Here is a 72,089-nt window from a genome sequence, read left to right as displayed (position 1 = left end):
AAGACAGATAAGGTCACATGTAGCAAACTGGTCATGCGGGCTACCTAGTAACATGCCACAACACTGAGGAGATGGCAGAAATGTCTAGCAAGTAATGGCTGTGCAGTACCCATGTCAGCAATTGCCTGGACTCTGAAAATGTGTGGCCTATGGGTTAGGGTAATCAGATGTGACAGTTGTACCACAGGAAACATCAGCTAGGCCTCTCTACAGGTAGTCTATACATAACAGAAGAGGTCCCCAAATGTCATGCATTGCAATGTGTACTGGTGTGACATGACCACGTTGGAAACCTACAGACAGTATCATCTAAGATACATGTGCTGCACAACCAATGCCTCACCCCACCTCAGGCACACCATCCCCATCTGTACTGTACTGTTGCCAGTGTACACCTGCATGTTTGCCATTCATTAGCTGGGACTAGGCTGTTACACATGGTTTTCAATGTTTGGGACACTGCAAACTGACACACATGTGTAGGCCATAGTTGTCAAGCATCTGCAAAAAGGCTGAAGGTCGGGAGTGGGTGTCATCATGACACACCAGTGCACTCCAGCAGGGATCCTCAGGATGCTACGAATGGCTGTATATGCACACAGTCGGGGTCAGGAACTGTGGCAGATGTAACCCTGACTCCACAGCAATAGTGATGGCTGTATGTGAACTCCAAGGGATGTGTACATGAGTTGACCTTGCAATCATGCAGAGATGGGGGACATGTGTAGGGCAGACTGACCATATACTGGCAAATGCAGATGGCCCATGCTAGTATCCCCCTGCCAGAAATAGTCACTGCTGTAGTACACATAACAGTAGGTACAACAAACCATCATGATAAGGGCGTGCACACATATGCACCCACAAAGTGTATGCATCACGGTCAGCATCAGCACAACTAACACATTTGTTAGATACTACAGTTGATTGTACAGGACATATGTCACATATCAGGCTCATGTAATGTTTACATATGCAGTGATGTGGTCCCATGGCATATCAAGGAAGAGGGCATCATATCAATAAGGGTGTGTACACTCCCCATAGCCATCGTAAGGTTTGACAGTTGTCAGTGTAATAGTATTGTATTGGTCATACATGCACCGCTGATGTTGACATCTGTAAATCAGACATCAGGCATTCACAAATGACATCTGTCCACATATCATCCTAGGTATGTGTTGGACAAACACTTAGGGGCTGTGAGCCTTAGAGCAGACATAACTGACACAGTAATACACATTCAGCAATGGTGTGTACACCTGTGAGGTATGGTACACTATACATGGCAGGGTACAGAACAGGTGCACAGCAATACTGTGTACATCGGTGCAGTGTTTTCCAGGGGAAGGGGCATCACCTACTAACACAGCCCATGCATCACACACATGTATACTGTTGCTAGCATGGATTGACTATAGCTGCACTGCATGCTGTTGAGTATCATATGTTATGCATGTTGACAGATGGGTAATGGAAGGTATGTGTTTACTATCTTTGTGCAACCTCACTTGTAGGTGTGTGTGTGTGGGGGGGTATTTTGTCTGTAAGTGCAACCTGGTGGAGTGGAGGGAGGTTGATGCATGTAGGATGTGTGTGTGCATGTGTATGCGTGTTTGTGTGGGTGTCCATGTATGCACATGTGTGATTTTGGGGTTGTTCATACGTCAGTACTTCCCTTTGGAATCGTGCAGTACATGGACATGGACTGACACATGAGACACCAAGACTACCTGTCTGATATGTAATCTCAAGACAGCTGATAGTATAATAAGGTCTGTAGCATGGAACATGCATTGGGAGGGAAACTAGACGCCAGGTATATTGTTAAAATTGCAATCAGCAGAAAGGTGAAAGACTACCCACATATGCAGCACTACAGATGCATTGGAGAATTACTAGACAACACCAGAGAGTGTATCCATATAGGGTCTATATCAGTTCACTGAAATGGCTGAAGTTCGAACACCATATGCTCGAACTTCTAACCACGAAGTACAAAAACATCGAAGTTTTAGAAAAGTGATTTTTTTTCCCAGGGAAAACAATCGCTGTTCCAAGAAACAGACACACAACACAAGCACACCAAAAAAACAGCAATCTACACACAAACACTAAAAATCCTACATCTGACCCTACACTAAACTGTACATACACTACTATCTATCCACTTACCTTAACCCAAACCCTAACCCTAAGGTGCGTCACTATTGCACACTCACCGGACCCGCACCCTAACCCTAACTCACCTATCCCGCCCTAACCCTAAAGTCTGTCACTATCGCACACACACCTCACCCATGCCCTAACCCTAACTCACCTAACCCATGCCCTAAACCTAATGTCCACACAATCACACACTTACCTGAACCCGACCCGTAACTTCCTACCACAGTCCTGATAATCTCGAAGCCACAAAATCAGCCCACCATATTCTTACCCTGGAAAAGAATTTGGTGTTCCACGGCTTTGCAATAATCAGTGTTCAAACTTCACAGTTCGAACATATGGTGTTCGATTGTCAGCTGTTTCGACAGACTGATGTATACCCTCCATATATTACTGTTGCCCACATAATAAGTTGATTGAGCAACAGATCTTGCATCTACTGAGCAATAGTTATGTATGACACTCCGGTGCATAACATTACTGAGTGACCATAGTAGCCCCTAACATATGGGGGCTATGCTCACGATGTCCGGACATACCCAGGGTGAACACTGGATGACAGCAGTGAGTCCTTGTAAAACCTACTCCAATCAAGTCAAAGAGGTAATAGAGTAACATGTCATGTGTTGTGATCACTTGTCTAGGTAATTAGAAGAATGATAAGTTAATGAGTGGTATTAATGAGTGTATGCTTCCAAGTGTTATGCAGGATGGGGAACTTACGTGAATAAACTTGGGACAGTCTGTAAACTCAGGGACAGGTAGGTATTATGGTGGAATTTCAGTAAGTGTGTGTGTGTGTGTGTGTGTGTGTGTGTGTGTGTGTGTGTGTGTGTGTGTGTGTGTGTGTGTGTGTGTGTGTGTGTGTGTGTGTGTGTGTGTGTGTGTATGTGTGTGTGTATATGTGTGTTCTGTTATGCAATGCCATACAAGTGTTAAAGTGCATGTCTTGTTTTCCCCTCACAGGTGGCGAGGTGGGCCACTGTCCCTCCTGCATGCAATTTGATGTTGGTGTCCATACAGACACTGAAAATGATGATAGGTGTGTTGAGGCACAGGCAGGGTTGTCAGAGGCTGAAACTGTGCCATCGTTTGACATCCCCCTGTTATCCACCCCATCCTCGCACACAGTCACATTGCCTATAGATACCCCATCACAAGTGGCCATAGCAGAGGGACAGTTGGCGGTTGGTGGCAGTGCACAGGAGAGTGTGGTATCTTTGGTTGCTGTGTCTGGACACAGCAGGCATAGCTGGATTTCCGGCAGTGCACCACATAGGCAGATGTATCGGGGTGCTTGTGGGAGGGCAGCTGGTCATCGTGCCCTGGCAGAAGTGCCACACCTGGTACCACCAAATGCATGTTTCAGGCTGTCATGGGGGTGCAGTCACATATGGAACTGTGTGCCAGACAGGGTCTGAGGCTGCAGAGGGCTGTTTCTTAACTGTAAGTGACAACATCCATGATCTTGCAGGTGCCCTCCGTGATTATACAGAGGTCATGGATAGACAGTTGGTTGAGATAGTGAGCCTCATTGACCATGGATTGTCCATGCTAGAGCATGTGGTAGGAGTGGGGCAATGGCTGGGTGGATGTAGGCCAGCAACACCAACATCTGGTGATCAATGTGGACATGCAAGGACACCATGCAACTCCCGTAGTGAAATACTAGCCCCAGCACTGCATGGGGGACATTGTCCACACCACCACAGCAGGCCACATGCACGTGGCCCTGGCCAGTCTCAGGAGGGACCTGGTTCCAGCAGACATATGTCATCATCAGGGGAGAGCAGCAAATCGAGGCTTGTACCTGGACATGCTCATGGAACCCCAAGCATGCACAGTCCGCATGTCCGTGACCGGAGGTGGTGAACTGCACACCCTGCCAGGTATGGTCTGCAGCTGTCCAAGAAACACTTGTATAGGCAGCCACATGTCAGAACTATGTGCATGCATACCCACACACTATACAAACACACCAAGGGCAACCCCATACCTACACACACCACATCACCATGCCCATATCAGCAACTTACACCCCTCTGAAGATTAAAAATGGCTAGAGGTAAAAACAAGGTGCAGAAAATATATAAAGCAAAAACAAAAAAACTGCACCAAGTTAACAAACAAAAAACAACGTTTATTCAAACCAAAAAACAAAAACAAAAAAGAAAAAAAGGTAAGCGCTTTCACAACTGCTGTTGCTTCATCAGACACTACTATAAAATAACAAGCAGCTTAAATAGGTGCATTCAATTAACTGAAAAAGCCAGTTCCATGATGCTATGCGAACTGCAAATGGGGAAAGAAATACATTACACTAAATAATCGCTAAAACCTAATAATAAAAGCACAAGCAAGTTAAAAGACAATATTATAAAAATATATAGCAATAAATAAATATATATATATATATATATATATATATATATATATATATATATACCTATATATACATATATATAAAAAATACAAACTAAACACAAACTTAATGTTAACGTTTACGCCGTCTAGCTTTTAAAAAAGGTTTCATGGAAGTAGTACCATTATGGCCAGGGTATTTCTCTGCATTAAGTCTAAGGATCCATTTTTGTTCATAGCTCCCTGTAGTATTCTCAATGTCCCCACCTCATATACTACTAGGTATATTTTGAATAACAAAAAACCTAAAGGTATGGGAACTATCAGTATACATTACATGATTAGCTAAAGCATTAGTTTCATTACAATTAGTAATATCTCTAATGTGTTCCAATATTCTGTCTTTCAACATCCTATTAGTTTTCCATATATAATATACAGGGCATTTTTGACAGAAAGAAAAGTACACTACATCTGTAGTCCTGCAATCTGAATACTGGTCTGGTGGCTAGAAATAGAAAATTTTCGAGTTGGGTGTCTATATGTATTCTTACTAAATATATATTTACAAGCAGTACATCTTCTGCAAGAAAATGTACCAATGCTTGTAGGGAAACTGAAAATCTCAGAGACTTCCCTATTACATAGATGTTGCTTAAGAGATCTATTGTTCCTAAAGCAAAATAAAGGAACCTCACCAACTTTTTCAATTAGCCCTGGAACTTCTTGTAACAAATGCCAATGTCTCCTAATAACCTGCGTGTACGTATTAGCATCACTAGAAAACTGAAAAACAACCCTGAAATCATTCTTAGCTGCCAAACTATTATCTAAATTGCGGCTATTAATATTTTCTCTAAGATAGGGTCTACATCTAGTATCCCTCAATTTCCATGCTTCAGATATTGTTTTATTAATATCAGATAATGAATATCCCCTTTCTAGAAAATCAGACTTAGTACTTTCAAGAGCTATTTCTGCTTCTTCATCGCTGTTGTGGAGATGGAAAGTCCTAAAAACTTGTCCCTTCAGGACATTCCTAGGGATATGCCTTGGATGCATACTAGTTTTATGTAAAAAATGTATTTCTCCTTGTAGGTTTGTGGTAGACACTACTACTCAATTGATTAAAATCAGACCTCCTGACCATAACATCAAGAAAACTGATTTCTGTATTTGAGCTATGGTAAGTAAATCTCAGGAATTCAGTTGTGGTATGTAAATAATCAATAAATCTAGGAATATCAGAGCCATGTCCCTTCCACAACATAAAAACATCATCTACAAAGCAAACATACCATAATACTTGCCCAAGGAAAGGATTATCTACGGAAAAATAGTCTGCTGCTCCCAGCAAACCAAAGCTAGGTTGGCATAGCTATTGGCACAAGCAGTGCCCATAGCTATGCCAACTTTCTGAAGAAAAAAATGGTCTTAAAAAACAATAACATTATTCTCGAGTATAATTTCCAGTAGGCTGCAAATCAACTGAATTTTAGTAGTTGTGAGGCATCTATTAACAGTAAGAAACTCTCTGACTCTGTCCACACCCCAAGAATTGGGGATACTTGTAAATAAAGATTCTATGTCCATTGTAACAAAAGTAAACTCTTCATCTCGTTCGATAGTAGTCATCCTATGTCATAGATGTTCCAAAAACATCTTAGTGTCTTGTAATAAAGTATGACAGCCTTCCAAGAAACCATGCAAATTCCCTTCTACAAAAATAGAAAGGGGTTCAGTGCACCAACCGGTGCCTGAAACAACTGGTCTCATGGGAGGAACAAACATATCTTTATGAACTTTCGGTAGGCCATAAACCCTAAGGACTACTGATTTATAGACATTAAAATATTTGAACAAGGATTCATTAATCAAATTAGTTACTAAAAGATCAAAAATGAAAAAGGATACTTTCTCGACAATTGCATTCACAGTTGTTCTAGAGGTACATTGATAAGTCTGTGTGTTATGTAGCAATTTCTCCATTTGTCTAATATAAAGGTCCCTGTCCAACAAAACTATACCCCTACCCTTATCAGCCTGTTTAACTACAGATGTAGGGTACTTTTCTTTCTGTCAAAAATGCCCTGTATATTATATAGGGAAAACTAATAGGATGTTGAAAGACAGAATATTGGAACACATTAGAGATATTACTAATTGTAAGGAAACTAATGCTTTAGCTAATCATGTAATGCATACTGACAGTTCCCATACCGTTAGGTTTTTTGTTATTCAAAATATACCTAGTAGTATACGAGGTGGGGACATTGAGAATACTACAGAGAGCTATGAACAAAAATGGATCCTTATACTTAATGCAGAGAAATGCCCTGGCCTTAACGGTACTACTTCCCTGAAACCTTTTTTAAAAGCTAGACGGCTTAAACATTAACATTAAGTTTGTGTTTAGTTTGTATTTTTTGTATATATATATATAGGTATATATATATATATATATATATATATATATATATATATATATATATATATATATATATGTATTTATTGCTATATATTTTTATAATATTGTCTTTTAACTTGCTTGTGCTTTTATTATTAGGTTTTAGCGATTATTTAGTGTAATGTATTTCTTTCCCCATTTGCAGTTCACTATACCTTTTATCTGTCTTTTCAGTTAATTGAATGCACATATTTAAGCTGCTTGTTATTTTATAGTAGTATCTGATGAAACAACAGCAGTTGTGAAAGCGCTTACCTTTTTTTCTTTTTTGTTTTTGGTTTTTGGTTTGAATAAACGTTGTTTTTTTTGTGTTAACTTCGTGCAGTTTTTCTGTTTTAACTTACACCCCTCACCCACTCACATGGTGTCAAATGTATGGCCCACCCTATGTCTCTGGCAAACCAACAACACACCCTGTTCATACGATGATACCTGTGTCACATCCCTGTCATCCATAACATCAATGCAGGGACAGGCTAATATGGTTCTGATGCACACAGTGACTGTACTACAGTGTACCAATGTACTGCTGTGTAACATGTTGTCAGCAGTAATGTTTAATGCTTACATGTCAGGTAGCGTAGCTGTCTAGCCATGATGCATTATAGCTGTTAGTAACACTGAGTGATTGTGGTCTCCATAATATTATCCATTTGTGCTGTAGGTGTACATGTGTCAGCAGGAGGATGGTCTGCTGTCATATCTCACCAGGGGGGATGGCACTGTGGTGACACCATGGCTGTGCCATATCCTGGGTACAGTTGAACACATGTCACAGGTCTGTATAACAGTTACTGCCTGTGCCACATGGACAGGTGACCCTCAAGGACATATATATTCAGCAACTTGAAGTAGATCCCTCCACATACACGCACACTCTTACTTGGCAACACTGGGACTAGACCCCTACCTACGTATGTAGTGCTACTGATGTGTGTGGCTTTAATTGCACACACCGCACAGCATTTAGGATAAGGTATGTTCCAGGTTACATGTTACATGCAGAACATCCTCAGGCATGTACAGTATGGTAATAGGGGATGTAATGGTTGTATATGGACAATACATAGTGTGACATACCATCATATACACATTAATAAACACATAACAGCAGATGCACATTTGAGAGACCTGGGCCTATCAGTGCTAACTAACTTCTCAGTTTGTCCAGTGTCTTATAGGTAGGTTGCACACAGCACATGCATATCTGGGCTTGATAGTGTTATCAGTTACCTGTATGGCTGATGGTGACAGTGGTCATCATACAGTAGTACATGGGACATGTACTGGGGGTACAATGGTGTAATAACAGTATACACAGCATCCACACCCCACTGTGGATATTGTACACACTGTAACCCATGATGATACTCTGACATACCCACCATCACAGATTGATCAGGACTGCAATACAACCCATTGTCCATCCCAAGAGTAGTACTACAGGGATATGCATCTAATGCACATGCCACAGGCATAGTAGGATGATGCATTGTTATGCCTCTCCTATGGGCAACAATGTAATTATCCATAATACAGTTTGGCAATGTGTATTGTAATAGGAGTATGTGTCCTTGGAAAGATGTACCCTACAGATATACACACATGCACACATACATATGCTTGCCAAAATGCAGTGGGTATCCCATGCCTATCAACCCATTTGTACAACAGTGTTGTGCTGGTACTGCAAGGCTCAGGTAACCTTTAGGGAGAGGAGCATAACAAGGTACATGTAATGTCTGGTACAGCTGCAGCCACATCTAACTATGGCAATGGGTGTTGCAGTGGGTGTGAAGGGCCTCAGGGTATTCCCAACTACAGGTGTACTAACACACAAACACTGATATCCTCAGTAATGCACACATACACATTTGTCGGTACTGGAGTGCATTGCTGTAGGTAGTCATAGGTGTGTACCTGGCTATTGTCCATGGAGAGATGGGAATTGTAGGGGATGTGTGTATAGTGGTATCATGCCACCTGCCATGTGCCAGCAGGCAATCTATATACAAATACTACTGTGGTGACCCTCAGGGTGAGAGTGAAATGCATCAGCCAATCCTCTGGGTGCCTCCTGCAAATGGCCGGGGAGGTGCTCCAGTTGACATGTATGCAATATGTATTACAAAACATGGTTAGTGTCTGTGTTAGAGACCTGTACCCAAGCATGTTCTGTTGACTGTGTAGTGTAGTGGAGGTACCCGTGGCATGTGGTGTGTACAGGGTGTTGTGTCCAACCTGTGCCAGTTATAACACAGCTGGGCAGACATGTCAGTGTCAGTCAAGCATAAGTTGCCTGTGCGTATCCAGGCTGGATACCTGACATCTGCACATCTGCACAGAGACTGACAGACATCAGCTTGCCAACTAGCTATGCAGTAGGGTGAATGTGTCGACAGATAGACATCTGACACCAATAGGTAAGCCATTACTACATGTTGGCAGCCCTCACTGACATGTGCTATACAGAAAGTAGTCTACAGTTAATTTCCACATGTCAGATCATTATCCAGTAGGAAATATATAATGTGACACAGCTCACACATCAGGAACATGACAGTGAGGACTCACAGTCCAACTATTCATGCAGGGGTGTTTGTTGCCAGTACTACAATAAGCAATCTACTCTTGCTTGGGAAAGCACTGTCAACAGTAGTAACATCGTGATACACTACATGCCAGTGTGACGGAACATAACCTGGGATACTACCCTTGTATGTAACACATTCACATGGACAAGAGTGTTGTACAGGTCATATATACTCAAGTGTCCGAGACATGAGACTCACATCTCTTGCTACTGTACTGACAGCACATAGACACATGTTATGTACATGGCATTATATAAACCTATTACAGATGCCATTACCGTGCTATGTTATCAAACTGGGATGTGAGCACAGGTTACCAGGGCTGAGCCATGCTTAGCAGGTGTCAGCATTGCTGCAATATAACAGCTAAGCAGATTTGCGCACTGGTAAGCGAAGTCTACATGTTGTAAGCGCCCGTACGTTTAACCGTAAGTAAGCACCTGGGTAGAGTTGAACACATGTCACAGGTGTGGATAACAGTTACTGCCTGTGCCACATGGACAGGAGAACCCCTGGGACATGTATATTCAGCAATCTAAAGTAGATTCCTCCACATACACGCATACTCTTACTTTGCAACACTGGGACTAGACCCCTACCTAGGTATGTAGTGCTACTGATGTGTGTGGCTTTAATTGCACACACCACACAGCGTTTAGGATAAGGTGTGTTCCAGTTTACATGTTACATGCAGAACATCCTCAGGCATGTACAGTATGGTAAGGGGGGATGTAATGGTTGTCTATGGACAATACATAGTATGACATACCATCATATACACATTAACAAACATATAACAGGCAGACACATATCTGTGAGGCTTGGGACTATCAGTGCTAACTAACTTGTCAGTTTGTCCAATGTGTTACAGGTAGGTTGCACACAGCACATGCATAAGTGGGCTTGATAGTGTTATCAGTTACCTGTATGGCTGATGGTGACAGTGGTCACCATACAGTGGCACATGGGACATGTACTGGGGGTACAATGGTGTAATGACAGTATACACAGAACCCACACCCCACTGTGGATATTGTACACACTGGAACCCATGATGATACTCTGACATACCCACCATAACACATTGACCAGGACTGCAATACAACCCATTGTCCATCCCAAGAGTAGTACTACAGGGATATGCATCTACTGTACATGCCAAAGGCATAGTAGGATGATGCATTGTTATGCTTCTCCTATGAGCAGCAACGTAACTATCTGGAATACTGTTTGGCAATATGTATTGTAATATGAGTATGTGCCCTTGGAATGCTGTACCCTACAGATATACATACATGCGCACATACATACACTTGCCAGAACTCAGTGGGTATCCCATGCCTATCAATCCATTTGTACAACAGTGTTTTGCTGTTAATATAAGGCTCAGGTAGCCTTTAAGGAGAGGAGTGTAACAAGGTACATGTAATATTCGGTAGAACAGCAGCCACATCTAACTATGGCAATGGGTATTGCGGTGGGTGTGAAGGGCCTCAGGGTATTCCCAACTACAGGTGTACTAACACACAAACACTGATATCCTCAGTAATGCACACATACACATTTGTCAGTACTGGGGTGCATCGCTGTAGATAGTCATAGGTGTGAACCTGGCTATTGTCCATGGAGGGATGAGAAGTGTAGGGGATGTGTGTACAGTGGTATCATGCCACCTGCCATGTGCCAGCAAGCAATCTATATACAGATACCACTATGGTGACCCTCAGGGTGAGAGTGACATGCATCAGCCAATCCTCTCGGTGCCTCCTGCAAATGGCCGGTGAGGTGCATCAGTTAACATGTATGCAATATGTATTACAAAACATGGTTAGTGTCTGTGTTAGAGACCTGTACCCAAGCATGTCCTGTTGACTGTGTAGTGTAGTGTAGTGGAGGTACCCGTGGCATGTGGTGTGTACAGGGTGTTGTGTCCTACCTGTACCAGTTATAACACAGCTGGGTAGACATGTCAGTGTCAGTCAAGCATAGGTTGCCTGTGCATATCCAAGCTGGATACCTGATATCTGCACATCTGTACAGGGACTGACAAACATCAGCTTGCCAACTAGCTATGCAGTAGGATGAATGTATCGACAGATAGACATCTGACACCAATAGGTATGGCATTACTACATGTTGGCAGCCCTCACTGACATGTGCCATACAGACAGTAGTCTACAGTTAATTTCCACATGTCAGATCATTATTCAGTAGGAAATATATAATGTGACACAGCTCACACACCAGGAACATGACAGTGAGGACTCAGAGTCCAACTATTCATGCAGGGGTGTTTGTTGCCAGTACTACAATTAGCAATCTACTCTTGCTTGGGAAAGTACTGTCAACAGTAGTAACGTCATGTTACACTACATGCCAGTGTGACGGCACATATCCTGGGATACTACCCTTGTATGTAACACATTCACATGGAGAAGAGTTTTGTACAGACCATATATACTCAAGTGACCCAGACATGAGACTCACACCTCTTGCTACTGTACTGACAGCACATAGATGCATGTTATGTACATGGCATTATATACACCTATTACAGATGTCATTACCCTGCTATGTTATCAAACTGGGATGTGAGCACAGGTTACCAGGGCTGAGCCATGCTTAGCAGGTGTCAGCATTGCTGCAATATAACAGCTAAGTAGATTTGCACACTGGTAAGTGAAGCCTACATGTTGTAAGTGCCTGTACATTTAACCGTAAGTTAGCACCACTTACCTTCATGCAAATGCACTTAAAGATGCTCAAAACTGCCTTAACCACTCTGTATCCAGCAGCCCTTGTTCTGCCCAGCAACAAAATAAACAGCCCTTGCAGGTCTTGAACCCAGGAACCTGTACAGTATAGGCATGACAGTTAACCACTACGCCATGACAGCTGTGAAGACAGCTATTATATTTCCAATACATCTGTCAGTAGACATATTGAATAGTATTGAACAATTGCTGTGACTTCTACAATTGTATAGTACATGTTAGTGATATTACTGTTGCATCACATATGTTGCTATATCTAAATATACACATATCAGATACATACAGTGTGATACATCTGGGAAGGTATACACAACAGTAATGTTTACACATGACAAGGATATGGATATATACATATACACATGTAGCTATATGTCTACATGTACATACACATATATATGTATATACATATATATATATATATATATATATATATATATATATATATATATTTATGCACATCTGTATAGTGCATCATATATATGGCCAATTATAGATCTCTTTGTATATATATATATATATATATATATATATATATATATATATATATATATATATACACATCATTTTACATCATATATGCATATATATATCTATTTATGTTGATATATACAGATATCTATAACTATATGTGCATATATATATCTATATATCTGTATATGTGTAGACATATATAGATGTCTATAGATATATATATATATATATATATATATATATATATATATATATATATGTGTGTGTGTGTGTGTGTGTGTGTGTGTTAGTGTGTGTGTGTGTGTTTGTGTGTTTGTCTATGTGTGTGTATATATATATATATATATATATATATATATATATATATATATATATATATATATTTATACATCATTTTACATCATATATGTACAGATATATCTATTTATGTTGATATATATATAGATATCTATAACTATATGTGCACATATATATATATCTATATATCTGTATCCGGCAGAGTGGTGCTAGCAGCAGAGAGGCCAAAAGAGCGAAAGAGCGACTGCTAACCTGATAAAAGTGTTTTTTCCTGCTACTATCTGGGTGACTGTCCGATCTAGCTAAACTGCAAGTATTTCTGCTTCTTGAACTGTTTTAAACTGTTTAAAGTTGTTTTTGCACCTGCACTTTTAAAGTTTGTCCTGTTTGTTGCATTTACCTGTTGAGGCTACACACTCAAGTGCACTAGCCTGTGTTAAATATTTATTGCATTTTCCTGCTGTTTATTGCAAAAAAAAAAAACAAAAAAAAAATAAATAAATAAATTATCCTTGTTTCCCGTCTTTCCTAACCTAGAGTAGTCCAAATACAGGCTTTGCTGTATTCTGTACTTTTGGAAAGTTCCTGTGTTGCCATTTCCTTTCTTGGATTAAGGGAGGCTTCTTTGTTCACCAGTGGCAGTGGGGAGCTTAGAGCAGCCTATCTATCCCTGGAGGAGTGTTCCCAGCACAAGAATCTGGTAGTCTATTGGCCATTTTGGGCCAATTTCTAGCTCTTTCAAATCCCCCTGTATAAAACCCGCTTTGGTGAGGTTTTTGTGCTTGTTACTACTCAGCCAAGCTCCTCGTGGTCCTGCAGAGTGGTGCTAGCAGCAGACAGGCTAAAAGAGCGACTGCTAACCTGATAAAAGTGTTTTTTCCTGCTACTACCTGGGCGACTGTCGGACCTAGCTAAACTGCAAATATTTCTGCTTCTTGAACTGTTTTAAACTGTCTAAAGTTGTTTTTGCACCTGCACTTTTAAAGTTTGTCCTGTTTGTTGCATTTACTTGTTGAGGCTACACACTCAAGTGCGCTAGCCTGTGTTACATATTTATTGCAATTTCCTGCTGTTTGTTGCAAAAAAGAAAAAAGTGGCAGTGGGGAGCATGGAGCAGCCTATCTGTCCCTGGAGGAGTGTTCCCAGCGCAGGAATCTGGTAGTCTGTTGGCTGTTTTGGGCCAATTTCTAGCTCTTTCAAGTCCGCCTGTATAAAACCCGCTGTAGCGCGGCTTTGCGTGATTTTGTGCATAGCGCGGCATCGAGCAGCGCCGCTTATTTGGGTTTGAGCCTTGGAACTGATCTAGTTCTCATAATAAACACCCTATTCCTATGCTAAAGCCTAGCACTTGCTCACTAAAGCAATTATATAAGTCAGCACTAAAAAATTAAAAGCACTACACCCTCACAAACTCCCCTTGAGTAACTTGTTCCCCATTGGCCCTTTTTTTCAATTATAAAGGAATTCCCAATACTATTCTAGCATGTCCAAAGGTCAGTTGTCAATCTCCTCTCTGGTCCAGCTGGTGAACCTGGGAATCTTGAGGCAATGTTACAACTGCCTAATGGGACAATGGCCTCCTTTTCCTGGATGTAAAGTCCTTAGTGGGAGGTGTGCCACAAAGTGGGTTTTCTGACTGTAGTGGCAATGTGGTTATCAAAGGTGATACCACTGTCCACCTGTGTCCCTAAGTCTGTTATTACACTTTAGGTGTTTAGCATACTGCCACCTATGTGGTACTTCACAGGTATATGTCCCTTCCCAATGGGGATAACTATATATTTCTTGACATTGATTTTGAGGCCATGGCTCAGGCACCAAGCATGCCTTTCTGTAAGGCCATTCTGTAGAATATCCACATCATGTGGGGATTCAATATTGGCTCCCTGTGTGCAGTCATCTTTGACCTTTGTTTGTTGGTGTCCCTTACTGTTGGACTGTACTTCAGAGCAGTAGATGCCAAACAGGGGCAGTGCCAGGACTGAACCCTAAGGTACTCCAACTGTCACTTGCCTGGGACTCAGGTTGGTGTCACCTACATTTACAGTGCGGGTTCTGTCAGTACAGCAGTTGGCAGCCCATCAGGTGACATTGGGATTAATGGCCAGCTTGATACATTTATCTATGATTCCAGACTGGGGGATGGTGTCAAAGGGCTTTGTGAGGTCCAGATAGGCTGCGTGAACCACCATACCCTCATTCATGGCTCTGGAGATGTATTCACAGTTGTCATTCAAGTTGAGATGACATGATCGGCCCTTCGCAAACCCAACCTGGTTAGGGCCCAGTGTTTGCAGGTTGCCAATGCCTTTGTTTTAATTTCCATGATAATACATTCCATGGCCTTGCAGATCAGGCATGTCATACTGCTGGGGCTGTAGTTCCCAGGATCCAAGGTGGATCCCCCCTTGTGGACTGTGATAACTGTAGCTGTGCACCACACAGTGGGCAGGAAGCCTGAGGTGTGGCTATGATTAGACATGGCACATAGGTAAGGTGCCAGTTCAGTTTGTAGCTCATATAGTACACAGCCCGGGATGTTGACTGGTCTTATGGCTGCTGTTCTCATAGCTCTGTAGAGTGTGGTTTTTACCTTTGTGGCCATTATTACCAGAATATGGCAATCTATCCATGTTGAGATGGGTCCTTTAGGGGTTGGGGGGTACAGTTGGCACTGAATCGATCTACCAGGATATTGGCAATATCCCTGAGAGAAGTAAATTTAATACCATTCTGTTGTAGCTCACAGCAGGTCTGAGCATTGCAATTTAGATTCCTCACATTGCTATGGAATGGCTTGCAGTTGTCTTTGGCTTCTTTGGCTATAATATGTTCGTAACTAGCTTTGGTGGATGTTGTGAGGGATCTCTGCCTCTTACTGTAGCTGGTAAGGGAGTATTTTGCATCCTGGAAATTCCCTCATTTCTGCAACAGTTTCATCCTTTTGTTGTACAGTATGTTTATGGAAGTAGGCCACCACATTGGCCTCCTTTTTTTGTGGGGAGTGCCTTGGTTCAATATTGGATGGCACAATTCATGCATGAGTGGATGTGCTCGTACAGTGCCTTCATGTATAATTCAGCAGTCATCCTTTCAGTTCCCATCTGCATGGGTGTCATGATGTTAGTCACGTCTGACATGTGTAGCATGACATTGGCTTTGGAGATGTGTGTTACAGAGGTTTTCTTACTGGGGTGTGAGGGAGGGATGTTGATGTTAAGGGTGATTAGCTCATGGGCATACCTGACCACAGATGAGGTGACCATAGGTGTGGAGCATACATTTCTCATGTTGGTAATGACCAGGTCTAGGATATTTGAGCCCCTGGTGGGGCTATGGGTTACTTGACCCATGGCATTGGGAATTATGGCTTCCAAGAATCATTGGGCACACGTGTTGGTACACAAGTAGTTTTCTCAGTTAATGGCAGGGTAGTGTAAGTCACCCAGTATTAGGGTGTTTGCTTGTATCATAATATTTTACAGTATATTTCAAAAGCTGTAGGGGGTGTCATGGGGCATGTTGGAGGTTCTGTAGCAAGCTAGACAATTTGGAATGCAGTCTAACCTACTGTTAGTTGTGCCGGGGTAATTCAGACACATTCTGTTGGGCAAGTAGCCTGGTGGTGTGAATATCCTTGGTAAATATGGACACTCCTCCACCTTTATTGTTTTGTTCCTGGTTTGATGGCCAACAGGTGTGGTAAGAGCTGTACCTGGTATTGCAGGGATGATCTCTGGAGGCTTGGATCAGGTCTCTGTTACTGCACAGTTATCAATGTTCTCTATTTGTAGGTGTACAAACTGACTGAATAGCCAAACAAACACTGATCCCTACACACACAGACTTTCACAGTTGACATGTCTGGAAAGAGAACTCCTACCTAACTAGTATATCACATTACAGCATTATGCAATTATAGGACATGCCACCATTATTACTGGGCTACTCTTTCCCCAAAGGTGTATTTCAAAGTGAATGACATCAGCAGGCATGCCAAAGAAGGGCAATGGAGGTTGTAGTGACTGTGAATGGCCTCAAAAGCATTGTTCCCTACACGGACAAACAAACAAACATCCACACTTGCTATGTCTGGAATAGAACTCCTACCTAACAAGTTTATCACACAATAGGATTATGCAGTTGTAGGACATGCCATGGAGATTACAGGGCTACTTCTTCCCCAAAGGTGTATTTCAAAGTGAATGACATCAGCAGGCTTGCCAAACAAGGGCAATGGAGGTTGTAGTGACTATGAATGGCCTCAAAAGCATTGCTCCCTACACAGACAAGCATACACACACAGTTGCCACATCTAGGATTAGAGCTCCTACCTAACTAGTACATCACACTATAGCATTATGAAGTTATAGGATGCATCATGGAGATTACTGGACTACTACTTCCCCAAAGGTGTATTTCAATGTGAAGACATCAGCAGGCTTGCCATAGTAGGGCAATGGGGAGTGCAGTGTGTGTGCATGGGCCATAACCCATTCATCTAGAGGCAGACACACAACACTCAGGCACCCACAGGTTTATATTCCACAGGTACGTGTATACAACTGCTAGACGTACAGTCATGTTACACAGTTAGCACAAGCAGCATAGACACTATAGTGCTATGGAATGCCAGAGGTAAATGTCTATAGTGCTTGACATTTGCACATCATGTGGTTTTAGCCAACTGGATGTGTGCTGGGTGGGACAGGCCTCATGATGGGAGGCTTTTTGTCACTGTCACTCTCTTCCACACATCTGTGTATGTGTATTTTTGGCCTATTATAGTGTGTTGTCCTTGGATATATGTGTGTATTCCCATCCAATATGTGTGCAAATCATGACTGGTGTGTACTGAGGAGTGTATGCACTAACATCTGTGACTGTCAGATAAGTATGGTCCACTGTTGTTGCCAGACATGGGCTTCATTTCTTTGTGTGTGAGCATGCCCAGTATGACCTTTCAGTATTTTGTTGTCTGACATGGCCTTCATTTCTCTAAGTGTGGGAGCATACCCAGTATGACCTTCTGCATTGAGTGTGTGAATCCATTGCAGGTAGATTGTACTCCAGTGCAGACATTTGTGTTCTACACCTACAGCTAGAAAACTGTTTCTGCAGGATATCTGTAGATCATTTTACAATATGGGGTCAAACTGGGCAAAGGATAGTCGGTTACTGTAGGTAATTGTGTCTGTGCTGCTTCTGCTACATGGTCTTGGTGTTAGCAGAGATATTCAGACATATGTACTGTTATACACTGTGATGATTTATGTCATCAGGTACTGTCAGGTATACATATTTCCTTGCAGTGATGTCCTGGGAAACACAGGGTGAATGCAGCTGTGTCCAGTATTGTGGTCAGCAGCCTACATATTCTTGCACAATCATGCCATTCTGAAGGGGAAGCTGCAGACACTTGCTGCAGAGTCTGTGTAAATGGGTCAGCACCTCCGTACAGTGGTGGCTGAGGATTCCATGCTTGTACATCCATCAATGTGACAGTATGGCCATATCCTGCTGTGGCCATACCTCACAGCTCTACAGATACACACAGGTTACCCAGAGGCAGTGGTCATAATTCTGGACATCACCCCTTCACATTGTGGTTTGTGAGCAGGTTTGTAGCCACCCATTCTTGTGTTTGCAGCCAGAGATAATATGTGCACACGGCTGAGTTTTGGACTTTACACACTCCATACCGCCCATGCTCCCACCCTCCTATTGTTCTATCTTCTTCCATACATTATGCAAACATTATCTGTTATGTTCCCTATAGTTATCACCTCATCCCAGCAGTAATTTGTTGTTGGTCCACAGTTCGTGCAGTAGGGCATGGTGGACATGTTACTGTGATTTGTCCACATGGACTTGCATTTGGGTTCTGTGGACTGTGTTATGTTGTTATTTGGAACTCCATAACATAACATACACTGGCAGTATGGGTGAGACACAGGCCATTGGCAGAGGACTGTAGGCCATTTGGTAGTGATGCAGGCCAGCTGTACCACGCCGTTGCATTCTGTCACTCTAACAGTCCCAGACTGCAATACACTGTATTCTCCTGAGGTGACAGGGTATGTGTGTACAAGGTGTTTATGCCAATACTTTCTGTCATTTTTGATCCAGTGGTGTGGATGCTGGCAGGGTGTTGCTTACAGCTAGGGACACACCTGCATGGGACACCTGTTCTGCATGCTGCATTATTTCGCTATTGCCATACACAGGTGGGAGTCATATTGTACTCATTCCCAACAGCAGGGATAAGACCGGAGAGGTACCTGTGGGTGGTGGGGGGGGTGAGCTGGGTACATGTGTGCTACGGCCACTACTTGCATCTGACTCACAGATATGCATGGAGCATTCCACATATGCTGGCTTGTGCAGGGACATCAGCTGTTTCTCAATACTTCATTCCTATGACCTTTGTGGTCTGCCAGTGTTTGGCCAGATGACATTGGTATTCCTTACTACAAGCCCAAATAATGTGCTGCAAACCTGTATGTACAGTTCCAAGGGTGTGTCCATTTGACAGTTACATATTATACACTGTCTGTCTGGGGTACTTCCCCCTGTGTACTGCTTCTATATCTGGGCCATCATTCATGCCATGTCCATCTTTCAGATGGTGATACATATTACTTCCAAACATTTACTATGGCTTACTGCTGGAATGTGTTTTGCTGGGAAGCATTGTGTTTGGCACTGCAGTTGTGAGAACTTGACTCTGTCATCAGCAGTACTGGGCAGTGGCCACTAGGACAAACCTCGCCATGCATACATAATGACCACTCTCACACAATATACAACACACACCAACCTAACACACACAGACCTGCATATTGTACACATGCTACAATCTATCCTGCTACCTTGGCCAGCTCAGGTAATCTGTGCTCCACTGTTATTACACCTACACATACATGTTACTACATTTCTACATTGGATTGGGGGGGGCACCTGACTGTTACTACATTTCTGCTTAGGAATGGGGGGGCACACATGACTGTTACATACATTTCTACATAGGATTGTAGGGGGCACACCTGACTGTTGATACATTTCTACATATGATTGGGGGGGCACCTGACTGTTACTACATTTCTACATGGGATTGTGCGGGGCGGCATACACCTGACTGTTACTATATTTCTACACAGGATTGGGGGGGCACACCTGACTGTTACTACATTTTTACATAGGATTGGGGGGGGGGCACACCTGACACTTGTACACATTTGTTATGAATGTACTGGTATTTCAGGTACTCCATTTAATTCTGCATTCTAACCTATCATGCTGACTAGAGGCATATCAGTGTACTACAGGTCTTAGGTTTGATTGACCTACATTTCAGTTTCTGACTTCTTACCCTTCAGAACTAACATCCCACTGCCTGGACTGCTGTAGTCTGTCTGTGTAGGTCTGGGGGGGAGGTTCTCCATAGCCATCAATCAGAGGCCTTAGCACAGCCTTTGTTTGTGTTTATCTACACCTGTCCTGCTGGCTGAGACTGTTGTTGGGTATGTGAGCCTCCCTGACTGGCATGTGTGTGTCCTATGGACACACGTGGCCCAACACATTTCCTGCAGTGAGTTTTGTCACCTTGTCTAGTACTGGCTACTATGGTAACACCAGTATTTGTTACAGATCTCATGCTGCCACTATAGGTGTCTACTATCTGCTGACATCGCATTCAGCCCCCTGATTCCCTTGCATGCGCACATCCATACCATAGATACAAGTAACAACACATACTACTCCATTCGGCAATTGGTAGGAAGAGTGACTTACCTTGTGGCTGTGCCAGTATTGTGGATGGTGCTGGAGGGCTGACTATGTTGGATGCACATGGTGCACTCTCTATACATGGTTAAGCACAGGTAGTGTCATGTTTGGCATCCCTTTTACTGTATGTGCGAGTCAGAGAGAGGTGTCATTCCCTGGGTCCCTACCATGTCAGTGTATGTGCTATGCATTGCTTCTTTGCCAAGGCCTGGGCATACTGGGCATGTCTTCTTCTGTCTACTGGGGCAGGTTCAGGTTGTTCCTCCTCCGAGTCACTCTGTGCCTGTGCAGGCCTTGGTAATGGTGGGGGGCTGTGTGGCCCTGCCTCATGCTGTTCCTGCTGCAACTGTTTCCGCAGGATCATATTGTGTAGCATGGCACATACGATGACAATTTGGGTACATGTAGCTGGTGAGTACTGCAAGGCTCCACTGGATGTGTCCAGGCACCGGAACTGTGACTTTAACATCCCAAACACATGCTCTATTATGATTCTGGTCTGTGCGTGTGCCTCATTATGGAGTTCTTGTTCAGGTGTGTGTGGATTTCTGATGGGTGTCATCAGCCACGGCTCCAGTGTGTAACCAGCATCCCCCATTAGGTGACCATAAGGGATGTCCCCATTATCAAATATCTGGTACAGCTGCATCAGATGCCAGATGTGGGAGTCATGATAGCTTCCAGGGCAGCCAGCACACACATTCATTATAATGCCCTGGGCATTGCACACGACCTGGCAGTTGATGGAGGGGAAGTCCTTGCGGTTTATGTAGACCCTACCCCGCTCTCCGGGTGGTGCTTTGATGCATATGTGCGTGCAGTCTATAGCGCCCACTACCTCAGGGTATTCTGCTATTTGGTGGAAGAGATGCATATTGCTGGCCAATGCCTCATGGGTGTTGGGGAAATATACGTGCTCACCGGCATGTTCTGACATGGCATCCAGGAACTGGTGAAGTACCCTGGATGCTGATGCCTGTGAGATCCCCATGATATCCCCAGTTGGCCTTTGGAAGGTACCTGTGACTAGTATTCTTAGGCCTACACATACCTTGGTATCCACTGGGATAGGTTCCCTTCTGTTAGTTCTGTGTGTGAGGTGTGGCTGGCACAGCTCAACAATTTGCTGTAGGAGGTCCCTGTCCACCCTATAGCACTTCACTATCTCCAGCTCATGTAGCCCCTGGTAGGTTACCCTGGGTCTGTACACTCTTCTCCTTCTCCTCACTGTGGGTTGATCAACAGCATTCTCATCCTCAACCACCTTCAACCTCTTCCACATGTTGATTTATGATAGCTGCTGCAGCCCCTATCATTTTGTTGCTTTTGTTAGGTAAAATTTCCCCGCTTGTGTACACCAGTGGTGTAGAGCATGTGGGAAAAACCAGAGGGTAAGGTGTTTGCACATTTTATAGTGGTATGCTGGGCTGGTCTGGTCTGCTGCCTGTGTAATTGGCTGATTCTGATACATTTTACCTGACAGCTATGCTAGTTCTCCGTGATTACTTTCTTACTGCTGTTTTCCCTTCCCATTGCCTTCCTGTTTAAGCTAGGGGCACGCCACACAAACACAGTGCTCAGATGTGCACAGTGCTGCTATTTCTTGGTTTACTTTTTTTTTTCTTTAAAACCCGGTGCGCGGGTACCCTCTTAGGCAATGTAAAGCTCTGCTAAGCTAAGGGCAAACCCGAGCCACAGGGCTCCAATAAGCTTACAGTATGCCTGACACCCCCCCCCCATGATGTCAGCTAACTCTTAGGCTTGCACCATGGTATTCCTGTACTTACACGGTTGGGTGCTGGCTAGCAATGAGGGGAAATCTGGGATTCAGTATCATTCCCCTCATTTGCATGCAGATTTAAATTCTTGGATCTAGTGGTTCTGATGCTATGCATTTTGCAGATGTGTAAAAAGTCCATTGGAGCTGGATCCAATGATCATATCCCACAACTGTATAGATTTTTGCAGAATATACAGATTTTTGCCTCATATTTTGGTCTATTTTTCATAAAATTGTAGTTTTCTGGCAAATTAGTGGCAAATCATTAATGATTGAAGTTAGAAAATGAAGACAGACATTTGAGTTTCAGACTTCATACCCTTCCGAAAATTCACATTAATGCAAAACATGTTATTCTGTAAACTTTTTTGGTTTGTAGGAGCAATATTTAAAAAAATGTCCCTACGTTTGGGACTTTGTCCCAATTTTCTTTATGGTTTTGTCCAGATTTCTTGCTCTAAGAGGTTGAGAAGTATGCCAAGGATGCCTTGTATGCCAGGCATAAATCACCTCTCATTAACCTATAGGAGACAAAGGATAGAGATAGAACTTTAAAGCGATGCATATAGGACAATGTGTTTATACCCTGTATGTACCTGGTAAGGAACCTTTGTGGGCTTTCAACTACTGCATATATCTGGTCAGAAACATGCCAAAGGGGGCATTATACTCAATGATGGGTCCGATAAGGGTGCAATCAAGTGATGCTATGACTTCCTTGGACCTGGATGCCATGCTCCTTACTTATAAGGTATCAACACAGAATGATTTTCTTACTACTTTGGCCAAATGTTGATCAAAGGCCAGATTATTGTCTATATATGTTCCCAGATCCCTGACTACCAGGTCAACTATTAGGGGTGTCTTATCAATGGAGTAATTAGTCTGGGTGGCAGTTCTCTCAAAAGGCATTATAATGCATTTCTTGGCATTGAGTTTTAATCTGTGACTTTGGCACCACTCATTTATATTATGTCATAATTTGTCAGTGCGAAACATTTCTCCCCAGGCCTCCTCTAAAAATAGGATATATCATAGATGGACTTAATGGTAAACAAATGTCAAATAAAATAAATAAATAAACTAATTTCCAAATAGAAAGCTGTTGCTAAAGCTGAAATAATTCATAACTACCATGAAAAAAATTATACTGCATTCATATCTTGCTATTTATGAACTAAGTGAAAATACGTCATCGCTTTACTATTTTAATCAGTATTTTGTTATTACTGTTTCACAGCATGCACTCGCCAATGCAAACTGACAACTGGCAAGCTTCTGCTAGTTTCAGTTCAAAAATGCAAAAGTGCAGATCACTTTTCTTAGTGACTCTAAATGCAATGTACATCAGACCTCTACCTATTCACATGTTTATATTAGGAAGCAAGAGAGAGTGAGAGTTTTATCACTTTATTTTTTAGTGTATTCTAATCTTTGATTTCTAGTTCCTAATGAAATGTCGGGGCTCACAATGCAGAATTACAAAATGGCAAAAAACTCCCTAAAATACAGGAGAACAGCGAGTATTGAACATTGCTCTTCTCCTTTAAACGTGTCTCTTGCAGAGGGGACAAGCCCCCCATCTCACAAACCTATATATAGGTTAATGTCTGTTTGCTAGACTATTGATCCATGAGGACCTTTAGAAGCTTAGCAATACATTCCAATGAAGATTTTAGCTCTTGTATTTTAAGTATGAATAACCCAGAAATGAGCAGAATATTTACATATCACCCCCATCATTACCAACTGTGACAATGCTATACCTCAGAGAGAAGGGAATATTATGAGAAATGGCAATTGAGGACTTAGGATATGTAAGTTCAGATTTTTGATTATTTAGTCTCCATATTTTGGGATTCGGCATTGTGAGTGCCAACATTTTAATTGGTTACCCTAATCTCCCCTTCTTTTTTAATTTCTGTATTGTGTAAGAACCACTGTAAGGCCATACAAAAGGGTAATGTGTCTGCTCCATATGTGATCCAGTTCATCTGCTAGTGTGGAGGAGGTCCTTGTGAGCAAGATCAGATATTAGGGTAACTCTCCTTTGAATTATAAATGTCTCTGCTTCATACAAACAACCGTACAAGGAGTATGACCCTAGCACATGTACTAATATATTCTTTGTCTATGCTAAGTTACATAACAGAGTTTTGTGGAAACAGTTGCAGCTACAGTATGCTTTCAGGAGGAAGAACTTCCATCACACCAGGCACTGGAGAAGTAGCCTGATGAGAATACTGTACAGACAGTGGCAGCAAGGGCGAATTATGCCAGACGAAAATGGGTATGCTGTGTTCCTGACAAAGAGGTAGTGGGTAGCTCATAACTATGCCTCAGATTAAAGCATCTCACAGAACATGAAAAGTGATACTTGCAAACCCACAACCAGATTCTGATCTTCAATGCATAGACTGTCCACACCATTCATAAGATAGAGGTCACTCAATTAACAGAGTACTGAGGGTAGGGCATGGTTATCGTCATTTGTACAAGTGGGGTGACACCGTCTGCAGTGTTATCCACAGGAAATTGTGTGCGTGATATATGCATAGATCTGGTCAGAAACATCTATCTGGTCAGAAACATGCCAAAGGGGGCATTATACTCAATGATGGGTCCGATAAGGGTGCAATCAAGTGATGCTATGACTTCCTTGGACCTGGATGCCATGCTCCTACTTATAAGGTGTCAACACAGAATGATTTTCTTACTACTTTGGCCAAATGTTGATCAAAGACCAGATTATTGTCTATATATGTTCCCAGATCCCTGACTACCAGGTCAACTCTTAGGGGTGTCTTATCAATGGAGTAATTAGCCTGGGTGGTAGTTCTCTCAAAAGGCATTATAATGCATTTCTTGGCATTGAGTTTTAATCTGTGACTTTGACAACAGTCATTTATATTATGTCATATTTTGTCAATGTGGAACATTGACCTTAACCTGGTCTGTGACATCAATAGGAGGACTAGTTGGCGGGACAGATTCATGTCCCAGAGACTCCTCCATCTGTGGAATAGACTCCCTCTCCACATCAAGCAGAGTACCCCATTATCCCTTTTTAAGAGAAACCTGGATAACTGGATGGGAAACAGAAAATACACCCCTGGGATTCCACCTGTGTCCCTGCTGGACAGGGGTTTTGGGAGCTGACTTGTCTAAACATGGGCTAAAATCTTGGCTAGGCTTATAAGGGCCTCAGGGCCAATAGTCTAGTAACTTCCTATGATCCTATGTAAAGTCCCCTCTTAAATACTTTCTTACTAACTCATGGCTATGCCCATGCATCTCACCTGTATGATATACATCAACAAATACTTTACATTCTTACTAACTGCTCTTCATACTGTCTATCTGTATTATTTCAACATCTGCCCTCTCCCCATTCTTAGACACACACACACACACACACACACACACACACACACACACACACACACACACACACACACACACACACACTCACAAGCATGCACACACACCCACACACACACACACACACATCTATCTATCTATATATATATATATATATATATATTTATTTCCAGGCATAACAGACTATACTTATAATACTTATGTATTTACTGATTGTCATATTTAATTGTCATGTTTTTATTTATTTATGTTTTATTAGTAGTACATCACTGGTGTCTCCTCATGCTTTATTTTATCTTGTTTATTGAACTGTCAAATACTATGTTTGTGGAGATATATACATATATTATATATATATATATATATATATATATATATATATATATATATATATATATATATTTTTTTTTTTTGTTTTGATGTTATACTCACTCTGGAGCTTTTCTCCCTGGGTGTATGATGAAAATGGATATTTATTACCCAGTCAGATTTTCGTTATAAACAAATGTAAATAAATAAATAACTCCAAGCTAACTCAACATTTAGATGTCACCCTGTCCATGAGGGACAAGGGAGCTAAACCACTGGTGAATTAGTGGACTCTCATCCATTTGACCAGGTTTATGTTTGAAAAGAGTAAAAGAAGTACTTTGCTTTATGTGGAGAGGAAGAAAATTCCAAACAAGTGATATTCTCTGTGATACATATCTATCCCTCCAACATGTTCTATTTATGCTGTAGAAGAGATTAAGATTTCTTGAGCAGGAGTTTATGCCCCCCATTGAACTTGTAGATGTGCAGTAGATCTGAGAGGATAGAAACAAGTGAGGGCCTGTGCCCAAGGTGGAGATGTCACCTTAGTACCCTTTATGACATGGAGAAGAAGAACAAGGCTTTGAGATGGTCAGTGCAGTTTTTATAATTTAGACACTTGACTTTTTTTGATGAAAAAGTGTTGTGGTCATGCAAGTTGTGTTAAGTACTTGGACGGGATATACCTAATAGGGCATTATACCTAATGACCAACCTGATAGGTGCAAATAGAGTGAATGAGCACAACTCTGGACCTAGACACCATATCCACCACCATTACACCAGTAATTCCAAAGACATGCATCTGGAGCATTTCTCCCCGGGCCTCCGCTGAAAACAGGCTCTGTGGAACCTAGTCGGACTTTCCCGGTCAACAAATGTTAAATAAAAAAAAAATTTTGAGGAGTGAAAAAGGACTTTTTTACAATAGTGGATACATGGTGATCAAAGGACAGTTTGCTGTCCACATAAGATCCCAGGTCCTTAACTATTGGATCGATTTTCAGAGTGTGCTGTCAATGCGATAGTTATAGAGTATGTTATGCTTGCTGAAGGAAACTATTGTACATATTTTTTTGCATTTAGTTTTAGTCCATATCTATGACACCAGCTATGTATTTGCGAAAAGCCCAAATGCTTGTGTATTTGTCCTCTGGAGAGTTTATGATGGCACCAGGTTTACAATCATCTGCAGACTTGTTCAGCCATAAACCCTCAACATAAACTTTGACTTCCAAGATGAAAATGCCAAAGGGGAGTGGCTCAAGGACCAAACTGTGTGGTACACCAGTAGAGACAGTTCTTTTGGAGGAGGTAGAGCTGCCCACCCTATTTACCTGAGTTTTGTTTATGAGCCAATTTGCTGTCCAGTGAGATACATAGAGATAAACATTTAGTTGGGTAATTTTATCAACAGTACCTGAGGGTGGGACAGTGTCAAATGCCTTTGCAAGGTGCAGAAATGCTGTGTTCATAGATTTTCCTTCATCCATTGGTTCAGTTACCTTTTCAAGGTTAAGGAGGCATGATCTGACCTTGACAAAACCAAACACTGGTTTGGGTTAAGAATTTGTAGATTAACTATATCCTTTTTTATTAATTCAATAATGATCCTCTCTGTAGCCTTACAGATAAGGCTGGTCAGATTTATGTCTATAATTATTCAGGTCCATTTTCACCCCACCTTTGTGTGCAAAGGGATGGCTGTTACTGTCCTCCATTTGTCTGGCACAAAACATCTTTGGAAGCTGTTACTGGAATATTAACAGGTCATGTTTCAGGCTGGCCAGGATGCAGCCTAGTATGTTATTTGGCCCCATAAACTCAGTGTTCTTGGCCTTGGAAAGTGCTTTGAGTTCTTGTTTTGGGGAAATTTGAGGGGGAGGACTATATGTGGGTATGTGATCTGGGAATGTAAGGGGGGGTGAAGTTAGAATTAAATTTATCCACTAACAGATTGGTTATGTCCTCGGGGTCTGAGTATATGATATAATTTACTATTAGTTCTGTGCTGTGCTGGGCATTGTTTCTGAGGTTTTTTATCATAGCTAAAGAAGGTATTATGGTTGTGTTTCACATAGGTGACTATTTTTACTTCATATCTAGCTTTGGTTGATTTGATTGGCAAGCAGAGTTCCTTCTTAAGTTCAGCAAGAATATTTTTGATATTTTGAGATATACATTTATTATTGTGTGCAGTAAGTGTTTTTTCCTTTTGTTGTAGAGCCTGTTTATATTTGGGTTCCATCATACTGGTTTATTTTTTAATTTGGTGTTGTATTTGTTTAACTCTGAGACAGGAATGCCTCTCAACTGTCCAGATATTTGCAGAATGTCTAGCTTTTTGACTCACATTTTTTTTTTATTTATTTTATTTAAATTTGTTTACCGGGAAAGTCCAACTGGACACAGGTCCATTTTCAGCAGATGCCCGGGGAGAAAAGCTTCAACAATATGAAAAACAAACAAACATTATACCACAAGAAAATCACAGAGTATAGGTCAACAATGAAAGTACACATTGCAAATATAAATAACCAAAAAGAGATGACACCTTAGCAATTTTAACAAAATTTGTACATTAAAGAGTATATGGTATTATACAAACTAGACTAGCATATATATAGATTAGAAAGCACAGTATGATGTTTTTAGGTAAAAAAGTAAGTAAAAGCGTAAGTATATATAGGGAAGGAAGAAGGCATAATATGATAGTACTGTAAAGTGTAGATCTAAAGAAAGTCAGAGGGTGTGTATAAAAAGTGGAGAATATAGAGCTAGTCAGGTGGGTAGCAAGAGCAAAGCCAGGATTTTTCTAAGTGAGTAAAAAGAAGTTTTTTTAATTATACTATGGTGCAGATGGAAGTGATGGAAGTGGGAAGTTTATTCCACATTTTAGGAATGATGTTACAGAATAAGGACTCTCCAGCTAAGTTGTTAGCTTTGGTGGATTTAACTAGGAGTTTGTCACTGGAAAGGAGTGTTCTAGTAGTGGTGCATGGTTGTATGAAATCTTGAAGGGATGGGGTTTTATCTGCTTCATGGAGTATTTTATGGGTGAAGGTTAGTTACTCTTATTGGAGGAGCTGAGGACGTTCTAGTCAGTTTAGTATTTCTAAGGGCTGTACAATGGTATGTTTTGTAGGGGCTATTTGTAGCAAATTTGGCTATTTTATTCTAACATGAGTCTAGTTTAGTAAGGTCTGATTTGTGTAGGTTGGTTAATATAGGGGAGGCATAGAGTAGGGGTGACAGGAGGTGTGTCCGGGCAATTGTAGCTTTTGTCGATCTGGTTAAATATTTCTTGTTTCTGTAAAGGAGGCCTAATTTTTTATGATCTTTTTTGATAGTTTGGGCTATGTGGATATCAAAGTTTAGATTGTTGTTAATTTTGACCCCCTAGCAGTTTGGTATGTGTCACAGGAGTGATAATAGTTTTGTTTTTGGACTCTAGAGTGAAAACTGGGAGTGCTGTAGGTGTTCTTAATGGGTAGAAGAGGAGGAGTTTGGTTTTATTTGGGTTTAGAATGAGTTGAGAATTGGTAAGCCAGGATTCTACTGATACAAATGAGTTCTGGGTTATGGTGTGGACATCCTGTATGGTGAGGGCAGAGCATATGAGGGTAGAGTCATCTGCGTATTGTATCACAGATGCTTGGTGAGTGGAGGTGTAGAGTTAGTTGGTAAAGAGGGAGAACAACAGTGGCCGTAAGATTGAGCCTTGTGGGACAAATAGGAAGACTGAGAGAAGAGTTGACAGGTGATGTTGCCACAGTACAGCCTGTTGTCGGTCTGTCAGCTAGTTTTGGAACCAGGTAATAGTGGAAGCACTAAGGTTTAGCTAGGAGAGGACTTAGATCAGTTTATTGTGGTTTACCATATTCAATGCTTTGGCCAGGTCTAGAAATATGATGGATATGAATTGCCCTGAATTTCTAAGTTGGTTGACTGTATTAGTAAAGGACATGAGGGCTGTAGTTGTACTGTGATGGGAGTGAAATCCATGTTGTATGATTGATAATAGATTGCGGGTGTTAAGGTAGTTCATGAGTTGATTATGGACCACCCTCTCTAGGATTTTGGATAGGGGAGATAGAATAGTGATTGGGCAGTAGTTGCTAAAATTGGTTGAGCTGCCTCCTTTGTGAAGGAGTATTATATGGGATTTTTTTCATATAGTAGGTACTATGCACTCTGACATAGATCTGTTTATGAGTATTGCTACTGGGTAAAGTATTCCATCAGCAGCTACTTTCAGAAATTTAGCTGGTAGTTTGTCTGCGGCTAAGATAGTTGGTTTTAGTTTGAGCAGTAGTTTATTTTACAGTGTTTAATGTTACTGGTTGTAGTGCAAATAGACTGAGGTTGTTATGAGAGCGTTTACTGAGATGGGGAGTTACTGGGGCATGGCTGTTGGAGTTGCTGTTTGTATTGGCTAGGGCTAGTATTGTTTCTGTAAAATAAGTATTACATTGTGTTGTTATGTTTTCAGGGTTAGTGGTAGAGGCTGGAGTGGGTATGGAGGCTTTGCCTGGAGATAGTATGTTATTAACTGTAGCCCAGAATTTGTGTGGTTTATTATGGCATTTTTCTTGAATATTGTGGTAATAATTGATTTTGTCCTGTTTGATGAGATTTTTAACTTTGTTACATAGCTCTAGAAATGTTAGTTTGTTTTGTGGATTCTTTTTTGTGTTTGTGGTATTGTTCCCAGGCGTTATCCCTAGTTTTGAGAGGGGAATGGAATTCCTTGCTCAACCAGGGTGTGTAATTGTCTCTAACTGTAACGGTTCTGGAGGGAGCATAGCAATATAGAATCTCTAAAAATGTTTTATTAAATGAGTTGACTGCTGCATCTAGGGGTAGCTGTTTGAGAGATTCCCATTTACAGCTTTTTAGGACTGAGATGAACTTTTGTGGGTTGAAGGATTTTTTGTTTCTGATTGTGTGGTAAGAGGTGTGGTTAGTTTGGAAGGTGTGGGCATGCATGAGAAAGGTTGGCAAGTGGTCACTTAGGTCATCTGGAAGACAACCTGCCTGAGATGTTAATGAGGGATTGTTAACTAAAATCCAGACAAGGACAGGCTGGCGTTTGGTAGTTTTATCAGTTCTTGTAGGGGATGTGATAAGTTGTGTAAATCCATGAAGGTTAATGTGGGATGATGGGCTCAGAGCAGAAAAGTCTTGCCAGTCAATATTGAAATCACCCAGCAGGACTGTTTTTTTGTGGATCTGTATTAGAGGCCCAGTGAAGTATGTTTTCTAGTGTGTGGATATTATTTCCTGGTGGGATAAATCCCCTATGATGTTAATGAACTTTTAGGGTTGATTTTTAATTTAGTAAAGATAAGTTTTGCATTTCCAAAGTAGTGGCTGTTATTTTCCAGATAGTCTAGTGCTAGGTGTTCTTCAAAAATAATTGCAACACCCCCTTTTTTGTTTGACCTATCCTTGTGTACTATGTTGTATCCTGGGGCTATCATTTCATTATTGCAGATGTTGGGTTTTAACCACATTTCGGCTAATAAAACTGTCAGGAGTATAGAGCGAGAGTAAAGCATGCAGGTCATGTAATTTATTCACAATACTTCTGACATTCATATTGAGAAACAATATGGAAGATTTATCTTTTTTGTGTGGTAGTCTTATGGTCCCAGGGGTTGGGTTGGATATTGTATCTGGTAAGAGATAAGACCAGGATTGGAGTGTATCTCTCCAGAGTGGTTTAGCTCCTTTGCAAGGTGTAGCAGAAGTTTTGTAAACTTGTATTATATTTTAGTGTGCTTATAATAGGTATGTGATTTATTTATAGTGGGTAAGAGTCTATATGGTTGGTAGTCTACAGGGTTGGAGTGGATGAGTTCTAGGCCTATGGTGTGGTTAATCGGGCTATCAGGGGGAGATACAGAGGAGGTTTGATATGGATGGTTATCGATTGAGCCTGGTGGATACTTTAGAGCTGTTAGCAAGGACAAGAGAGATAACAGGGCAGTACAGATTAGGAGTAAAAATTAATTTAGGTTTTTATTAGGATGGTTCATTTTTAGTGGAAATGTATTTTTATTGTACATGGTTTAGCTGTATTTGGGTAAATATTTAAATGCTGATAGAAAAATAGATATTGTATTTGGGTAGGAGGTGCTGATAAGGTAGTTAGTGGTTAGGTGGGGAGCTGGTATATAGTTTGCTAGTCTGTAGGGTGCAATTAAATAATATAAATGAAGGTTGCTAAGTAGATACATTGGGGTGATATAATCAGGTATCTGATTACTGGGAGGTGAATGGGTGCTGTAGTTAGAGTGGAGACTGTGTGTATCCTATTTGATGGATAGTGGATTTCTATTGGTTTGTGGAGAGTGGGTGTAATTGGAGATGGATAAATGTAATTGAAATGGGGGTGGGGGAATGGGGGTAGGATAGGGGAGTGGAGTGGAGGCTGAGTGGAGTGAGGGCAGAACAAAGTGGGCAGAAACCCAGTTGGTAGTTTGGCCAGATGCAGAAGAGAAAAACCTATTAGTAGCAATATTTACATGCAACTGAGTCTTTTGCCAAACTTGTGCAAATAATCAATGTCTGTGGAAGAATATAACTGCTGTTTACTTTTTAATTTATGTTTGTGTTAATTTTATTTTGTTTGGTTGTACTTTTCTTACTTAGGACTAGAGTAGAGAGACTAGGTGAGTAAAGCCAGATGTTGATAATGTATGAAGTGAAACCTTGGTTTAGAAAACAGAGGATAGAGACAGCAAAGTTTAAGCCTTTAGCACACTTTCCTGAAGTGAGTTAGGTGCCAAAGTGATACAGAGACTAGGGAGAGAGATGCATACACACTGGGGGTGGAAGAAAGGTGTTGGTGATGGAGAGTTAGTGAGCTGAGAAATACGTGTGCGCACCACAGCCTAGATTAATTTGCACAAAAAAAAGCTTTTAACACCAGATGAGGAAGAAGCAACTGGGACATGTACAAAAACATACATAAAGCTTGTGATGGATTTTTGTCTGTTCCTCATAAACATTGCAGTTAGACATTTAAGTTTCAACCTTCACATCATTCAGAAAATGCATGCTAAGGCAAATCCTGTTATTCAAGTAACATTCTAAGTTTCCAAAACAAAGTTTATAAACCAAGAAGAAAAATAGGTACTGCAGAGACTCCAGTTCCCAGTTCCAACAGGAAACAATCTTAAAAAACACTCCAAACCGGTTGAAAAGTTTGGTTTTAGCACTTTCGTTTTAATAAATGCAAAACTTCTTCAGATAAAACAGTAAAAATCCAAACACATTTGAAATGGAGCTTATATGACACCCTAGGTCACTTGAGAATGAAGCCCTCATTCATTCATGAAATTTAAAGTTATACACCCCTATTGAAAGCTTTTAATTCATAACTTAAATTACATAGTGTTCCATGGGTATTAAGCATTGCAAAAACATGTTACCTAAACTTAGTTTAACATAAACCATAGACAAATCATGAAAGGCATAATAAAAGCATAAAAACATAAAAAAAACTTGTTAAAAAAATGTTGTGCTATTACACAACAAAAAGATAAAAAGATTCAAAGAAATATCAAAAAAATATTCATATAGAGAGCAAAATATAGTAATAAGGAACTGTAAGAAGAATACTGAAAATGAGAAATAATCCACATTTTTTATTTTATCTTTTTAAAGCATTGCATTCAGGTAAACAACCATTGGAGGTGTGATCATTAAGTCCGGGACAGCTGTTAACATTGAGACTTGTTGTGTCTTTTGGCTTTTCCCGGTTAGGGGTCGCCACAGCGGAACTCCGGTCCGCTAATGATTGGAAGTAGATTTTTTATGTGCTGACTTGCCGGGCCTAATGCACACCTTTCAATGAAGGAACGCCCATTCACGCATGTCGCCACACAGAAGACGCTCTAACTGAGAATCGAACGGGCAACGTCTAACTGTGAGGCGACAACGCTACCGCAGCACCACCACCACTGTTAGCATTGAGACTGAGTTTCCAAAATAGCTCGCATTTGTCTAGATGCAGCTGCCATGAACCCCCTACATTCATCTTGTGTTATTTTCTCAATAATCACAAATTTGAAAAAATGACCTGGAATGACTGCAGTATGTTTGGCAAAAGCATTTGTTCCCCTACCCTATTAATTCTGATATCATTTATCTGTTCATAGACATAGTCTTTTAATTTACATTAAGTTTTACTGATGTAAAATGCTGGACAATTTCAGCACAGAACATGCCACTATTGAGACAGTTCAATGAGCCTTGTAATTTGAAAGTCTGGTTACCGACTTTTAATTCTTTACATACCATTATAAATTTGCAAAAAGAACAGAAGCCACATTTTGCCATTTTACAATTCTTTGTGGGAAAACAATTCCCAGTACCAAGACCTTCCACTATTTTCTTTAAGTTACAACCACACTTACACACTATCCCCCAGATTTATGAAGCCCTTTATAGCATGCAGGATTAGTCTAAGAGCTATTTTCGGCAATATGGCCGATGTGCGATCCAAGAACAAGCTCCCAGAACGTGCACGTGAGCTCTTAGGCTAATCCTGCACAGACAGAGCTCCTGTATGCAAATTACCCTCATTTGCAGGTGAAAACCATGCAAATGAGGGTAGTTTGCGACCCAGAAAGCTGGCAGCTGTCAGTGCAGGATGAGTGCAGTCTGCAGAAATGTACTCGGTTAGTAACCGAGTACATTTCTGCAAATTACAAAATGGAGTTATGACAGCTCAAAATAAAGGCTGCATATCATTGAGGAAGCATGCCAATGGCCAAGTATAAGACCATTGGCATTGAAAACTGTTTCAAAACTAAAAAAAATCAACTTTTGTTTTTTTTTCGCCGATCTTGTTTGTTTAAGTATAGGGCGGCGGCGCGCAAATGGGATCAGAGGGAATATAAAAAATAAACTTATAATGAGCATTTTAACTAAAGGCAGTATTCTGCCATGCAAGTCAATGGCAGGCATAAGACAACCTGGCCAGTGAGTAATGGTTGTTAAGGGGGGAAGCTCAGTGTGGAGCATGTAACTATGCATTAGCAGGCAATCCTATGCAAATGAGGAAAAGGATAGTGAATCCCAGATTTCCCCAGGGTGTGAGGCAGGTCCCAAGAGTGTAAGAGTATAAATAGCTGGGTGCAAGACTATGATATAGGTGACATTATGGGGGTGTGTGTCAGGCATACTGTAAGTGGATTGGAGCCCTGTGGCTCGGGACTGCTCCTAGCTTAGCACAGCTAAGCTAGAGGTGTGTCCAAACTGCCTAGCACTCTTTACAAAGTGTAAGCGGGTGTACGCGCCGCACACCGGGTTTTACAGGAAGAAAAAGGAAGTTAAACCACCTCTGGGAAAATCATAGACCAGTAATATCCTTAGCACATCCTATAACTGTGTATTGCTGTAGTGTGATAAAGTAGTGAGGTAGGTGTTCTAATCCCAGACCTGGCAACTGTGTGTTTGTGTGTGTGTGTGTGTGTGTGTGTGTGTGTGTGTGTGTGTGTGTGTGTGTGTGTGTGTGTGTGTGTGTGTGTGTGTGTGTGACTGAGTAGAGAGAAATGCTTTTTCGGCCACTCACATTCCGTACAATTCATATAATCAACTTTGGCAAGGCTGCTGATGTCACTCACCTAGAAATACAACTCTGGGAAAGTAATAGCCTAGTAATCTCTGTAGTGCATCATGTAACTATGCTATGTAGTGTGATAAAGTAGTTAGATAGGTGTTCTAACCACAGACCTTGCAATTTTGTGAATCTGTGTGTGTCTGACTGAGTAGAGAGCAATGCTTTTTAGGCTACTCACACTCCGTACAATTCATATACTCAACTTTGGCAAGGCTGTTGATGTCACTCACTTAGAAATACAACTCTGCGAAAATTATAGCCTAGTAATCTCTGTAGCATGTCCTGTAACTGCATACTGTTGTAATATGATAAAGTAATTAGGTAGGTGTTCTAACCCCAGACATAGTAACTGTGTTTATGTGTGTGAATCTGTGTGCCTCCGACTGAGTAGCAAACAATGCTTTTTAGGTTACTCACACTCCTTAGAAGTCATATACCCAACTTTGGCAAGGCTGCTGATGTCACTCACCTAGAAATACACCTCTGGGAAAGTCATAGCCCAGTAATCTCTGTAGCACATCCTGTAACTGGCACTGCTGTATTGTGATTTAGAACTGTGGTAGGGCTCCATCTCCACCCATGGCAGTTCTGGATGTTTTGTGTGTGTTTCAATGTCTGTGTATGGAGCAATGCATCATAGGCTACTCGCTCGCAGTACATTTCAAATGCCCTACTTTGCCAATCCTGCAGATGTCATTCATTGTGAAATACAGCTTTTATGGAGAAAGCTCTTTCATAATTCCTTTGGTGCAACCTATAACTGCTCTATGCTGTAGTGTGATGTAGACCTCGGTCAGGGGTTCTATACCCGCACATGTCGGTTGTGGATGTTTTGGGTGTGTTCCACCGTCTGTGTAGGGAGCAATGCATTTTAGGCTAGTCACTCGCAGTACAGTTGAAATGCCCTACTTTGGTAAACCTGCTGATGTCATTCAGTGTGAAATACACCTTTGGGAAAGTATGTCCCTCGTAATTTCTGTGGTTTGTCCTATAACAGCTCCTTGCTGTAGTGTAATATAGACCTTGGTCAGGGGTTCTATACCCACACATGTCAGTTGTGGATGTTATGTGTGTGTCTCACTGTCTGTGTAGGGAGCAATGCATTTTAGGCTAGTCACTCACAGTACAGTTGAAATGCCCTACTTTGGTAATCCTGCTGATGTCAGTCACTGTGAAATACACCTTTGGGGAAGAAATACTCCAGTAATGTCCGTGGCGTGTACTATAACTGCTGTAGTGTAATAGACTAGTTAAGCAGGGGTTCTACTCCCAGACATAACAGGTGTGCGTGTGTGTGTGTGTGTGTGTGTGTGTGTGTGTGTGTGTGTGTGTGTGTGTGTGTGTGTAACTCGTATCCTGTGTAGAGGTGAGTGTGGGCAATGTGGAGGGGGTTTTGCTTATTTATTTATGGTGGCCCAACTATATACAACAATGTCAACCATACAGGGATAACAGATGTAAATTAGCTGGGAGGCTGGTGTGCAAAGACATACCCATACATGTGACATCAAGGCTGGCCAATCCAAGTTAGCAACCCCACTATTACCCAGAGCACACACTCAACCCATGTGTCATACGCACACACATGCCTAGGCAACAGCCAATATTTGGGTAGTACACTGCATATTGGCCACTGATAGTAACTATGTGGTGATAGCAGTGGGCTACAGAGGGCATGTCACCCTGCCCATTATGCACGTACATGCAGACAGTGCACTTCCATCATGTTCCCCAATAGACACCTGCACCACCTGTGGTGCCTTCACATGTGACTCACAGTGGACATACCATGCCTGACAACATGCCCTGTATGGACAGATGACACTGACATTAGGGAATGCTGTCAGCATGCTATCACTGTAGATGAAGGGTAAACCTGCTGCCCATTACCAGTTCCTGCAACAGGTGGGCAAGACTGGCAAATCTGATGATAATCTGTGTTCACAACATAGGCCAGACACCCCAGATACAGTTCCACATGTCACTGTACATGCATGTGGGAGGTGTGCACATCCCAAACACCATCCATGTCATGAACTAAGGAACAGATACATGGCATGTGGTATACAGCATTGGCCACACACAATAGTCACCCAGGTGACTGGATGGGGCATGCAGTACCCACCTGTGTGGGCAAATGCAGTAACTACAGGCCTGAGCCACAATGCAGACCATTGTCATGTGGCCTGATGCCAAGGTATACCCATTGCCTACCCTTGTACAGCCGGCTGGTACAGTTGACCACCACATACCTGTGTAGACATGCACCTATGCATGTCAGAACTGGCACCCTGTGTGTTCGGGTGTGTGTTGTATGGTGCGTATGTCCACATCCACATGCACTACAAATCCCCAGGGCATACTGTAGCATGCTGTCTGTTTTCTGACATCTCTTCATACTCTTTGGCCATACAGCCTCCATATGACCCATGTGGTGCATGTGATACCTGCACATTGATGTGTTGTGGCAATCCCACTAGTGATGAGTTGCACTCCTAGCCCTGCCAAGTGTGTCAGTGTGTGTGCATTCCTGTGTGAGTGTGCCTGTGTTGACATTGGCACCTGTTTACGCAGATAGGCACGTGTACAACACCTACTGTATATCTACCATATCCCTGTTGTAGATGTCACTACCCCTCACATATATGTTTTGAGTGCTCTACACCAGGTAACCCATATGGTGCATCCAGTAACTGCATCAAACTGTGATAGTGCTACATAGTTGTCAGGGGTTTGATACCCTGTGCTGGCAGGTGTTTGACACAAGCATGCTTCAGTTTTACTCTCCCACCCCTCTCTGACATGTATCTGCCTCTGTCTGCCTCCCCCACTTCCCCTCTGCTGGATATGGAGACCCAAACCTGCCTTGCTTAGGCAGCATCATGTGTATTTTACGTAATGCTCATGATCAGCTGATGGCCTCTGCATGAATTGCAGCCCTCTCCTTGCTGACTGCATGTGGAACAGCTGTGGTAACAATCCCATAGCCAATTGCATGGAAACACTCTCCAATACCTAGGAACATCATATTGGTGTTGGGCCTTTGCAGTCACTGTGAGCAGGAACTAGATCTGTTGTTTGGCAAACAGCATCTCAGATGGATTGGGGATTTACTTCTAACAACATACACTGTGGAAAGAGGGCAACAAACAAGAGGGGGGTGTGCCTGACTTAACTACAGACTGTAAGTGCTGCTATACTGCATTTGGAGTAATGTTGGTTTAACAGTGTTTGTCTGGATATGCCTGTCGTATATGTCGCAATACCTCCCATGTCAGTTCCATGTATATGAGGAATCCCCATCTGCAGGGTCATCTGCAGACTGGGTAGTATTGTGCCTATGGTTTCATGTGTTAGCCACAGTGCAGGTAGTGTGAGTATTGTGATCTGTAGATGGTGAAGGCCATGACAGTTACTTGACTTCATATCGCTCATAGGACATATGTTGCAACAAACCCTGTTACAATGGAAAATATATGAGGTTCTCACAGCAACATGTCTACACTGGCCCTGTGTATGTGCTGTCAGCCATACCTCTGTCAACCTTTGTACATATGGCATGCATGAAGTGGCGCATATGACCTGTACACCATAAATACTGTCATCATATCTGATAACAAGCCAGTGATATATCAGATTGCGACATGTCATGTACAGTAGGGGTTATATTTCATGACATATGCTGGACATTATGTGGATGTTTGTACAGTACTGAGGTCTGTGTAGTGATGGTGAATGTTGGAAGTGTGTGTATTGTTAATATGTACTTTAGCCTGTGTACAGACTGTGGTAGATGTTCATAGGCTCATAGATAGGTACTAGGCTATAGGCCCTGGGGCCTATACAAGCCCAGCCAAAAAGGTATCCTGGCTTTTGCCACACAAGAAAATTATTTTCCTGTGCCACTGTCAAGCAGTGCCACAGAGGTGATCCCCAGGGTGAATTTCCTATTTCCCATCCAATCATCAAGATTTTTCTTGAAGAGTGCTAATGAGGAGATTTGTTTGATATAGATAGGTAGTTTATTCCAGAGTATGGGAAGTCTCTGGGACAGGAATCTATTTTCCTGTGCCACTGTTGAGCAGAGCCACAGAGGTGATCCCCAGGGTGAATTTCCTATTTCCTATCCGATCAAGATTTTTCTTGAAGAGTGCTAATGAGGAGCTTTGTTTGATATAGATAGGCAGTTTTTTCCAGAGTATGGGAGGTCTGTGGGACAGGAATCTATCACTCCGGCATGTTCTGTTTATTGTGATGACAAGGTTTAGGTCCCTAGAGCATGTAGCTTGGAGTGATTGGGATTTCTTTAAGTGGAGCATGTCCAACAGCTCTGGTTTGACATAGCTTTGTATGTTAGGCAGAGATCACCTCTGAGTAGGCGATATGCGATGGAGTAAAGCTGGAGTTTTTTGAGACGGTCTGCATAGGGCATCTGTTTGAGGTCAATAATCCTCTTTGTGAGGTATTTCATAGATAGGTATTTGGGAATTGTCAACAGCTACAGACACCTGGGTTTGTGTTCCCACTCTTGATACGGATATACTGTATTGGAATATCGGCTTGCAAGCCTTGTCGAGTAAATGCCTCACTGAAACTACTAATTGCCTTATATGAAGAGTGAGGCTGAATACTTGCCCTATACTTTACTTGAAGATTACTCTTGCATAACCTATATAGAATAAATACTTTTCTTAATCTGCTATAGCGAGGCAGATTACTAGCCCTACTCCCCACTTTTACCGAAGAATATTTGCTGAATAATATGTACTGACAACCACTTTGAACTATTAGTGATGCTACACTGCTTTCTTGTACGTTAATTACCTCAAACTAATAGCGTCTTGGCGATCTTGTTTCAGAATCATTGCTGTTGAAATGTGCACTCCTTGCAGTTTGTAAAGGTCTCATTCTGATTTGTATTCTTTATTTGTACTAATGCTTCAATTGAAATACTTTTGACTTTAAATAAGCCATGTTAATTTTGCGCCCATGTTTTTCTTACCTTTACTTATGCTAACTTTGCCTGCACTCGAACTACATTCTTTGCTCCTTACCTTAGTCTCTGTTAATTGCAAATTGTACTTCTCCACATAGAGTGGCATTGCTGTGATTGTATGACATTATTCTGAGTGTACCATATCTATCTAGTGACTATTATACTGGAAATGTCTGTTTTTTAAATTGTCTTTTGTTATATTGTCTATGTAGAACAGTGATTTATTTCCTAAAGATTTGAATATCAGTGCCTAGTATTTCTACTTAGTGTGCCTAATTTTCTGTTTACTTTACTTCTTGTTTCTCTCTACTTTTTTTTTTACCCAGCTGTCTAATCTGACTGTATTGTCCTCCAGTGGGAGATTGCCCTGTCACTGCTCACCAACGTCCTTCACCCACCATATCATCTACTGTCCACTACCTATACTGAGGAATTAAACCTTAACCTCCCTGTGCAACAGTCCCTCTAAGAAGAAATATAAAACAAAAGAAAGAATGTGTTCCTAATACAACTGACTGTTCTAAATCTAGATCTGTTTAGATACTCTAGGTTTTTTCTTTTTATGTACACTCCCTAGCTAGGTCAACCAGCAGCCAAAGCCTTTCCTTAGCTTATTGCTTGCCCTCTCCTCTTGTGTCCTCTGTTCTTTAAACATAACTTCTCCCCCCCCTTGTACTTTGCAAGCCCTGCTACCTTCCATAAGAAGTTACTCTTTAATATATAACTTTTGTCCACTAGGTGGCACCTTTCTCCCTGTCTTACCCCACTGACTCAAAGCACTTCCCTTAGACTTACAGTTTCTATATAAATTAGTGAACTGCTGCCCCTACATCTTTTTCTTTCCTTCTACCTGTACTCTAATTCGCTTATTTTTCCCTACTATCCCTACTACTTAGGCCTTTATCTTCTACTCATCCCAAAACTTACCTTACCAAGTCAGCTCTCCACTGATAGTTTTTCTTTGGGCTCTCTCTTTCAGTGGCTCTACCCTCTCCGTTCGCCCTACGGGCTCACTCTGCTCCCCTACCCTACCCCCAAATCTCACCCACCTCCAGTGCATCTACCTTTATAGTCACCTGAATCTCCTCCCCATTTCTCCCCAGCCTATCCCAATTCTTTGCCCCTCCCCCTCCCAGCTGCAATTCAATTAATTACCCCTCCCCCTCTCCATCCCTCACCTGGCTACACTCTCACATATACTTCTCTTCCTTACATCCCCAAATTCTCCCCATTTTTCTCTGCCTTCTCTTCTAAAATCTTATTCATCCATGTCTCCTCCACTTCAACTCACCTTCTTTACATGTATTCTCCTCCTAATAACTCTCTATAATGCAACCTCCTATTCCTCTACCAAACTATCCTCCTCATTCTCCCTCCCTTCCACCTCCACTCTCTCCCTTCCCCACCCTTTGACATTCCACTTTTATTTAATATCCTCCTCTTTACTTCAACCAAACCCATTTCATTACTTTAAATTAAAACTCCATACAGTTTCTTTAAAACATCTTACTATCAAATTAAAACTGTATCTCCCTCTAACTTCTTGTCACAATCCAAAGTCTGTCCTTCTCTCTCCCTTTTCTTGGCTTGCTCTAGCAGGTGAGATCCACCCCAACCATGGGCCCACATCCAGTAACAATCTCTCTCCCACTACCTCCTCTACTAGAAACAGCCATAAATACCTTAAGATCATTACCATTAATACCCAGGGTATAAATAACAAAATAACAAACTTTCATGCTTGGCTAAATTACACTGTGCCTGACATAGTAGCAGTCACAGAAACCTGGCTAAAACCAGACATTACTAACTCTGAAATTATACCTCCTGGCTTCCAAGCTCTTCGATTCGACCACCAAAACAAAAAAGGAGGTGGTGTAGCCTTAATCTACAACTGCCTGCTAAATCTCTGCCTTTACCAGAATCCCATTCCTCAGTTTAATAATGCTGAACTAATCATAGGAATCCTCAAAATGAACAGCTTTAAAAGTATCTGTATTATAGCCATCTATATTCCCCCTGGTGGCAACACTTCCACCCTAGAGAATATTCTCTTATGGGCTTCAAACAACATCTAACTTGAGACTTATATTCTAGGAGATGTCAACATCGACTGGAATAAAATTAATAACAATTCTCCCACTCTTTCTATCAATCTTTATAATTTTACTCAACTAATAAATGACATTACCAGTCCTAACAAAAATAACCCCCCAGGGTCCATCCTGAACTGGATCTTAGTCAGCCACCCTAATAAGATCTCTGACTCTGGTATACTTCCTCACTCAATAAGTGATCATCTTCCAGTCTTTATTCACCGAGCTGCCCAACACCTCCCTCACCAACACCAATATGCCCACACTCATAACCTCTCCAATTTTAACCCTTCTATATTTTCTGAAACCCTTAAACTAACAAATTGGGATATCCTAAAAACTATTCCTCTAGATGAAGCCTTAGAAGTCTTCAATACTACCTTCCTTAAAATCCTAAACTCCCAAGCCCCACCTAGAACAAAATGAGTAAAATACAACTCTGCCCCTTGGCTAACTAAGGACACTAAACCTCTCATGCTACAAAGGGATAAAACTTGGAAACTCTACAATAAAAATAAATGCCCAGCTACACTCCTTCAATTTAAGCAACTCTGCAATCTAACCAAAAAACTTATCACAAATGATAAAAAATCATACTACACTAAACTACAGTCTACCCTCACAAATAATCCCAAACAATTCTGGAATTCCATCAACTCCCTTTTACACCCCGGTACTAAATCCAATCCCTGTCCCAACAGCAATAAGACTGACACTGAAATTGCAACCCTTTTTAACTCCTTCTTTACCAACTCTATAGCTGAACTTACTAAAACCTTCACCAAATCCACCCCCCTGCTACCGCTAAACCTACATCCTCCTCTCCCCACTCCTGCTCCCCTAAACCCCCTCCCACTTTTTATCTAAAACCTGTGTCAACCACCTGTATTAAAAAACTTCTTTCCAAACTCAAGCCATGCTCCAATGCCCCGAACAATATCCCTTCACTCTCTCAAGATTGTTGCTGATGGAATCGCCATATCCATTAGCATTCTCATCAATAGATCCATCCAGGAATCTTATGTTTCCAAACTATGGCGAGCTGCCTACATTCTGCCCCTTCATAAAGGAGGCAAAAATAATAGCACTTCTAACTTCTGGCCAATAGCCATTCTTTCCCCAATTTCAAAAGTCCTTGAAAAATGTATCCACTGGCAACTCATGCCCCACCTCCTCAATAACCAACTCCTCACCCCTACTCAACATGGTTTCCGTCCTGGCCACAGTACTGTTACTGCTCTCCTCTCTTTCTTAGACATTGTCAACCATGCCTGTGACTCTGGAGATATTGTCGCCTCTGTCCTTGACTTTTCCAAGGCATTCAACACTGTATCCCACACACTCCTTCTTAACCACCTTTCTAACCTCAATCTCTTCCTAGATTCCCTTTCTTGGTTCAAAAGTTATCTCTCAGATAGATCCCAAGCTGTGAAATGGCAAACAGGTACCTCTAGCTTCCTTCCTACCCCATACTGGAGTTCCACAGGTTTCTATTCTTGGACCTATGCTCTTCAATCTCTTCATCAATGACTTTCACTCTGCAATTCCACACTCTCAAATAGTGCAATATGCAGACGACTCCACTTTAGTCTGCTCAGCCTCTAGCCTTCCCGAGCTCCAGGCCAAGACCCAATTGGCCTTCACAACTACAGAGAATTGGATGCTTCAAAACCATCTCTCCCTAAATGCCAATAAATCCCATATCATTCTTTTCTCCCCCTCAAAAGCCCTCCCACTTGATAAGCACTCTTTCAAGATCACCAGTCTCTCTAACTCCTTAATAGAAGTTGTTTCTTGTGCCAGACTACTTGGTGTTACCATTGATGAACACCTCAAATGTAATACTCATATTCAACTAAACATAAAAAAACACCAGAAGCTCGGCATGCTTTATAGAATTGCCCCCTTGCTATCATTAGCTACTAGACAAACCCTTGCCTCCACCTTCCTTCTACCTTCTCTATTGTATGGTGTTCTTCTTCTAACCAACCTCACAGCTTCTGTCTCCTCAAAACTAGAAAGTTACTACAACAAAATCGCCAAATTCGCTACTAACTCTAGGCATTCTACACACCATTGCATCTCCCTCCATAGTCTTCAATGGCTTGAACTCCCTAATCATCTTGACTACCTCCAACTTACTACTGCCCACAAACTAATTTTTAAACCCACTGCTTGTCCTGCACTATCTAATATCTTGCCTTTCTACACTCCTCTCAGGCCCCTAAGATCAGCCCACCAAAATCTTCTTACAGTGCACAAACCTAAACGACCCCCTGGCCACCTACTACTTTCTTATACTATAGCAAAGAAATGGAACTTTCTTCCTTCCCTGCTAAGAATCACTACAAGCCCATAAAATTTCAAATCTCTACTCCATTTTCACCTCTCCCAAAACTGGAAATGTAATTGTATACTTCCTACCTAGATCCTTTCACTTCCCCTTTTCAGTCCTCTCCCTCCTGCCCCTCTTTCTTCCAACTCTTTACTTCAGCCCCCACCCTCTACTTCTTTATCTTTTTCCCCCTGTTTAAACTCTATGTAAATACTTTAATATCTTCATTTTCCCACTGCCTATATGCCTCTTCTTGCAACTGTATCTTTCACCATTTCTGTAAAATATATCTTTCACCTCAAACATAAATGAAACTGTGTATTTTTTCTGTGCTACAAATACAATCTGTATAATTTTTTTTTATTTTTCTTGTTTGTAAATTTTTTAAGTGTGGAATGTCTTTGTAATATGGAACTTTAAGTGTGGAATGTGTTTGTAAATCAGAGCTTTTCTCCCCGGGCCTCCACTGAAAATGGGCTTTCGGGCCCAGTGGACATCCCCGGTTATCAAAATGGAAATAAATAAATAAATTATGCATCCTTTCCAGTTGTTGTAGATGTCTTGTGAGGTACATACCAAAAGGGGCGTTGTACTCTATAATGGGTCTAATGAGTGATGAGTAGAGGGGAACAATGACCTCTTTTTTTTCTGGATGAGAAACGTTTTGTGATGAGGTGTGCAATGTAAAAGGATTTCCTGACTACTGTGGTGATGTGATTATCAAAGGAGAGACTACTGTCCACCTATGTCCCAAGGTCTCTTATCACACTTTTGGTGTTAAGTATACTACCGCCTATGTTGTAGTTCATGGGTGCAGAGTTTTTACTAAAGAGGATGACAATGCACTTTTTGGCATTGAGCTTGAGTGAGAGTGAGAGTGAGAGCCTTTTGTAGGATGTCCACATCTTTAGGAGTTTTGATTATGGCTCCTAGTTTGCAGTCATCTGTGAACTTCGTTAGCTAAAGACCTTCTGTGTTAGCCTGTACTTCAGAGAAGTAGATACCAAACAGGAGAGGACCCAGGACTGAACCCTGTGGTACTCCACTTGTCACTGGTCTGAAATCGGGTTTGGAGTCTGCTACTTTCACAGTGTGGGTTCTGTCAGTGAGCCAGTTGGCAACCCATCTTGTGACATAGGGATTTATACCTAGTTTAGTGAGTTTATCTATAATTCTAGAGTGGGGGATGGTGTCAAAAGCCTTGGTGAGATCTAGATAGGCTGTGTGAACCACCTTACTCTTGTCTACGGCTTTGGTGACTGCTTCATAAAAGTCTATCAGGTTTAGGAGACATGATCTACCTTTTACAAACCCGAACTGGGTGGGGTCCAGAGTTTGGAGATTACCAATGTCTTTGTTTATAAGTTCCATGATGATACATTCCATGGCCTTGCAGATCAGGCTCATCGGGCTAATGGGGCGGTAGTTCCCGGGGTCCGTGGTGGCTCCGCACCTTGTGGAGTGGGATAACCATTGCTGTGTGCCATTCAGCAGGCACAAAGCCTGAGGTGAGGCTATGACTGAACATGGTACTTAGGTGGGGTGCCAGTTTGTTCTGTAGTTCGTGTAGAACACAGCCTGGGATGTTGTCTGGTCCCATGGATGCTGTGTTATTGGCTTTGGTGAGTGTGGATTTTACCTGTGCAGTCGTGATTATAGGAACTTTGCATTCTTATGGTATAGAGATGGGCTCTTTAGGGGATGAGAGGGGGATACATTTAGCACTGAACCTATCTGCCAGGATGTTGGCAATATCAGTTGGGTCTGTATATTTAGTGCCATTGTGCTGTAACTCAGAGCAGATCTGAGTGTTGCCATTGAGATTCTTGACATAGCTATAGAATGCTTTGTGGTTGTCTTTAGAATCAGTGGTGATTTTGTTTTTGTAACTAGCTTTGGAGGATTTTATCAGGGATCACAGCTTCTTACTGAGGCTGACCAGGGAGCTCCTCCACTCGTGGGATTTTATTCTCTTTTGCAACAGTTTCTTCCTTCTGTTGTACAGTTTGTTTATGGCAGGGGACCACCAGATTGGCTTCCTTTTTTTGGAGGATAGCATCTTGGTTCTGTTTGGGATAGCATGATCCATGCACTCATGTAAGTGCTTATAAAGTGCAATTGTGTAGGATTCAGTAGTCATAACTGTATTGTCCATCTGCATGGGTGTCATGAAGTTCACCACTTCTGTCTTAAAAAGCATGAAGTTGGTTTTGGAGAAATGTTTTACTATGGTTTCCTTAATGGGGGTGGGGGCAGGATGTGGATATCTAGGGTAATTAGCTTATGGTTGGATCGGACCAATGAGGCGTTGACTTCAGGTGTGGAACACTGGTCACTCTTGTTAGTAATGACTAGATCTAGGATATTGTTACCCCTGGTGGGGGTGTGAATAAGTTGATACAGGGCATTGGAGTTTATGAATTCCAGAAAGCGTTGAGTGAAGGAGTTGGTACATGAGTAGTTTTCCCAGTTAATGGTGGGGTAGTTGAAATCGCCCATTATTAGGGTGTTTGTTTGAATCCTAATATTTTCCAGTTCATCAAGAAAAGATGAGTGGGAATCCTGGGGCATGGTGGGTGATCTGTAGCAAGCTAGAATTTGGATTGCAGTTTTGCCCAGAGTTAGTTGCACTTGGATAACCTCGGCTGCATGAGCAACTAGCCTGGAGGTGTGGATATCCTTAATGAATATGGACACACCTCCACCTTTGCTGTTCCAGTCCAGGTTACATGGCCGAAAAGTGTGGTATGAGTTATAGCCTGGTAGTGCAGGGGTGCTCTCTGGAGCCTGGAACCAGGTCTCAGTCACTGCACAGATATCGATGTTCTCCATTTTAAGGAGTGCCTTGAGTGAGTGCATTTTGAGATTTAGACTTCTAACATTGAGTAGCATCACCCTCAGTTTTTGCTTGCCTGTTCCTGTTATGGTGGTGAATTTGTCATTTGAACCTTACCTAAAAAAGGCACTATAGGGGTGGCAAGAACCTTAGACAGTATCCGGAATCCCAGGGGTGACAGGTGCAGGCCATCTCTGGCAAAGCATTGTGGTCTGTCAACCATGTCATTCCAGGCAGACAGATACTGGATCCCTTTAGAATGGTACCAGAAGCTTAGCCAATTGTTGAAGTCAATCATTTTGTCCTTGTACTGCGGCATCATTCTGGGTGATTGCAGAATGCTACTCAGGGCTAGGGTCATACCTGCCTGGGCTTACAAGATCGGGGAGCTCTTCCATGTCTCTTTTCATGTAGTCCAGGGAGGTATATCTCAGGTCGTTCACACCAACATGGACAATGACAGTGTCATATTTGAACTTGTTGTGGAGTGACCTGAGTGCATGGGTTATGTGGTGGATACTGGCACCCGACAGGCAGCTGACAGTAACCTTTTCCTTGTTTAGCCTGGTGAGTGGGACATCAGTGTGCCTGACTATAGAGTCACCTATAACTAGTGTGTTGGGCACGTTGTTTTGCCTTATTGGCTGTGGTTGAGTGGCACACTGAGTCTGTGTGCTATGTGTCATTTGGGTTGTGTTGGGGGATGAAGGTTGCTTGCATTTCTGCTTTGGAGGTCTCTGTTGCTTATGCAGAATATTATTGAGAACCTCCGCAAATGTTTTTGTGTTTCTATGTGTGGATTTTGGTGGTGTAGATTTAGTGAAACTATGTGATGAGTGTGGTGTGGTGCAAGTGTTTACCTTCTTCCCTTGACTGTCAAGTTCAGTCTTGATTGGAGAAAGCTTTACCTCCAGTTTGGCTAGATAAGTGCATCTCTCACAGGTTGTAGTGTTGGGTAGTAGGAGGTGAGGGTTGTCTGTGCACATGAGGCAATTTCTACATTGCCTCAAGATGTCATTGTCATTGTTCTAGCTCCCCTTCTATCAGATGTGACATGCTGCCCCACTGTATGGTAGCATTTTACCATACATGTTTGTAGGGCCATACACACACATGTCTCATACCACAAAAAGCCATCAGACCAAACTGTGTAGCAGCCCAGTATATGTAGGGTCATTCTGTGAATGGCACATATGAGGATGGTGTAGAACAGATAGTCCATATACTGTAATATAATGTAACTTACCATATGTGGCTGTGGCTGTGTTCACATTGGTTGTGGTTATGCACTGTCACACAGGTGTATCTTACCCTGTGCTGTGACATGGCTGTTGAGCCTGCTATATATGCAGGTACATCTGCATTCCCTCATACGAGATGTAGGCCAGTGTTGAAGCAGTCTGCCTGCAACCTGCACAGTGCATTGTTACATGTCTAGTAGCTTAGTGTACTTAACCAGTGGGATGTTATGTGCAGATACTTGCCAGATGTACTGCTGCTGGGCCTCCCTTAAATGTCATGTATGTCAGACAGAGCAGTGGGATGCTGTACAGATGTATGTCAATATGTAATGAGTAGTTTGTGTCCATGGCAACCCTGTACCAGCAGTCATTATGTGTCAGGCCAGACAGGAGTGTGTGAACCCAACACCTATGGTGCCAAATGTATACCAGTCATTATGTGTTATACCCATCTACATGGCTGTCTGCATTCATATTGTCAGGCCTGGTACACATGTGGTGCACTAAGGGATAATGTGTATACCTCTGGACTGTACAGGGTGCATCCAAAGTTCCACATATAGTGGCCAATATCTCTGCTTCACTCCACAGGGGCATTACATGCTAGCGTTGGTACTTTACAATGATTTGCTTAGGATGTCTGTCAATAGCCAATGGCACACATGTTATAAGCAGATGTCAGAATCCACACACACCATGTCTGTGAAGACAGTCCCAATGACAGTAGCAACAGTCTAGTAATATACCTGCTATACATACCTGTCATCCCCTTGCACTACGACTTCAGGACTGTAGAGGCTGGGGTACGGCTACACTCCATGTCCAAGATATATGGTGGAAATATATGTACATATATTTATTATAAAATTACACGTGTACTACATTCAATTACCACTGTCATGGCAACCACCCACTAGAAATCCCTACAGCATGTGGACGTGGTCGCTTTACATTTCCTGTGTGATGGACATTCTTCCTGTGTGTGGGCATCAGTAATACATACAGCAGGTAGCAATACCTCTTACAGGAGAACCTGCAGGGTTCCTATCAGCAGACCGAATATGTATGTTTTCGAATGTGTCTTGTTAAACTTACAAAACCAAAACTACAGATATCAAAGTGGCATGTAAGCGAATTCTTTCCCTGGGAAAAAATTGCTTGGCTGCTTCAGTACTTTGCCGTTTTCGGCACTGTAGTGCGGTCTCGGAGTTGGTATATTTAAGTAGGGGGTTGTGGGAGGCAAAGCCCCCCCCCACTTAATCTCATGTTTTAATGTGCTTTCCTTTTTTTTTTTTTTTTTGTTTGGTTGGAACAGCGATTTTTTTCCCTTCGCTGTTCTGACAGTTCGGTTTTGTAAGCTTTCGCTTACATGGGGTTGATTAATCACCGTTCACTTACCTAAGCATTCGGTGATCTAATATAGACCCGAACCTGCACACTCAGAGCGGCCACATATTTGTAGGAGGATCAGGAACTACAGACAGACTGTGAGTACAATCGTGTTATGCTTTGCATAGTACTGGTGTTACAGTGTGTGTGTGTGTGTGTGTGTGTGTGTGTGTGTGTGTGTGTGTGTGTGTGTGTGTGTCTGTGTACATACTAGTGTACCTTGGAATGCAGTCTGTCTGCATAGCTCACTACTGTGGGCCTGTCCTTTTTCTGGACAGAGGTATGCCTATCATGTGTTGTCCATCCACCACACAGGTCCTGTGTCAGATATTACACTGGCAGTGTGTGTGTTGCATGCTATCAGTACACGGCTACATCCATTTCTATTTCTAACCTCAATTCCCTGACTAAGGGTATGTTGCAGACTATCCTGTAACAGCAGCACCTTGCTTAGTGTATGGCAACTGTGTTCCACATATGTGCCTGTGTTCCAGCCTCTGTCCTCCATCTACATACCAAGCTTTGCACATAGGTCATGCAGTTGGGGGTTGTTCTGTAGTGGGCTGTAAGTAAATTACACTGCCATTGCTGCCATTAGTCCACTGCTGTTGTATCCCCCACACATACAGTGGGGCTGGGGCCATATATGTGTGGGCGTCACCTACACAACACATGTGCACCCTTAGGCACTGCAGAGGCCAGTGTATGTAACAGTGGTATATGGGCCTGTATTATTGAGTCTAGGTGGGGAGCACCATAAATGACCTAGGCTGTTACAAAATATGGGGGTATCAGGGGTGAGCTGCCACAAGGTATCTGGATGTGCAGTACGGTATACTCCACCTATATTGACATTACTTGCATGACTTGGGGTACTGCAAGCCTACTGCCTCCTGACATACAGACTGTTCTGTGTGTTATGTCTTGTTATGTACTGGTTACAACCCATTTGATCACAAAATTTCTTTACCTCCTATGGAGTTTGTACAGAGTGTAGATAGAGGCTGCTGAACTACACACCTGCGGCCCAGTCTGTCTAGACTATTGTACATTCTGAAGGGCTTGGCCTGGACAGCAACAGTTGTGGACCTTTCCAGACTACTGTATTAGTGTAACTATTTCACAGTTGCAGTACTCTGTTTATATGGTTGTCAGTATCTGAACAACTATATGACATGGTATATAGAACTGTTATAGTACACAATTAAAGGATTCCCATTTCTGCAAACCTGTGTGTGGTGTCTTTCCTATGAGCTTTCTATGGGCATATGTTGCAGGCAATGATTGACATTAGTATGTGTCATCCATACAGTGTCCAGTTGTTCAGGTGTTAACTGTAGGCATAGTGGCTGTTCCATATTGTGTGCACCTTCTACATATGTATCTTACTGTACACATATCTGTGTGTGTATGTGTAGTCACATGTGTATATATAAATATATATATATATATATATATATATATATATATATATATATAGATCTGTATCTGCATATCTGTGTCTGTGTATCTGTATCCTGGGGATGTTGATGGCTTCCATATATTACATGTCCTACGGGAGGCAGACTGTACTTGGTAATGTATTGCAGGGAATATGTGTTTGGCTGTGGGGGGCATGCCTATTTGTACAAGACATATAGTGTTTGGGGCCTCTCATCCCCATTAGCGGTGCATGTGGACATAGGTGTATTTGTTAATCTGCAATTGCTATCTACAGATGTATGGCCATATATACCTATATATATATATATATATATATATATATGCTAACAGATGTATAACTCTATGTGCATAGATAGTGATATATATGTACATAGAGTTAGTAAAACAAAATATATATGGATATGTTGTATCTGTTAAGGTTGTAATATAGTTACACACGCTGACATCTAGATGTTGGTATACATTCTCTATACTGTTCCATGACAGGACTGGCTGATATGTTTCTGAAACATTAAATATCTGTGTATCTGTCATGGCTTAGTGGTACATCACCCTGTCTAGGGTGTGCAGGATCCTTAGCTTGAGCCTTACAAGAGCTGTTTATTTTGTTGCTGGGCAGAACACGGCCCATTGGATACAGCGTTATTAAGGCACTTTAAAGCAGTTGTAAGCAGGTTTGCATGGGTTTGCGCAGAGCTAAGCATTGCCTACACAGGTTAAGCAATTTAGAAGCTAACTGAGTGTATGAAAATAGGTATAGGTATATAGGTTATATAGGTTAGTACTAGGCTAACTGTAAGTGGAGGTTAGGAGTGCTTTCCGTCATGCAAACCCATGCAAACCCACTTACAACTGCTTTAAAGTGCCTTAATCACTCCGTATCCAAGGGGTGTTGTCTACCCAGCAACAAAATAAACAGCTCCTGCAAGACTCGAAACCAGGACCCTGCACATAATTTACCATTACACCATGGCAGATATGCCTAATCATGATGTTTTCACATACATATCATCCAGCCCAGGTATACAACACTACAGGGAATGTATTTCACCATGTAGATGTATTTGTGTGTGTGTATATATATATATATATATATATATATATATATATATATATATATATATATTCAACTTTAAATGGATATAACATATCTATATATGTAGGTATAGCTATAGAAATATATATATATATATATATATATATATATATATATATATATATATATATAAGCCAATAAATACATACATATATAGATATGCATACATCGATATAGAAATATATGTATACATCCATATGTCCACATATATACAGCACTAGGAATGCATATATGTCAGCATATATATGGCTCAACTTTCAAGGGGAGAAATCCATGTGTCTGAAAGCTGGAAGGCCAAAATAATCTTCTCAACATTGCACAATCTTACAATAAATGCATCGAATATGCAATGAGCAAATGTCACTATGCATTCGCTTATTGCAGATTTGCAATTTGGGTGTGGGTGGCACTATAGTGGGGATTGGGAATATTTGCCTATCCCCACTGTAGTGCGAACTCAGAGTTAATATATCACAGTAGGGGGGTTGTGGAGGGCCCAGCCTCCCAGATGGGGGGTGGAGGGGGCATGCCTCCCTGCATTACGATATGTTTTCTAACTTACAGTTCGAGAGTCAGCAAAGGTGCCTTTAGAACTGCTGTGTTTTGAACTGTGGTTTAGTAAGAAATGACAGATTTGTCCTTTTGGTTTGCAGAAAGGGCCGTTTGAAGAAATGATTGTCTCCCTTTCAAAGGTGAACACAAACATATCTATATAGGCATATATGGACATACATCTGTAGATGAAACTAGGAATGTAACCACAACATATATGTCCATATGCACCATTGATGGGTCTGAGAAACCTTAACAACACATCTGGCACAGATAAGTATTCCCCCCCAGCCAAACAAGTCTGGCCTGCAATACACTACCAACCTTAGCAGATCTCATAACCAGGACCCTACACAACAAGGGCAATACATGTTAACAGTACTCCATCTCACCTGTAGGATGTCAGGCTGGCATTACTAACATAACATGCAGTACAGTCAAGTGACGTGTCATGCTTGGGGGAACCCCATGGGCAGGCACAGTAAGTAGCTGGGATTCCTCATACGATCCAATAGGCCTACACCTGAAAATGGACTCACCAATGTTGGCAAGGGTGACCACAAATCCACTATGTCAGCTGGGAACTACCACCCAGTAGCCTGATGACCCTGGTCTGCAGGGACATGGAACATATCAACAATGAACTCATGGCCAATGTCACTGATAATCTTAATACACAGGATCCCACCAATGTTGGACTTGTCAAAGGCAAAGAATACAACCTGAACCTGGTATACCTCCTTTACCCAATCATAACAGGTGTAGATGAGGGTTAGGAGGTGCACAATGCCTATGTAGATCATAGCAGGCTTTTGTACACCATCCCACATGTAGGAGAGTGTGTAGTTGTTAAAGGATCTACCTCCATTCACAGAATATGTTTCCACCAGGAACGCTTGGCAAATATCAACATTCCACAGGTGCCATCCCATGGGCATATAGTCCTTCACAGGTCATAGATGTGTTAATATCCTAATCCACACTGTAGAGGTGTGCAGCACTACTGAGGTTGCTATAACTCACTGTGTGTGGCTGTTGTGGACATATCCGCCATTATTGCAGTTACTGTTGCATCTATCCCCACACATAGCTGTCTGTAATACTGTACATTGAATGTAATCAGGTTGTTAGTTGTTGTTTACACCATTCACGGTAGTTGAGCACCTCACACCCTCCTAAGTGTAGGGCTATGCCACCGGCATTGGCACACACATGTTTCTGAGGTGAGGATAACAGTAGAGCGGGGAGAGGGACATACACCCTACTGTTAGCATGTTCAATGTCATCCACATTGCAGACTGCATATATAGCAATGTGTGGTTGTGCCTATCCTGTCTTGGTGGGATTACATGTACAACAGATGTGTTACCTGCACAGGTACATACCTCCATGTGTACAGTCCTGTACCTGTACTGTATCCAAACCAAAGGCTCTATGTATTTTACCCAGCCATGGCATGTGTACCACCCACTACACTTACTGGTGTCCACTGTAGAAGCCCTGCTGACACCACTACACCCATCAGCCATGTGGCACATGGACAATCACAGTATAATCAGAATAGATAATGCTGACAACAATAAAACATTGTTAATTACAGCTATGATGCATCATGGCTGCACAGCTACACCTTCCAAGATATTAGCATTTCATTTTACTGCTGACAACATGCTACACATCATTCCATTGCTACACTTTTGTACAGTCACCCTGTGTATCAGCACCATGTTAGCCTGTCCCTACATTGATGTTACGGATGTTAGGGAGTGGCACAGGTGTCATCATATGTACAGGGTGTGTTGTTGGTTTGCCAGAGGCCTAGGCTTAGCCATACAATTAACAACATGTGTGGGTGTGTGTGGGTGTATGTGTGTGTGTATGTGTGTGTGTGTGTGTGTGTGTGTGTGTGTGTGTGTGTGTGTGTGTGTGTACGAGGGGGCTGAGTACTGTTATGGGTCACTGGTGATGTGTGTGCCGGTATGTGGTTGCCCTAGGTTTGTTGTTTATGCGTGTGTGTGTCTGTGTGCACACAGTTCCTCCATGTAGCTGCCCTATACAGGGAATTGTGAGGCAGCTGCAGACTGTACCTGGCAGGGTTTGCAGTTCATTGTCTCCGGCCATGAACACGGGACCTGTGCCTAGCAGGGGTGCTACAGACAGTATCAGGTACAAAACCAGATCAAGTACTGTCCCACAAGGTTGACAGACATCCACTGGATCCAGGTCCCTCCTGGGACTGGCCAGAGCCATGTGCATGTGGTCTGCTATGATGGTCTGTGGACAGCACCCCCCCCCCACAGTGCTGGGGCTGGTACTGCCATTACGGGAGCAGCTGTGACTGGTGGGACATCCATGGTGACCTCCAGCTGCTGGTGTTGCTGGCATACATCCACGTGGCCATAGCAACTGTCCTGCTTTGTCCTAACGCATGGACATGACATTGTGGAGGAGATCCAATGTCTCACCCCACCGTCTATCCATGCCCTTGGTGTAATTACGGATGGCACCTGCTAGGTCACGGATGCTGTCAGTTATAGAGGTGTGATGAGCCCTTTGCTTCCTTAGACCCTGCCTGGTGTACTGTTCCATTCATACCTGTGCCTCCATGACAGCCTGGAACATGCATGTGGTTGATATAGATGTGGCGTCTGCCAGAGGCATGATGACCAGCAGTGCTCTGACAAGCACCCCTGAACATCTGCCTATGTGATACCCGCCAGACATCTGGCTATGGTTGCTTTGTCCTGACACACATGCCATAGATACCACACTGACCTGGCCAATGACAATCATAGACTGTCCCTCAGCTAAGGCCAACAGTGATGAGGTATGTAGAGGCAGTGTGACTGTGTGCATGGATGGGGTGGATACATGTGGGATGTCAATTGGTGACCCAGCAGCAGCCCCTGACAAACCTTCCTGTACCTCAATACAGCTATCCTCATGGTCACTGTCTGTATCAGTGACATCAGATTCCCTGCAGGGGGGACCCAGCCCCACCTCGCCACCTGAGAGGAAAAAACAGGGAACAGACTGTAAGACCTGTACATCACCACTAAACAGTACACACACACACACACACACACACACACACACACACACACGTGTGTGCAGACATGGCCACACACACAGACATACACACATGCAGTCGACATACATGGCAACCCATACACTCCACCAGACAGCACCTACAGACAGCTCCCACACCCCCATAACACACACAATAGCAGGTGATGGTGCAGTACTGTGTCACACACAGACCTGTAATTACACACATGTCAGCATGCAGGACATGTGGCGCTCAATAGCATGCAGTGCAACTATAGTCAATCTTCGTTACCAACATTATACATGGCTGTGATGCATGGCTTCTGTTAGTAGGTGATGGCCCTCCCCCTGGAACTCACTGCACCCATGTCCACAACATTGCTGTGCATCTGTTCAGCACCCTACATGTACTGTGAACCATACCTCACAGGTGTACATACCATTACAGGATGTGTATCTGTGTGTCAGTTGTGCTTCCGCTACTGCTCACAGCCTCTGTGTGTTTCTGGATTACATGTGAACACGTGTTTAGTGAATGCTTGATGTGTATTCACAGATATCATCATCATCAATGGTGCATTTATTAGTGATAGACTACCACTAGACCGACCACAGACACAATGTACTGCACCTATGGTTTGTTTAGAGACCATTATTGACCATTATTGAGCCCTGGCTGATGTTGCCTGTGGTACACATAGTTTCATCGGTGAGTATTGGTCTATTGGTCCTGGGGCCAACATAAGCCTAGCCACAGGGGTTCCCAGCCAGTCACCACCCACTAATGTTATTCCCTGTGCCCCTGTCAGGCTGTGGCACAGACATGCTATCCATGGTGAATTCCCCATTTCCCATCCAGTTGTCAAGTGTTTTTTAAAGAGGGCCAATGAGTAGCATTGTCTGACATGTATGGGTAGTCCATTCCAGAGTGTGGGAATTCCCCAGGACAGGGCCCTATACCTCCAGTATGTTCTGTGTAATGTGTTGATGAGGTTTAGGACCCTGGAGCATGTGTTTTCAGAGGGAGTGGGATGTCTTTATGTGTAGCATGTTCAACTGCTCTGTGTATGACATAGCTGTGTATGTTGGGCAGATGTCAGCTGTGCCTGGGCAATGTGAACTGGAGTGTAGCCACAGTTGTCTGCGATGGACTGTGTATTGCATATGTTTGAGGCTGGTAATCTCATTAGTGACGTGTGTGCTCTGTCAGTGCACATGTACAGTATGCATTATGGATAGGTGTGTTAGATGTGTACATGGCCTACACCTTAGCTATGACATGCACAGTGAATTGCCAAGCATAACCTTAAACCGTACTCAACGGCATCCGGCTGCTGCCTTGCTGGTATCCCAGAGGTACCTACATTAAGATGAGATAGAGTTGATGTCGGTGGCCACAGCTGTGGTATTGCTACAGGGTGGCTGCAAAATTACAGTACAACAACAGCTAAAGTCCACAGTACTACATATTATGCATTACTGCTTATCAGTACTACACAGCAACAGACCCCACATCTCACATATGCATGATCTACCTGTACAGATGCATACACTACAGTAACCTAATGATATGCTCTGGAACCTTACCTGCATGCTCCATGTCTGGTGTGTGCATGTAACACCCACTTCCATGACTGTATAAGTCTGTAACTGTTGTGGGTGGGCAGGTGCTACCAGGCTCATGAGCAGCTCCTCCACTCTGGTGAGGGGGGATGGATGTTATGGCCCCCCTGTTGCAAGGTGGTTACCCCGCATGGCAGTGGCATGGTGACGTACATGGCGGAGCAGGTCACTACAATGGTGGGTGGACCTGCTCATATGTACAGCTGTGCATCCCCACCTCTTTCACCCTGCGGACCACATCATTCCATATGGCTGTTCACTACTGCTGGTCCTGGCTTGTCCGTGAAAACAACAGCTGTTAGTTCTGGATGATGCCGGTGATTATAATTTCATCCTCCGTGGCACTGTAGGTGGGATTCCTCAGGTGCGCCATACTCCCTGAAAGATATAATGATGGAAATATGTCTGAGCAACATAATACAATACACATATCAGTCTCCCGCCACCATATCAGCTCCAACTTAATGTTCACACAATGCTAGTGGTATGTCTCCGGTATATGTACCATTGGGTCATATATTGTATTGTAGAACACTTTCTGCTATGTGTTTATAGACATGCTCCCTGAGGGGACACTAGAGTTGCTGGGCTGTTACAGAGTATTTCACCTGCATGCCACTTTCACTGCAACTATGTTTTCACATATGCATGTGGTATGCCTGCTATGTGATTGCTACACATCCACCATTCTGTGATATTGGAGATATCTGTGCATGCAGATGGACATGTTCTGGGATTGTGTGGACTATTACAACCCACATATGTTCCACGAGTTACACACCAGTATGTGTAGGGGCTATTTGCCAGCAGGAACACCACTCCCACCTAATGTGCACATGTTACCAGTCCACATCACATCCATGACCCACCATAGAACCTCATTATCTACTGTTTTGTCACTACCATCATGTGGAACCACTTCAGGGGATGGTGCCCCCCCCCCCATGGAGCACACACAGACATATGTCTGTCACCCAGTTATGTCCAGGGTCTTGTTATAGGGAGCTCCACAGAGACATGGGGTATGTGCTACATCACCTGGAGGCATGCAGTACGCATATACAAGGTTTGACATGCATGTTCCTCCTGCCCAGCCCACAGCTAAGGCACCTTTATGTCCATGTAGATGCTGTCATGACTGTCCAGGGGTGGGCACCATGTTCCCTTTGTTCCCATGTGGGGGTTCAATGGCCTCCACATTCCAAATGTAACTACCCATCCACAGTGTGTAACCACATTTGTCATATACCAGCCCTGTAGGCTGTCTTGTTTGTCACCCAACCAGACCTACATACCAATATGTGCCTAATACCCTTCACCAACATATATATCCCACCTTCACAAACAATTGCGGTGTGTTCCCAACATGGGTTACACACCACACTCCATCTTGCAGCCATGTACTGGTATGTAGGTATGTTGTGTATTTATGTGTGATGTTCTCTCACACATGCCATGGCAGGGGACATGTAGTGACATAAATATATATATATATATATATATATATATATATATATATATATATATATATCTGTATACTCACACATATATGTATATATATATATATATATATATATATATATATATATATATATGTATATATACATATGTGCATATATGTATATATCATTATGTGTTGTTTATGTACCTATATAAATGTATAACTGTCCGAGGTTCTGTAGACATGCACAGCTGTGAATATGTATCACACATATATGTATCTGTATGTGGGGTGCATACGAACATCTGGACTACACTCATGTAACTCTCTTTACTTCACAGCTGAACTGTTTTGCCTTGCTGCAACACAGACTGGTGTCTCATGTGAACACAGACTAACATTAGGGGGGTATATACGGTAACAAACTTTAGATAAGCATAGTATACTGCTATGGCAGTTGGGCATGCTATGCTACACTTTAACATGACTGTCCTGCAGGTGGTGTGGTCTCTCACCCATGTGTCTATCATGGCAGTATTAATACCCCCACCAGCTGTTGACCACAGTAATTTACAGAACACAGATATCATGGGTCACATCTTTGCCATTCACTGCTGATCTGCACATTTGACAGGTATGTCCCACTGCTGACAGGGACTGCAACTACTGTCCAGTGCAGTTGTTGAGCAGAACATCATTGCAGGAACAAGTACTGATGGCACATATACATCCTTTCACATTATACATCCTATTATTCTATGCCATATACTACATCCAAATAAATGCATATCTATTTCACATACATGTTATGTTTTTTTCTACTGTAACAGAACCCTGAGCTTTGTGACCTTTCTTGAAGTTTTTTTTTTTCTCTTTCTCTCTCTCTCTCCCTCTCAGTCTCTCCAGTAGAGTGATTGAGTTGGTTTGAATAGATTGCAGCATGCTTTTGTTGGTATTGCACATTATCAGGTGGTGGCTTCTGCACCAGTCAGTGTCCACCAGTTGCTAACTGCATGCAGCCTGCTGTGTAGTACTTCAGATAACCACTGTCATGGCAACACTGTACTTTAAATTGCTGTCTTCTGTGGGAATTGTCCCTTCACCTTTCCAGTATGGATGACATCCTTCCTGTGTGTGGACATCAGTAATACAGACAGCAGGTAGCAATACCTCTTACAGCAGAACCTGCAGACACAGGCCAAATCCTCATTTGGGTAAGGTTCCAGACCTACAGACAGTGTGAGTAGTGTCGTTGTGTGCATTGTATCTTGCTGTTCTTACAGGGTTTCTGTGTACATGGTGCTTTTTCATGGAATTTTGTCTGTCTGCATAGCTCTCAAGTGTGGGCCTATCCATATAATACCAGGGGGACTAGCTGTTAGGTTTTGTCTGTGCACCACACAGGTATTGTCCCAGATATCTCTCTGGCATTTTATCTGTTGAGTGCTACTAGTACATGGCTCCATCCATTTGTACTTCAATGTTATATTCCTGGGTAAGGGTATGCTACAACTAATCCTGTAACACCAACAATTTCCAGGGTTTGTAACAGCACTAATGCAAATATGGCCCTATGTTCCTGCCTCTGTCCTCCACATATATGCCAGCCTTTGTCCTGCTGTGATACAGGAAGGGTTGTTAGGTAATGGCCTTTCATTATTTACTGCTAGCATTACTGCTATCATCCCAGTCATGTTATGGACTCCCACACCAACAGTTAGGCCAAGTCCATATATATGGGGGCAACAACTGGAGAACACATATGTGCCCTTGTACATTCCAGAGGTAAGTGTGTGGTACACAGTGTTCCTTGCCCTTTTACAGCCTTTTATGGGGAGGGGGTTCTATGCCATTAACCTAGGCTATGACACCTTTTCAGGGATATAACTCTTAAGACGAGGGTCATTCAGTGTGATAGTGAGATGTTAGATTAAGCAATGTTATGTATAAGATACTGTGACATTAACACAAGTGCTACTTTTCCCCCTAGGGCATGACTACAGGGTGTAATTGGAGGCTGCTTAACTACATCTGTAATTGTTGATTCTTACGTATCCTGAAGGTAAATCCTGTTTCTACTGTTGTACTAATTGAAGGCCTTGGCCTGGACAGCATAGTATGGCATATACACATTGCTCGCATCTACTGTTTTGTGTGGGCCTTGCATTCATCACGGATTACATATTTCAAACCTTATGTGGTGTAAGTACTGGCATACATTATTGTATAGTACACGAATAAAGGTTATCTGTGTATGCATACCTGTGTGTCATGTCATGTCCTTTGAAATGTGGGTGGGTATATGTTTAATGTCAGTATTCTCATTTGTGGGAATGATTGCCACACTACACATTCCACAGGTGGCAGTTAAAGGGCTTGTGGCTGAGGGATATAGTTTGCACCCAATACTTCCACACTACTTCTACATATGTATGGCTACTGATACCTTTTGTGTGTGTGTGTATATGTGTATGTACCTATATAGATCTCATATAGCTATATGTATAGATATATATATATATATATATATATATATATATATATATATATACATATATATATATATATATATATATATATATATATATATATATATATATATATATATATATATATATATATATATATATATATATATATATATATATATATATATATATATATATATATCTATATATATATATATATATATATATATATATATATATATATATATATATATAAACATATATACATACATATGAACATATGTATGTATCTATATACAACTGATGTTATATGATTATTTGTGAGTCATAAATTAATATATATATCTACATATAGCTGTCTGTCTACATTTACAGATATATATCTGTCCATATGTCCATGCATGTTTGGCTCATATTTTGGCCTGTTCCTCATTCACTTGGCAATTGTCATGGATGATCGCAGCACTGAAGTCAGTAACTAGTGCCAACACTTTTGTGTTTCAGACTTCATCTCCTTATACATATGTGTTCTAATACATATAACTGTGTAACTAGCAACACTGTAAGTGTATTAGAGCATTAGTTGACATATATCCCTATTTGTGCCCACAGTGTGGCATACGTTGTCCAGACGTCTTGCATTAACAGGTTGTGTGGTATGATATTAATACATTTCCTGTATTGTTGACTAATTGTGCTGCATGATATGTTTGTGAAAACCACAGGTTATGTATATCTGCCATGGTTTAGTGGTAAATCACTTTGTGTATGGCATGCAGTGTCCTGGGTTTGAGCCTTAGAGAGGCAGTTTATTTTGTTGCTGGGCAGAACAAGAGACGTTGGCTACAGAGTAATTAAGGCACTTTTAAGCAGTTGAAAGCAGGTTTGCATTGGTTTGTGCAACGGCAAGCACTGCCAACCTCCACTTATGTTTTCTTACAGTCAGCTTCAAATTTCTCAACCTGTGTAGGCATAGCTTACCCCCACACAAACCCGCTTACTGCTGTGCTGCTTACCCCCATGATAATTCCTTTAAAAGAAAAGACAAAGGGGTTGATAGGAAAGTGGTGTAAAACGGGGCACAAAGAGGGAATGACAGTAGGGAAAATAGTTGGCATGTGCAGTAAGGATATAGGAAAAGTTCATAGCTGCCCATTTCTTCTACAGCAACAGCTGTGCATATACACTATATTTGCAGATACATTTGGACCCAAAAACCCCTGGGAGAGGGGTGAGGACAGCATATATTTATTGTGATGCCAATTAGACCAGATTACATGTGTCCAGTGGACACGTGTGCGAAATGGACAGCTATGTATGAGGCAGATTGTTTTTGTGGGAACAGATTGCCCCTTTTTTTTTCAGGTGAGAGTGGGATGTTGGGGAGGGGTAGTAGGTATATTTGGGGAGGTAGGTTGGGTAGGTTAACAGACAAGACACACAAGACACATACAGGGCTAGTATATGACACACGTGGTGGGGTAAACACCTTGGATAGGGATGGGTATTTAGAAGTCGCAAGCCCATGAGCCCCCAACCGGAAACACCACTGCACCTACACGGCCCTGAAGGTGGCTGTGATGGGGACTGTGTAGGAGGTGCAGGCTCACCCTCTAATAGCACCATTCAGCCCTCAAGCTGGCGTAACCACTCTTGATACTCCAAATCGAGCTCCCTATGCACCATGGCCTGGCCCTGTTGATGGGTGACAGGTTCCCCTCTGCGCCCGCTCTGAGGGGGGGACAAGCCCCATCCCCTGCAGCGTTTCCACCCGAAGGTGGTGCAGGGCCCACGGAGGAGGAAGTCCCAGACTGGGCCCCAGATGTGCTGGTGCCCGGTGCCATGGCCAGCTGAGGTGGGACAGGTGGGTCCGCTGGGACCGGCCTTCCCATATGAGCTGTGTTGTCACAGGCTTATGACAGATATGGGTTAGTAACAGTCAACAGCATTCAGGATTAGTTATAACAACATGCATAGGTATTCCCATTAACCCAACACACCAGATTTAACACAGTTGCACAGCGAGCAGAACACATGCAAATATGGAACAACAGTGGCCATTACAGAAACATGCTGGTTTCATTGATGGCAATAGGCCATCAATATGGATGTATTTTAACATGGCACATGCATAGAAACAAATGTGAATATTTAGAAACCATTAGGACATATGTCCCAACAAAAGTTTTGAGTGTACACATACCAGTTGAGGAGTGTCATTGTAATTTTCACAACATTCTTAGTCACTGCAGTGGTCTTTCCCTTACATGTATTATTACACTACATAATGGCCTTATATAGTACACTGGTATGTTTATATTATATATGTGACCTGTGTCTTACATACAGGCGTGACAGGCTGCAGCTGTTAATGCAACATATGTTGAGAATTGCTGTCATACACTTTGGGTGAGGTGTTAGAATGACAGGTTTGTTTCCATATACATTCTCTGAATATGTACACATTTGACTATCAGTTATATGTCATTGGCAGCTGCCTACATTTCTTGGATCATCACACTGGATTTTTAGGGGGAAAAGGGTACCAAGCTGGTGATATGGGCCATTTATCTGGACATACTGGACAGATTGTAACAGTTGTGGAGTATGAATATGCATACAACTTACAATTTGAACATTCTAGCAAATTCTGTACTGTTATTGGGTGTAATTATGCATGCAGCTTTCTATCTGAACATTGTATCAAAATCTGTACAGTTGTGGGGTATGATTATGCATACAACTTAGTAGCACTCCCAGGATTCAAACCCCTACTGTGTGTGACAAAATATTATAGCTAGCATCACAGTACACTGTGCTATCAGGGAATTGATGTAAAGCGTTTGACTGTTTTCTGTCTAAGTCTCTCTAACTTGTACAATATGACTGACCTCTTGGCACTTCCGACATTGCTATGCAGGACTTCATACCTATTTTATCTGCATACCACAGTGTGGGTGACACTGCTTAAGATACAACAGTGCTATTTATAGTATGGAACAGATTGCCAACATATGAGAGAAGAGTAAACAGAAGCACTCCAGGGGTATACTTTTATTCACAGACTATTACACATTTATTTCTACTGGTACAACACTTTCTAAGGCTCTTATATTTATTTGTTATGACAGTACATGCAGACTGATTACTAACCTGCCTCATGATGCAGCCTTTGCAGCCTAGTATCATGTGCTTGCTGGTTCACTGCCCGCTCATCTGCAGCTGTCAGAGAAATGCAGTGATATTTAGCCATGCTTATCCACAGTATACAATAAATAGGCAATTATTTACTACTTAGTAGAATGAGTACTTACTCAGTACTGGGGCAGTGGGCATCTGCCAAGACTCTTGAATCCAGTGTTCCAGTACATCCACCATCCGCCGCTTCAGGTCAGCATGGTGGTGCCTGACCTGCTCACCAGTACAGGGGATACCTGTGGCACTGGTGAAGTCAAGGGTGAGACTGTCCCAGGCCTCAGTTTTATACTGCGAGCCCTGGTACTGGCCCTACAGTAGTCTCTGATGATGGTGTTTTACCAGGAGCCATACCATGACATTTGACTCCTGGATGTCCCAGCACTGCACTCTAAATCGAGTGCCTTCACCCACACCAGCCATTCTGCCTGCAGTAGGAAACTACAACCAGTTATGGGAAGTATTTCTGCCTGTGGGGTTTAAATACGGCCATTTTCCCGCACTTCCCTGTGATTGGCCAGTTTTGAAAAGGCTAAACTATGGGCACACCTGCTTACATAAGGCTGGCACTGCTTGAAGAGGTATACCACTAGAAAGATTGAATTGGCTCCCCTACACATTGCTTACACTTACTAACTTGAGCTGTGCTGCGGTTAGCATTGTTTAATAGTTAATTAGCACTATATTTGCCATTTGGCAATGATTTATTCTTCATTACAGGTTATATACATGTCTGGTATCTGTGATTCATGTGTACATGCACTGTATGGGGTCCTGGGGACTCCTACACTTTATTACAATAACACCTCAAATGTATGCTTACTGCAGTACTCCAGTTCACCTATTTATGTTCTGTGGCAGGTTATACAACATCATACTGTACATAGATTCAGTTCACATGTTTGGTTTGATTTTCCTGTGGTGAGGATTAGTTTGTTGATACCTCATTCATAATTATTGCTATGATGGCTTAGTGGTTAACTACTGTGACTGTAGTGTGCAGGATCCTGAGTTTGAGCCTTGCAGAGGCAAGTTTATTTTATTGCTGGGCAGAATATGGGCCATTGGATACAGAGTGATTAAGGCACTTTAAAGCAGCTGTAAGCAGGTTTGCGCAACAGTAAGCGCTGCTAACCTCTGATTACAGTTTCTTACACTGAATTAGCTTATACTTTGCTTAATCTGTGTAGGTAATGCTTACCCCCATGCAAATGCACTTAAACACGCTTACTACTGCTTATTTGTGCTTAAACCTGCTTACTAGTACATTATTCATTATGACACTGACACTTCACATGTGCATTTAATGCAGTACTCCAGTTCACATTTAAATGTTATTATATAGGTTATATGGCAAAAAGATGTAAAAATATGTTCATATACAGATTTCACATGGAAAATTATATGTGCTGCAGTGGGACTCAAACCAGGAATGCCTGTTCGTTAGGCAGGTGCTCTAACCACAACACTATTACTGTGCTGCTTCATTTGCATATATATTGCTTGTTATCCTCTTCAGCCTTTTCAGCTGCTTTAACCATAGCTAAGCGATGGGTACACCCACGCACCTATGGTGAGCTGTACTTGGGGCTTTAAAAAAATAAAATAAAAGGGTCTCTTTGTTTTATTTAAATGTACTGTTGCTGTTGAACACATGGGGACTGTTGGTGGGGATATGCGGACACCTATGAGTGGTCTCACTCATTTATTTACACTTTCTTTTGTTCTACTTTGCAGGGGCATGTTTATTCTGAGAGTTCTGCTCTCAGACATTCCCCCTGCACTTGTTTACGCTCCATGTAGGATTTTGAGCTCAGGCAGCGTGCCTTCATTAATATGCATGGTGCGCTGTCATTCTCCTCTTTAACTGCTGCTTCCGTGCAGTACTAGGTTAGTCCTGCATGGAAGTTTATTAAATCCGGGGGTATATTTGGTTTATTACCCACCTTATTCAATATATTTGTATCCTTCTTGAACAGAGCCCAGCTCTTAACCAAAATTCTTTTTATGTCTCTGCTATCCACACTGTATGGAGTGATAAAGGCACCAGTGTAATTGAAGCTTCTAGAACATATGCCCATACTCCCCCCTGCTTCAATTATGGGAGAGGGGGGAAACAGGTGGTTCTACTGTGGAATGCTGAAGAGCGATATGTGCTATGCTCAGCTCATCTTGGATAATGGGTGCAAAAACATTCCTCTCAAGTTTCTTGATGACTTCACACATCAACTAATTGTCCATACTAGATGAATAATCTCTGGCCAGGAACATGGACTTAATGTGTCACATTCATCCAAAAAATACGATCTGACCCTTGACCACTGTACACTTCTGATGAAAGGGGTGGGAGCTGGAATAGTGTAAATAGGTATTCAAAAAAAGTTTGTTTGCAGTGAATTTTAGATATGGTTCTTTTTTGTTGGACATCCTTGGTCAAGGAGATGTCCAAATAATCTATGGTGGAAATGTTGGTTTCAAAGGTAAATTTAAAGAAATTGGTTGTTTGGTTTAGGCACTTAAAGAATTTTCAGAAATTGTTTAAGTCTCCTTCCCATATAAGAAAAATATCATCCAAATAGCACATATTTACAAAAGTTCATGTATTCTGACTTGAAAAGGCATTTTCTTCCCATTTCAGCATAAAAATATTTGCCACAAACCCATTACATACAGAACCCATAGCAGCCCCTGTGGATTGCAAGAAACACTCATGGTCAAATATGAAATAATTATTCTTTAACATGATCTCTAATAGTGTTTTGAAGGTGTTGATTTTCTCCTGTGAAATACCTTTATCATACAAGTATTCTGTGAACCATTGCATACCAACATCATGGGGAATAACATTGTAGAAATCCTTTACATCTATTGTTACAAAGATGAAACTGTCATTATACTCCAGGGAGTTAATTTTACTGAGAAAACCCATGAATCTTTACAAAAGTAATTTTCTTGTGTGATTAGATACTTTTGTTTTTCATCCAGAAATTTAGCACAGGGGTGTGTGATAGTTCCTCTGCTATGGATAATGGGTCACATTGGGGTTTTGGATGCACTTGTGAATTTGTGGGACCCCAAAAATCAAGTATGGTGGGGGACTATGCATTCAGAAAATTAAATTCATGTGCATGAATCTGCTGGTCAATAAATAAGTCCTTAAGGATGTCCCTGACTTTTTATATGCAGTATTCAATTCATTTAAAGAATTCTTGATATAAAAATCACCTGCCAACAGACTATGCATCCTTTTATTATAATCTACCTTATCCATGATAGCTAGTTCTCCTCCTTTGTCTGGTTATATCAGTCTTAGAGCATGAATATTTAATTCTTTAAGCAAATCCTTTTCACTAGAAAGCATATTGTCCACATAATTGTACCTTCTTGTTTTACTAAGGATGTCTCAAAAGTCAATAGTACACATCTTTTCAAAAAGGGAAATAGTGGGGGAAACAGAAGGGTTAAAAGTACAGGAGATCCTCAGAGGATCCAAGGACCCATTGGTTGTGCCAGCTAATATATTATAGATCAGTTTTCTTATATAGTGTTTAAAATCTAGAAGTAAATTTGTCGACTTAGCTCATTCACATGGTATGAAAGTCATACCTCATTTGAAAAGATCAGCACAGTCCTCTCTAATGTCATAGTAAGAATAATTAAATACTTTGAAGTCATCTTTGGTATTAAATATTACTTTGCATCCATTAATTGGTGGCATAGAAAGAAAAGGAATTGTACTTACTTCCGATGGATGTTCCTGTATTTCAAGTTGTCCCAGTGTGTTTGATTTTTCATGAATGGTGTCCACTGTGCCTGTTGATTCCATTGGAAATGGTTTTGCCTCACCTTGATTCCGCCCGAATGATGAGGCAGTAGAGAGTTCAAAGGCTAGTCATCCTTTATGCCTGTAGGTAGCTCCAGCAGTAGAACCAAAACAATTCCCCTAAGTCTGTGAACTGGGGCAAGGTTGAGACTCAAACAAACTTATTTCACCTTGAAGCAGCTCTTCCAGAGATTTGAACAAATGCTTTAGCCAAACATGCTGCAAATATTCCAGGTTATTTTTTTCAAATTTGTGATCATTGAGAAAATAACACAAGATGAATGTAGGGGGTCCATGGCAGCTGCATCTAAAAAAATGTGAGGTAGTTTGGGACCTCAATCTCCATGCTAACAGCTGGCACAGACTTAACAATCACACCTCCATCAGTTGTTTACTTAAACTTGATGTTTTAAAAAGGTAAAAGAAAATATGTAGGTTACTTCTTATTTTCAGTTCTCTTCTTATAATTCCTTATTACTATATTTTGCTCTCTATATGAACATTTTTGGATATTTCTTTGAATCTTTTTGTTGTATAATAACACAAAATTTTGGAAGCAAGTTATCTGATTTTTTTTACGTTTTTATTTTACCTTTCATGATTTGTCTGTGGCTTGTTATGTTAAACTAAGTTTAGACGACATCTTTTTGAATGCTTAAAACCTATGGAACACTATGTAATTTAAGTTATGGGGTAAAGATTTTAACAGGGGTGTATAGCTTTAAATTTCATGAATGAACGAGGCCTTGGTTCATTTGTGACCTAGGATTTTATATAAGCTACATTTCAGATGTGTTTGGATTTTGATTATCTGAGGAAGTTTTGCATTTATTAAAATAAAAGCACTAAAACCAAATGTTTCAACAACTTTTGAGTGTTTTCTGAGATTGTTTCCTGCTGGTACCACAACAGTCTAAGTTTGTATGAGAAATAATTAAAATATGTCCCTGTTTTTGGACTTTTGGCCCCCCTCCCCAATTATGTTTTGCTCTGTTCAGATTTCCTGTGCTAAGAGATTGATAGGTATATGACAGATGCATTTATGCAGCTATTTATATGTGCATAGAATTTGGCAGTGAGGAATACTGCCTTTGCAATGGGGTCATCATATTGGAGGAGGATGTTGAATTTAGCCAGGTCATAACTCAGTTTTAATAGATTAGCATTCACATAATTTCTAAATACTGATGTATGTGAAGATGCTTCAAGCTTCAGTATTAAGGATAATGTGATTTATTTATGGTCTGATTTGACTAGGAGGGAAGTTAGAACTGGTGAGGAACAGAGCTATTCCATATTGATGAGGATGAAGTCCAGGATTTTGTTTCCCTTAATTGGGAGCAGCCTAACTGGTCCTTAGAGCTTGTATTTATGAAGACCAGAAATCTTTGAGAAAACTTGTTAAAGTATTAAGAAGTCTCCCAGCTGATGGAAGGGCAGTTGAAGTTTCTTAATAATGCCTAAGGACTCCATACTAGTCAGGTAGGAGGTATAGGCCAGGGGGTCATAGAGTGGCTCCTATAGTTAGCTGTGATGCAATAAGGTCAGGAAATAATATCCCTCTCTCACCAGGATGAAAACAGAAGCACTAATCCAAGCTAATTCCTGAAAAGCAGTTGCCAGCTCTCCATTGATTGGTAGCATAGTCCCAGGTGTTACAGATTTTAAAAGGAACCTGAAAAGAAGAAAAATACTCTGAATGTTGCAGTGTGCACCACTTGAGTTGGGTGATACAAAACAGAAGCTAACTCAGGATTTAAGAGACTAAGGGAAGGGCCTTCCAAGTATGATCTTTCCGTGCCCAGTAAAATAAGTAGATGAGATGAGACTTGAGGAGCTTCTAAAACTAAATATATGCATGTTTGCTGGGACATAGCCTCAAAAGATGCTGTGATGCTGTGATGAACTCATACACAGACGTCCATGGTACCCACAGGAAATGTGTTTGTGAGTGTGCATATTATGAATGTCACAGTCTATGAGAGTGCCCTCACCTGGAAAGATGGCAGACATTGTTCTGCCCTTGCATGAGTGTGAGCAATGGCCCATATTGGACATTTCTTTGGCATGAGCTCCATGCCCTCATGGACATCCACATCTGACACTGCTCGCTTCCATACAGGATGGTGGTATGGAAGTGATTATTCTGCATATGGCTGACCTAGGCCTTCCCTTCCACAATTGCTCTGAACATTGGAGGTAGTGGAAGCAGCCATGAAAGGTGTGTCTGCCACACATCCTCTGTGCACAGGGCAACCTGGGTCATGCAAGCTGCCGATAGAACATGTCCATCAGGTTATATATACAAGATATGCAGTCCCTCAAGTTATCTCATACACCCTGTAAAACATGTACCATCTCAGCAAAGACTGAGGTATAGATTTATAGGTGAATACTAGGCTATTAGTTTGCAGACTATTATAAGCCTAGACAATAAAGAGAGGTCAGAATTAATTAATGTGAGGTAAAGACCTTAACC

The sequence above is a fragment of the Protopterus annectens genome, chromosome 3.part0 (assembly GCF_019279795.1).
Source record: "Protopterus annectens isolate FY-2018-M chromosome 3.part0, PAN1.0, whole genome shotgun sequence".
NCBI lineage: Eukaryota > Metazoa > Chordata > Ceratodontiformes > Protopteridae > Protopterus > Protopterus annectens.
Note: the sequence above shows the minus strand (reverse complement) of the source record.